Consider the following 72,089-nt stretch of genomic DNA (forward strand, 5'->3'; position numbering starts at 1 on the left):
TATTTTAATCGCGGCTTCATTTCCCTCTTCCGATCTCGTTAATCTACATGCCTCCGTCGAAGGAGGCATGTAGTCTAGACACACCCTTAGTGATTAATTTGTGCCAGGACTTTCCAGGGCTGAGCCCTGGAACATCTAGGCTTGGCAGATCATAGCCCCAGCACTTCCAAACTCGCTAAATCAGTAATGAATGTAAAAACAATTGTTCTAACACTGACACATAGTTGTTTGAGCTTCCACACAAATCAAGCACCGTTATTAGTCCCTTTTGCCCTGCTTCCCCTTCTTTTTGTCTTCCATCCCAAGCATCTACCTTTAACCCTTTATAAACTTCATTACCATTGACTGATCACAGTGATTCAGAACCACAAAAAGACTTAGGCACTGAAATCCAAGCTGTAGGTGCCTACATTTCCTTTTTAGGGATCATTACAATCCTCAAAATCCACATATGGGTGCTACCTACCTTGTAAGCATTCAAAGTCCCTGGGTGAATATATTTTCACTGTAAAAGTCTCTGAGGCCTTTACGTTTCTGCCTGTAAACATGTGCACTGTGCCTCAGCCTAGGTGTTTGGAGGCCTACTTGACCAAGCAAACATACACTGGGGGACACTTACCTCGTCTATCAAGCCTGAACTGATAAACTAAAACCATTTCCACTGGACTGAGTCTCAGTCAAAATCCATCCACTCCAGGAGGCGATACAACCAATGCTGTCTCACTGCATTTGCCAATGGTGAGCATGTCCTCATTCTTCCTTTAGGGCAACAAAAATGATTAGGGGGTTGGAGCACATGACCTATGAGGAGAGACTGAGGGATTTGGGTTTGTTTAGTCTGCAGAAGCGAAGAGTGAGGGGAGATTTGATAGCAGCCTTCAACTTCCTGAAGGGAGGTTCCAAAGAGGATGGAGAGAGGCTGTTCTCAGTAGTGACAGATGGCAGAACAAGGAGCAATGGTCTCAGCTTACAGTGGGAGAGGTCCAGGTTGGATATTAGGAAAAACTATTTCACTAGGAGGGTGGTGAAGCACTGGAATGGGTTACCTAGGGAGGTGGTGGAATCTCCATCCGTAGAGGTTTTTAAGCATCCTGGCTGGGTTGATTTAGTTGGGATTGGTCCTGCCTTGGGCAAGGGGCTAAACTCGATGACCTCCTGAGGTCTCTTCCAGCTCTATGATTCTGTAACAGGGGTTGGTAATCTATGGCACATGTGCCACGAGTGGCAGGCGAACCAATTTTCATTGGCACATGGGGAGGAGCTCAGTACTGCCCCTTCCCTCTGCCTGTGCAGCAGGGAGCCTGCACTGCTGCTTGAGCCTCACTGTGGGCAGGGTGCAGGCAGGGAGTTCAGCTGATTGGTGGGGGCAGGGCTTTGTCAAGCAGCTGCTAAAGGGAGCTGCTCTGTTCTTGAAATGGAGCAGCAAGATAAGAAGGTGTTAATGGCTTAGATTTACAAACACCTAAAGAGACAGATGGATGCCTAATGGGAACTGCATTTATTTTCATTTGACTTTTAATGGGAGTTATACATCTGGGGTTAGGGATGTATCTGCCTCTTCAGGTACCCAAATACCTCTGTATATCCTGCTCTAGGTCTAAAAAACAAATCTAAAGGCTCTGATGAGAATTGTCAACAAAAGCATAACTTATGATTTTTCGTTGTGTTACCAAAAGTGGCTGAAATATGATGATCTATTTTCACAGAGGGGAAAAACAAAGTATTAACTTATGAATTTGTTTTCATTTCAAAGTGTGCCAAATGGAACCATTTTTAATTTTTTCCTTTTTCAAAATGTCCTATGTCTTTTCTATTTCTCCTGCCCCCTTCAAAGAAATTAGTGAATTTTTTACAAAAAGCCCCTCCAAAAACTGGTACTAACTAGCTCTGAAAGATTTCGAAGTTTGAGTGAGTGAAAAGGCATGGAATTGTTTAAACAAGAAGAACCATTTTGACAATGTTGACACTTTGGGATGAGAAGTTTTGTTTTAGAAAAGAGTCCTTTCCTGTTCCCTTAAAAAAAAAAAAAAAAAAAAAGCTTTAGTAATTTCAGCCAGTTGACTGTTGCACTCAGACAGTCGGGTGCATCTTCAGCTCCCCATAGCACTACCAGGAGTTGTGTATGCTCCACACCTTACAGCACCAAATTTTAAACTGAAGTGCAGACCTACCCTCAGCACACTAGCTCAGCTAAAGGTGGTGTGTGGAAGTCTCCTCAACCTGTAACTTACACCTCAAGCTGTAGTGTAGATGTTCCCCTGGAGGCTTACCTGAGCTCACTCAAAAAGTCTGTGATAGAGCCAAGAACTAAGACTGTGTATCCCAAAGTAAGAAAGGAAAAATCTTTTAACAGAATTTTTTGGAGTGTTGTAGATAGCTAAAACTTTTATTTAAATGTTTTTTTAAATCCTGTGTTACTAAAAGGTAAGGTCTGCATCTTCATTTATTTATTAATGATGCTACTGTAAATAGAACTATTATTGACTTTAAAAATATTGACGGCACACAGACCTGTCAATAGAAGAGAATAAATTAAATCTTGGCAAACTCCTTCTGAAAGGTTGCCGACCCCTCTTCTATAAACTTGAGCCCACAGGCTAGCAAGGGTATGTCTACACTACAAAGTTAGTTCGAACTAACGGACATTAGTTCGAACTAACTTTCATAGGCGCTACACTAGCGCTCCGTTAGTTCGAATTTAATTCGAACTAACGGAGCGCTTAGTTTGAACTAGGTAATCCTCATTCCATGAGGATTAAGCCTAGTTCGAATTTACTAGTTCGAATTAAGGGCTGTGTAGCCCCTTAATTTGAACTAGTGGGAGGCTAGCCCTCCCCAGGTTTCCCTGGTGGCCACTCTGGCCAACACCAGGGAAACTCGTCTGCCCCCTCCCGGCCCCGGAGCCCTTAAAAGGGCACAGGCTGGCTACGGTGCCCATGCCAGGTGCAAGCCTGCCAGCACCCAGCCAGCAGACCCTGCACCTGACACGGATCGAGCCACCCACCCGATGCCCCCCAGCCCTCCCCCTCTTCCCGGGACCAGGCTGGCGGCTCCCGGGAGCTTGCCCGGGACCGCAAGAGGCGGGCACCTGCCTGGGCTAGTGCGGACATCGTGGACCTCATCCATGATCTCCGCACTAGGCACAGGAAAGTGGCCGTCTAGGGCAGGAGAGCTGCGAGCCTGGCCACCCAGGAGCAGGTGTGCATGAAAATCAAGGGGGTCCACTGAGACCCCCGACCCTGAGCCCTGAGCTTACAATGGCCGTCCTGGGTCAGACCAAAGGTCCATCTAGCCCAGTAGCCTGTCTGCCGACAGCGGACAACCCTAGGGACCCTGGAGGGGATGGATCGAAGACAGTGACCAAGCCATTTGTCTGGTGCCATTCCTCTCCAGCCTTCCACAAACCTTGGGCAGGGACACCACTCCTACCCCCTGGCTAATACCACTCCATGGACCCAACCTCCATGACTTGGTCTCACTTCCCTTTAAACTCTGTTCTAGTTGTAGCCTTCCCAGCCTCCTGCAGCAAGTAGTTCCACAGGTTGACTCTTTGCTTTGTGAAGAACAACTTTCTCTTACTAGTTTGAAGCCTGCTACCCATTCCTTTCCTTTGGTGTCCTCTAGTCCTTCTTTATGGGAACTAATGAAGAACTTTTCTGTATGCACCCTCTCCACCCAACTCCTGCTTTTAGAGACCTCTATCCTGTTCCCCCTCCGTCTCAAAGATATTTTGGCCTTGGAAAGGGTTCAGAAAAGGGCAACTAAAATGATTAGGGGTTTGGAACGGGTCCCATATGAGGAGAGGCTAAAGAGACTGGGACTTTTCAGTTTAGAAAAGAGGAGACTGAGGGGGGATATGATAGAGGTCTATAAAATCATGAGTGGTGTGGAGAGGGCTGATAAAGAAAAGTTATTTATTAGTTCCCATAATAGAAGAACTAGAGGACACCAAATGAAATTAATGGGTAGCAGGTTTAAAACTAATAAAAGGAAGTTCTTCTTCACACAGCGTGTTGTCAACCTGTGGAACTCCTTGCCAGAGGAGGCTGTGAAGGCTAGGACTATAAGGGTATGTCTACACTACCCCACTAGTTCGAACTAGCGGTAATGTATGCATACCGAACTTGCTAATGAAGCCCGGGATTTGAAAAGTGGCTGCTTTTGCGCAAAATCTTGCCAATGTAGACGTAGCCTTAGCTGTCCAGCACTGTGAGCTTCTATAGGAAGATGATGATGTGCTTCTGCAGGAGGATGGCAGTTGACAGATGGGTGTCCTGTCATGCAAGGACCGGGATGAACCACTTGCAGAGCTCCTGGAAGATGGCCTTCTACATGTGGAAATTCTGGAGCCATAATGCAGTCCCACCATCTAGAACTGGTATCTCTCCGACAGAAGAGGTGTTCCACGGTGTGCAGGGGACTGAGGATCATTTGTTGCATCAGGAGCGCCAGAGCCTGGGTGAAGGAGTCCTCCAGTTTGGGCTGGTTGTTGTGCTGAAGCAGCACATGGGCAGTTTGAATGAAGCGAGCCTTGAGGTGCAGCATGAAGCCCATGAGCTTGGCACTGCTTTGCAGCAGATCCAGCTCCATTATGTCAGTGCTGTGGCATCCACAAGGGCAACCAGAGCACAATGCATGAGTTTGGTGTCCTGTGAGCATAGGAGCGGTATGTGAAATGGGGCTGTAGAAAGAAGCCCCTGTAATCACGTGTCTCAGCTAGTCTCAGCAAGCAGCCACAGGAAATGTCCACCCTTCTGGTATCCTCCCCAGAGTGCTTCCTGGGGCTTTAAATCTGATGCAGGCTCCAATCAGTGTGGATGCGCTATTTCGAAATAATTCTGCACTATTTTGATGCAGCCTTGTGGTGCTGACATGCTATTTGGAAATTGTTATTTCAGGAGTTATTATTTTGAAATAAGTTATTTTGAAATAATTTCCTAGTGTAGAAGCAATTCCCGATTTTGTGTTTCTATGAGGATAAATCCATAAATGCCAGAGAGATGCACAGATATTCATCATGAATGTAGTAAGTACAGGTTGGACCTCCCTGATCCCGCACCTTCGACACCTGACCAGTCCCAAATGAGGGGTTTTGTTGACCAGGTGAGGTCAGATCTGTCTCCCCTGCTATCAGCCCCCCAGCGCTAAACTGACCAGAGGCCCCACTGCTCTGCTGGTCCCCACCCCATCCACTTTGCCTGCCATGCCAGGCAACCCAGCTCGCGGTGCTTCAAGCTCCCGCCCTGCTGAGCAGCCCAGCTGGGGAATGCCGAGTAGCTGAGCAGTCCTGCTGTAGTGCGCCAGGCTCCCAACCCCACCAGACAGCCTCACTGGGGCATGCCCGGCTTCTCGGCTGTGGGGATCTAGGCTCCTAGCTTTGCTGGCATCTCGTTGCCAGGAGCTCACAATTCTGCGAGTCCACAGGGCTCCTAGGCACCAGCACTCCACCAGGATTCTCTGGTCCTCGAACATCCATTGTCATGCCCAACCACAGACTTTCTGGACCAGAAAGTCTCAGTTTACAGAGGTTCAACCTGTACCTAAATAGATTAGAAAATGACAGTGTCATTAATTAATCAAATGAATAGGGATCCTGTCCAGTTATATCCACATTTTAAAATAAAAGTACTACTTCTAGTAGTCCATTATTATAACTTCTTAATTGGTAAAATACTAGATGTCTTAAAAATCAATGTCAGGCTAAAAGAAGAATAAAAGTATTAGTGCCTGTGAAATGCTGCAGTTCAATCTCATTGTGTATATGATTGGCTTCGACAGTACTGTGCATTCAGAAGAAATGCCTGAAACTGTCTTTCACTACTAAATGTCATTGTTGTAAGACACAATATGTAATAACTGAACACAGCCGAAATAGCTGGCAAGTTATTTTCCCCCAACACTACAAGAAGTGGACCTGAAGGTTTATGTAAGATGTCATCAATAGAAACTACTTTTAAAATGTCCCAGTTAATCCTACAGGCCGCCAAATCAGGTGGATGAAGTAGATGAGGCTTTCTTTGGACAACTGAGAGAAGCTTTCAGATCATAATGCAGGACAATGTAGCACTTTAAAGACTAACAAGATGGTTTATTAGATGATGAGCTTTCGTGGGCCAGACCCACTTCCTCAGATCAAATAGTGAAAGAAAGTAGTCACAACCATATATTTGGTATATATGGTTGTGACTACTTTCTTTCACTATTTGATCTGAGGAAGTGGGTCTGGCCCACGAAAGCTCATAATCTAATAAACCATCTTGTTAGTCTTTAAAGTGCTACATTGTCCTGCATTTTGCTTCAGCTACCCCAGACTAACACGGCTACATCTCTATCACTATTCCAGATCATAGGCCTTGGTTCTCAAGGGGGACTTTAATCACTCTGACATCTGTTGGGAGACCAGTACATCAGTACACAGGCAATCCAGGAAGTTTTTGGAGAATGTTGGGGATAACTTCTTGGTACAAGTGCAGCAGGATCCGGCCAGGGGCTATGCTCAGCTTGACCTGCTGCTCACAAACAGGGAGGAACTAGTAGGGGAAGTAGAGGTGGGTGACACCCTGGGAAGCAGTGATCATGAGATGGTAGATTTCAGGATCCTGACCAAAGGAAGAAAAGAGTAGTAAAACACGCACCTTGTCTTCAGGAAACCAAACTTCTACTCCCTCAGAGTATGTCTACACTACAGAGTTAATTCGAAATAACAGCCGTTATTTCAAATTAACTTTAATAGCGTCTACACATACAAACCGGTATCTCAAAATAAATTCAAAATAAATTTGAAATAGTGGAGCCTTTATTTCGAATTTGGTAAACCTCATTCTATGAGGACTAACACCAAATTCAAAATAGCTAATTCAAAATAAGTGCTGTGTAGACACTTATTTTGAATTAGGGGGCCTCCAGCTCTTCCCAGGGAGCCCTGGTGGCCACTCTGGGCACAATCAGGAAAACTCGTCTGCTCCCACACAGCCCCAGAGGCCTTAAAGGGGCAGACTCTGGCCACAGTGCCCGTACCAGTTGCAAGCCTGCCGGCACACAGACAGCAGACTATGCACCTGGCACACCATGAGCCAGCCACCTGCTGCCATCCAGCCCTCCACCGCTCCCCAGGATCAGGCTGGCGGCTCCCAGGAGCCTGCCAGGGGCCACAAAAGGCGAGCGCCTTCCTGGTCTAGTGCGGAGATCATGGATCTCATTGAGGTTTGGGGGGAGACCTCCAATGCCCACGATCTCTACAGTAGGTGCAGGAATGCAGCCGTCTACAGATGCATGGCTGCCAGCGTGGCCACCAGAGGCTACATGCGCAGTCAGGAGCAGGTGCATAGCAAAATTAAAGAACTGCAGCAGGCCTATGCCAGAGCCTCTCAACCAGGGGCTGACCCAGAGGACTGCCTGCACTTTGAGGTGCTGGACCACATCCTGGGGGTTCAGATGGTCTGTGCCCCCCTGGTCATCATCGACCCCGGAGTAGAGGGCCATGCCCCTGACACAGGGAAAGAGAAGGAAAAGCAGGATGACGGCAGCCAGGAGCCTGTAGGTAGTGTGCCCTGCACCCAGGACCCCTGAGCCGAACCGGAGAGCCCATCAGCAGCCTCATCCGAGGCCAGGGAGGCCTTCACATGTGAGTGACATCGGGGCCGGGGGGAGGAAAGGGGGAGCCCAGGGATCGTGCATGTCAGGTCGGCCTTGATGACCACGGAGCAGGGGGCATCCAGGTCATGTGCCCCAGCTGGGTGCCATGCAGGGGCCCTGGCCTGTTCCCCACATGCATCTACGCATGAATGCACATGATAGGCTCCTGATCCCAGGGAGAGACACTGCACACTACCCTCCCTCCAGACGCCCCTTCTACACAGAGGCAGGGCACATCTCCCCTTTCCCAGTCCCCTCCCCACACCACACTATAGGCAGCACAGGGACTGGGGTGCAGTCCTGGGCCAGCTCACACTCCCAGGGATAGCAGGACGTGATGGCACGGAGACCTACCGTCCTCACCTTGCAGAGGGGGGCTGGGTTTCACCCACTGTGTCCCCAGGGAGAACTGACCACTTGTCTTGTTTCACTGCAGCCACAGCATCTGCGAGTGCAGAGCGCACCACCCTGCCTGGACCCTCCACCCGCACCTGGGCCAGCAGGTGCACCCGCAACCTGGAGGATTTCCAGAGGCAGCAGCTGCACTTACAGGGACGGCAGGTCCGCAGCCAGGAGCAGTGGGTGCTAGAGGACCTGCAGCTGCAGTGGGAGAGCTTGTGGGAGCTGTGGGAGCAGGGACGTGCCCACTGTGAGCACCTGCAGGCCCTGGCGGACCGATTGCTGCCTCCTGTTGTTCCATCCCCTACAGCCACCCCAGCTATCGCTCCTCCTCCCACCCCTACTCCCCCTCTCACTTCTTCCACACCCCCCATCCTTCCTGCCCCACCCTCCACACCCACTCCCCCCAGGAACGCCGAAGCCCCCGCACCTGCAGTGCTACAAGACGGGAGGGCCAGCAAGACCCTCAACCCTGACCTTCCCCTCCCCCTTCCTTCCCTTGCCTCCGCCTCCCAGTTCCCTCCTCCCAGGTTTTCCCCCCTCCCCTCTCCCACCCTCATTCCCCCCTCCTCCCACCCCAGTTATTAAATAAAGAGAGTTTTTTGTGGCAACACAGGTGTTTTTATTGTATATCAGGAAAGGGGGTTAGGGAGGGGAAAAGAGAAGGAGGTGTGGGTGGAATGTAAGGCACAAGACCAAAGTGGGTAACGCCAAGGAGACTTCAGTCCTCGTACACCTGGAAGGTCTCCCGGTGGGCTTCCTGGATGTGGACAGCCCCGCCAAGGGCCTCCCGGCTGGCAGCCATACGGGGCTGTGCGTATTGGCCAGCCAGGCAGTCAACCTCTGCCATCCAGGCTGGCAGGAAAGCCTCCCCCTTTCTCTCGCATAAATTGTGCAGCACACAGCACACTGCCACTACATGCGGAATATTGTGCTAGGAGAGGTTGAGGCAGATGAGGAGGCACCTAAATCATACTTTCAGTCGGCAGAAGGCCCCCTCGACCACAATACAGGCCCTGCTGAGCCTGGCATTGAAAGCCTGATGGGAGGGGCTGAGCTGTTCCGTGTAGGGCTTCATCAGCCAGGGCTGTAGGGGGTAGGCCACATCCCCCAACAGGCACACTAGCATGTCCACGTCCCCAACCCTGATGTGGTGATCGGGGAAGAAAGTCCCGGCGTGCAGCCTCTGGCACACGGAGGAGTTGCGGTACACCCACGAGTCATGTGCCTTGATAGACTAGCCCACATTGATATCCGTGAGCTGGCCCTGGTGGTCAGACATGGCCTGCAGGATCACGGAGAAGTACCCCTTCCTGTTGATGAAGAGAGAGGCCTGGTGGTCTGGGGCACAGATGGGGATGTGCATCCTGTTGATTGCCCCCCTCCACAGTTGGGGAAGCCTAGGGCGCCGAAGCCTTGGATGACCGCGTCCAGGTCGGTAAGGCAGACAACTTTGCGGAGCAGCACCCTGTTCATGGCCTTCACCACCTGCAGAGAGACACACAAAACCGAGGGTCACTGGGGTGCCCGGGTGCCCAGGAGTGTTCGTTCCCTGCCACTGCCCCTCGCCCCACTCCCAGGAGCAACTCCTGTTGCAATTCTGGCCATCACAGATGGTCTGTAGCACAGCCGGGACAGACGGAACCCTCCCAGGGAGGGCACTTACACCACCTCCCCCCCCCATTTTCCCTGGGGCAGCCCATGTCCTGCTTGCAGCCCCCCATCCTGGCTCAGTGGCCAGTGAGTGCCCTACCTGAATGAGTACCGCTCCAACGGTGGATCTTCCCATGCCATACTGGTTCCCCACAGATCAGTAGCTATCCCGCTTGGAGAGCTTCCAGAGGGCGGTGGCCACCCGCTTGTGGAGGGGAATCGCGGGCCTCATGCGTGTGTCTGTCGCCGCAGAGTAGGGGCAATCCACTTGCAGAGCTCAAGGAAGGTGTCCTTCATCCTGAAGTTCTGGGTCCACTGTTCGTCTCCCCAGCGCTCCAGGACGATGTGGTCCCACCAGTCACTGCTGGTGTCCAGACACCAGATGTGGCGGGGCATGCTGGTGTCCGGGCGCTGCTCCTCCAGGGTCCCCAGGAGGGGCGCAGAAAGGCCATGGGGCTGGCCTGCTGTAGAAGGTGCCAGGCAGACTCCAGCAATTGCTGCCAGGCTTGCAGCAAGACATTCAACATGAGCATGAGAGTGCCATGGGGCGGTTCTGGCTCCATGGTGCCGAGTGCTGCAGTATCCCAAACGAGAGCGACTGAAGCAGGCGGAGAGGAAAACGCTTTGCTGTCCCTTGGCAAGGTAGGCAAGCAAGTGGGAAAGCTGAAAACCGGCTGCTCAGGGGGGTCCTTTAAGCACGAGCCTCAGATAGCCTCAGATAGCAGCCACACAAAGCAACTACTGACCTGATGCCCTGCTGGAACCGGTTTCAGCTGCCCTTAAATGCAATCCAGCGTCCAATCAGTATGGACGCTCTATTTCGAAATAGCAAAATGCTATTTCAAATTAGATTTTGTGTCTAGATGCGTTATTTCGATTTAGCTTATTTCGAATTAACTAATTCGAATTAACTAATTCAAAATAAGTTAATTCGAAATAGTGCTGTAGTGTAGACATACCCTTAGAGACCTGATGGGCAGAATCCTCTGGGATGCTAACATGAAGGGGAAAGGAGCCCAGGAGAGCTGGCAGTATTTTAAAGAAGCCTTGCTGAAGGCACAGAAAGAAACCATTCTACTGCGTAGCACGAGAAGCAAATATGGTAGGAGACCAGATTGGCTTACAGGGGAAATCCTTGGGTGAACTTAAGCACGAACGTCCTTAGTTCGAGTTAACTGTTACACCGTGTGGAATGAGGTGTAACAGTTAACTCAAACTAAGGGCTTAGTTCGAGTTAATGTTTGACTGCCGCGTGTAGCCACGGGCAGTTAGTTCAGACTAGGGGGATTTCAAAATGGCGCCCGGATGGGACGATGCAAATGAAGCCCAGGATATTTAAATCCCGGGCTTCATTTGCAACTTCAAATGCCTACCGTATATACCGGCGTACAAGACGACTTTTGATGTTAAAAAACATCCCCCAAAAATCGGGGGTCGTCTTATACGCTGGTTATACAGGCGACGGGGCAGCCCCACCGCCCAAGCCCCTCCGCGGCTTTGCAAAGCCTCGGGGGAAGTCGGTGGCAGGGCATCCCAGGCGCGCCTGTCCCGCTGCCAGGGCATTCTCAGAGGCTTTGCTCCCGGTGTCCCTGGTCTGCTGGAGACGGTCCCCAGCAGACCAGAGGCACCGGGAGCAAAGCCGAAGCGGTGGTGGGTATGTCTACACTGTAGCATTTTTCCTGAAAAACGACCATTTTTCTGGAAAAACTATACTTTCGTCCACACTGCTATTGAGTTCTTTCAACAGTTGAAAGAATGGAGGGATTTTCCGACAGCAGTAAACCTCTTTCTACGAGGAAAGCTTTTTGAGAAAATGGCATGTGTGGACAGAGAAGAGGGAGTTCTTTCGAAAGAAGAGGCCTCCAAGAAATAACACAGGTGCCCTGGTGGCCACTCTATCCATGCTCATCACAACTTAAATGCGAGATAGCGTCCAATCAATGTGGACGCTATCTTTCGAAAAAGCACATCGCTTTTTCGTTGCACTTTTGCAGTGTGGATGCTCTCTTTCAAAATAAGCTTTTCCAGAAGATCTCTTCCTGATCTTATAGCCTTTATGACAAAACCTATTTTCCATAAATCCATGTTGACTGTTGCTAATTATATTTCTATTATTTCTTTATTAAATGACTCTTGAATCAGATTTTCCATTATTTGTCCAAAATTAATATCAGGATAACTCTACCTTAGGTACCAAGCTTAGCATGCCTGCTCTTTTTTAATATTGGTACAATAGCAGCATTCTCTCAATTTTCTTGAATTTTGCTAACATTAATAGATTTATTACAAATGAGTATCAAAAGGCCAGAGATCTCCTCAAGAAACTCTTCTAGCACTCTGGGGTATAATTATCTGGGCCAACATTTTTCTTTAGATTAACCAGCTCTTTCCTCTCCCTGGTACTTATCCCCCAATATACTTATGAGAGAAATCATATCCCATTTCAGACTTTGTTTTGCTAAGCTAAACAAGTCAAGCACTTTTAGTTGTCTCTCATAAGAAGAGCTCTCTATTTCTCTGATTATTGTAGAATTTCTTATTGATATTCCCTTTTTTTCACTGGTTTTAATCCAGACACTTCACTTAGACTCCAGCTCATCTCTCAGGTATCTTTATTAATCATGAAACAAAAGACAGGACTATGCAGCATTTTAAAGACTAACAAGATGGTTTATCAGCTTTCGTGGGCCAGACCCACTTCCTCAGATCAAATTGTGGAAGAAAATTGGCATGACCATATATACCAAAGGGATACCAAAAAAAAAAGTGAACACATATAAAATAGACAAATCAGATTTTAGAACAGAGGGGAGATGAGGGGGGGAGGTTAACGTCTCTGAGGTAATAATATCCTTGTAATGAGTGAGATAATTAGCATCTTTGTTAAGCCCCATTAGTAAAGTGTCAAATTTAAGAATGATTGACAGTTCAGAGCAAAATACAGGACTATCTAGCACTTTAAAGACTAACAAGATGGTTTATTAGATGATGAGCTTTCGTGGGCCAGACCCACTTCCTCAGATCAAGTAGTGGAAGAAAATAGTCACAACCATATATACCAAAGGATACAATTAAAAAAAATGAACACATATTGTATCCTTTGGTATATATGGTTGTGACTATTTTCTTCCACTACTTGATCTGAGGAAGTGGGTCTGGCCCACGAAAGCTCATCATCTAATAAACCATCTTGTTAGTCTTTAAAGTGCTACATAGTCCTGTATTTTGCTTCAGCTACACCAGACTAACACGGCTACATTTCTATGACAGTTCAGAGGCTTCTCTTTGAAGTCTTGTGTTAAAGCCTCTTTGAAGCAGGATGCAGGTAGTAAGGTTGTTGAGACAATGCCCAGGCTGGTTGAAATGGCAAGAAATTGTTTTTTCTTTGTGAAACTGTCTGATGTCTGTTTTGTGGGCATTGATTCTTTGGCGAAGTGTCTGAGAAGTTTGTCCAATACACACAGCAGACAGACACTGTTGGCACATGATTGCATAAATTATATTTCTGGATGAGCAGGAATATGTGTTCTTGATATTATAACTGGAATGGTTAGGTCCAATGATGGTGTCAGCATCTCTATTACTATTTATTAATCATGTAACAGTTCAACATCCATGCTAGTCAAGGACAGCTACAGGGAGTTTAGGTACAGGGATGATATCACTATCTCATATAATGACAAATCATTCCACAGATTGTAGAAGGACCAATTGCTTATATCTTCACTTCATCCAAATTTCAAGCATATCAGTTCTGAGTATTCCCATTTATATCAATTAGTTTCTATACAGCCTCCCGCACACCATGTCATACCTTTGTTAAACTTAAATTCATATCAACCTATATTCAAATTTATTCATATTTAGCAAGATCTATACTTACACATTTGCTCGACAGGTTGCACCTCTATAAACTGTAACTCTGTGGTCCAGCAGTATCTGTGGTCTGGCAGGACCACGGATGTTCCAGGATCAGAGAGTCTTAGTGCTCTGTGGGGCGAGGGACAAAATCCCTCATCTGGAACGAGTCAGGTTGCCTGTCCTTTGGCATCCTTGGATCATATTGTTTTGTTTGTTTTTGGTTTGGGGTGTGGGTTGTTGATTTTTTTTTTGCAGCTACTGCACATTAGTGGCTCATAGCCATCATATCATCAACAAACTCACATAGGTCTCTTTCCTCTTTTATCACAGTGCTGAATAAAGGGGAATAATCACTTCTCTAGATCTGCTGGCAATGCTCTTCCTAATGCACCCCATTATGCCATTAGCCTTCTTAGCAATGAGGGCACCCTGTTGACTCATACCCAGCTTCTCATTCACTGTAATCTCCAGGTCCTTTTCTGCAGAACCGTTGCTTAGCCAGCTGGTGCCCAGCCTGTAACAATGCTTGGGATTCTTGCAACCCAAGTGCAGGACTTGTCCGTGTTGAAGCTCATCAGATTTCTTTTGGCCCAATCCTCCAATTTATATAGGTCACTCTGGGTTTTATCCCTACCCTCCTGTGTGTCTATCTCTTCCCCTAGCTTAGTGTCATCCGCAAACTTTCTGAGGGTGCAATCCATCCCCTCATCCAGGTTATTGATAATGTTTTTGAATAAAACTGGCTCAGGAACCAACCTTTGGGGCACTCTGCTTGACACCCACTCCCAGCCAGATACCAAGCCATTGGTCACTTCTCATTACACTTGATGATCTAGCCAGATTTGTATCTACCTTACAATCCATTTGTCCAATCCATACTTATTTAACATGCTGGCAAGAAAACTGTGGGAGAACATAACTAAAGCTTTGCTCAGGTCAAGATATATCACGTCCACTGACTTTCCCAAGGGTACATCTACACTGCATGGCTATTCAGGGATACCTCCGGTCTACCCTGAGTCTACACAAGCAGCCCATTATTTCAAAATATTTTTCAAAATAACAGGCGTGCTATTTTGCCATGCCAGTAAACCTCATTGCATGAGGGATAAGGAATGACTCAAAATAGCGCGTTATTTTGAAATTTGGTGCTGTGTATATGTGCCAAATTTCAAAATAAGCTATTTTAAAATAGATTTGAAATAAGATATGCAAGTTGTGTAGTGCAAATTGTGTATCTTATTTCAAGTTTAGAGTACTGTGTAGATGCACTCCAAGTACACAGAGCCAGTAACCTCATCATAGTAGGCAATCAGGTTGGTAAGCCATGACTTGCCCTTGTTGAATCCATGTTGACTATTCCTGATCACTTTCCTCTCTTCCAAGGGCTTCAAAATGGATTCCTTGAGGATTTCCTCCAGGATTTTTCTGAGGAATTGAGGTGAGGATGACTGGTCTATAGTTTCCCAGATTCTCTTTTTAAAGATGGGCCCTAAATTTGCCTTTTACCAGTGGTCCGGGACCTCCCCCAGTCACCACAAACTTCAGAGATAATGGCCAATAGCTCTGCAATCACATAATCAGCCAACTCCCTCAGCATTAGGGAGGGAGTATAGAATCATAGAATCATAGAATAATAGGACTGGAAGGGACCTCGAGAGGTCATCGAGTCCAGCCCCCCGCCCTCAAGGCAGGATCAAGCTCCGTCTACACCATCCCTGACAGATGTCTATCTAACCTGTTCTTAAATATCTCCAGAGAGGGAGATTCCACCACCTCCCTTGGCAATTTATTCCAATATTTGACCACCCTGACAGTTAGGAATTTTTTCCTAATGTCCAATCTAAACCTCCCCTGCTGCACTTTAAGCCCATTACTCCTTGTCCTGTCCTCAGAAACCAAGAGGAACAAATTTTCGCCTTCCTCCTTGTGACACCCTTTTAGATATTTGAAAACCGCTATCATGTCCCCCCTTAATCTTCTTTTTTCCAAACTAAACAAGCCCAGTTCATGAAGCCTGGCTTCATAGGTCATGTTCTCTAGACCTTTAATCATTCTTGTCGCTCTTCTCTGCACCCTTTCCAATTTCTCCACATCTTTCTTGAAATGTGGCGCCCAGAACTGGACACAGTACTCCAGCTGAGGCCTAACTAGTGCAGAATAGAGCGACAGAATGACTTCACGAGTTTTGCTTACAACACACCTGTTGATACAACCTAGAATCATATTTGCTTTTTTTGCAACAGCATCACACTGTTGACTCATATTCAACTTGTGGTCCACTATGACCCCTAGATCCCTTTCCGCCATGCTCCTTCCTAGACAGTCGCTTCCCATCTTGTATGTATGGAACTGATTGTTCCTTCCTAAGTGGAGCACTTTGCATTTCTCTTTATTAAACCTCATCCTGTTTACCTCTGACCATTTCTCTAACTTGCTAAGGTCATTTTGAATTATGTCCCTATCCTCCAAAGAAGTCGCAACCCCACCCAGTTTGGTATCATCTGCAAACTTAATAAGAGTACTCTCTATCCCAATATCTACATCATTGATGAAGATATTGAATAGTACGGGTCCCAAAACAGACCCTTGAGGAACTCCACTTGTTATCCCTTTCCAGCAGGATTTAGAACCGTTAACAACAACTCTCTGACTACGGTTATCCAGCCAATTATGCACCCACCTTATCGTGGCCCTATCTAAGTTATATTTGCCTAGTTTATCAATAAGAATATCATGCGAGACCGTATCAAATGCCTTACTAAAGTCTAGGTATATGACATCCACCGCTTCTCCCTTATCCACAAGGCTCGTTATCTTATCAAAGAAAGCTATCAGATTAGTTTGGCATGACTTGTTCTTCACAAACCCATGCTGGCTATTCCCTATCACTTTATTACTTTCCAAGTGTTTGCATACGATTTCCTTAATTACCTGCTCCATTATCTTCCCTGGGACAGACGTTAAACTGACCGGTCTATAATTTCCTGGGTTGTTCTTATTCCCCTTTTTATAGATGGGCACAATATTTGCCCTTTTCCAGTCTTCTGGAATCTCCCCTGTCTGCCATGATTTTTCAAAGATCATAGCTAAAGGCTCAGATACCTCCTCTATCAGCTCCTTGAGTATCCTGGGATGCATTTCATCAGGACCTGGTGACTTGCTGACATCTAACTTTCCTAAGTGATTTTTAACTTGTTCTTTGTGTATCCTATCTTCTAAACTTACCCTCTCTCTGCTTGTATTCACTACGTTAGGCACACCTCCAGACTTCTCGGTGAAGACCGAAACAAAGAAGTCATTGAGCATCTCCGCCATTTCCAAGTTCCCTGTTACTGCTTCTCCCTCCTCGCTAAGCAGTGGGCCTACCCTGTCCTTGGTCTTCCTCTTGCTTTTAATGTATTTATAAAAGGTCTTCTTGTTTCCCTTTATGCCTGTAGCTAGTTTGATCTCATTTTGTGCCTTTGCCTTTCTAATCTTGCCCCTGATGCATTATATCTGGCCCCATGGATTTGTGAATGTCCTACTTTTCTAAATAGTTCTTAATCTGCTTTTTCTTCTCCGTGGGAGGCCCATCTCCTTCCCATATTGTGTTGTCTAGTGTAGCAGTCTGGAACTTGACTTTGCCTTGGAAGACAGAGCTTAAAAAAAAGCATTGAGTACTTCACCTTTTCCCACGTCATCTGTCACTAGGGGTATGTATACACTGCATTCCTCTTTCGAGGGAGGAATGCAAATGCAGTTGAGCGAAATTGCAAATGAAGCACGGATTTGAATTTCCCATGCTTCATTTGCATCATCATGTCTGGGCGCTATTTTGAAATACCCTATTTCAAAAAAAGAAACGCTGTCTAGACGCAGTCATTCCAAAAGAAGTGTTTTCTTTTGAAAAAACCACATCTAGACAGTGTTTCTTTTTTTGAAATAGGGTATTTTGAAATAGTGCCCAGATGCGATTATGCAAATGAAGCACAGGAAATTCAAATCCGCGCTTCATTTGCAATTTTGCTCAGCTGCATTTGCATTCCTCTCTCAAAAGAGGAATGCAGTGTATACATACTCTAGATTACCTCCCTCATCCAATAAGGGTCCCACATGTTCCCTGATCACCTTCTTATTGCTAACATGCCTTTGGAAACCTTTCTTGTTACCCTTCACATCCCTTGCTAGCTGCAATTCCAATTGAGCTTTTGCCTTCCTGATTACACCCCTGCATGTTTGAGCAATGTATTTACACTCCTCTCTAGACATCTGTCCAAGTTTCCACTTCTTGTAGTCTTCCTTTTCTCTTTGTGTTCGCCAAATATTTCACTAAGTCAAGTCACGCTTACCATATTTGCTTTTCTTACTTCACATTGGGATGGTTTCTTCCTGTGCCTTCAATAAAGCTTCTATAACATACAGCCAGCTCTCCTGGATTCCTTTCCCTCTCATAAAATACATATATACATATTTCCTCTCTTCTTTGCAAGGTGAATTTATCAATGGTTTTTGAAAAGGCAGAAATAAGTAAGTACAGTATTTAGATCAGCAACACTATTAGAAAGCACACAAAAACATGAAGTCAAAGCAGAGAAAAAATATATGATCCTGAAATTAAGTAATTTAACATTTTAGGACAGTAAGTTTTGGTCCCTTTGTGAGCAAATTGGAAGCACATTGTTTAGAATAATTCAATTTGTTTAGATCTATGCTGACTTTAGCAGAGGAAACAGATTTAAAAGTAAATTAGCACTTTGAGTGGAAAGGAGATGAGCAGTGGAAGGAAAGAAATTATCCAAATCAGAAAAAGAATCAAGAAAACAAGCAGTTAATGGTTTGCAATCTTCTGTATAAAAATCAGCACTGCTAGGCTGTGTCTACACTGGGCCACTTATTCCGGAAAAGCAGTCACTTTTCCGGAATAACTTGCCAGCTGTCTACACTGGTCGCTTGCTTTTCCGGAAAAGCAATGACGATCTACTGTAAAATTGTCAGTGTTTTTCCGGAAAAACTATGCTGCTCCCGTTCGGGCAAAAGTCCTTTTCTGGAAAAACTGTTCCGGATAAGGGCCAGTGTAGACAGCACAGTAGTCTTTTCCTCCAAAAAGCCCCGATTATGAAAATGACGATTGGGGCTTTTTTCCAGAAAAGTGCTTTTCCGGAAAAGCATCCTGCCAATGTAGATATGCTTTTTCCGGAAATACTTATAACGGAAAACTGTTCTGTTTTAAGCATTTCCGGAAAAGGGTGCCAGTGTAGACGTAGCCCTAGTGTTTCTTAATGGAACGACTATGTCAAGAAGAGAAGTAGATTAGTAAATAAATGACATCCAGGCTACGTCTACATTGGCCCCTAAAAACGGAAAAGGGATGCAAATCAGGTAAGTCAGCATAGGGAAATCCGCGGGGGATTTAAATATCCCCCGCGGATTTAAATAAACATGTCCGCCGCTTTTTTTCCGGCTTGGGGAAAAGCCGGAAAAAAAACGTCTAGACTGGCGCGATCCTCCGGAATAAAGCCCTTTTCCGGAGGATCTCTTATTCCTACCTGAGGGCTTTATTCCGGAGGATCGCGCCAGTCTAGACGCTTTTTTTCCGGCTTTTCCCTAAGCCGGAAAAAAAGCGGCGGACATGTTTATTTAAATCCGCGGGGGATATTTAAATCCCCCGCGGATTTCCCTATGCTGACTTACCTGATTTGCATCGCTTTTCCGTTTTTAGGGGCCAGTGTAGACGTAGCCAGCATGTACATGCATAGCTCCTATTTGTGCTAATGAGAGGCAAATGCTCATGGGGTGGGGGACATAGACTTCTAACCTAATATAAAATTAAGTGTCTGTTGTACTTTTTAAGAGTGACTGAGAGCAGGCACCTTGTCTCCCTTGTGCTCTGAATGACCCCTACAAGGAAGACACCTCATATGAATGCACAGGAAACAAAAGCCTGCCCTAGGTTGACTGGCACTTGAGGAGGGTTGAGATTGGGACTGTTTGGGCAAGAAGAGTGGCAGAGAAAGGTATGGACACTTGGAACATGGACCTGGAGAGGTAAATGGAGGGGACTGGGAGCTATTTGGCTGGTGAGGGAAAACACTGAGGCTATGTCTAGACTGCAGGCTTCTTTTGGAAGAAGCTTTTCAGGAAGAGATCTTCTGGAAAAAAGTCTTCCAAAAGCACACCTGCACGGCCAAAGAGCATCGAAAAAGCACTGTGCTTTTTAGAAAGATAGCGTCCACACTGAAAGGACACTTTCTCGCATGAAAGCTTTGATTAGCATGAACAGAGTGACCACCAGAGCACCTGTGTTATTTCCTGGACGTCTCTTCTTTCGAAAGAACTCCGTCTTCTCTGTCCACACATGCCATTTTCTGAAAAAGCTTTTTTGGAAAAAAGGCTTCTTCCTCGTAGAAAGAGGTTTACCGCTGTTGGAAAAAACCCTCTGTTCTTTCAATTTTTTTTCAAAAGAATGCGATTGCAGTGTGGACATATGTGAAGTTTTTTTGGAAAAATGGCTTTTTTTCCAAAAAAAAACCCTCTGTAGTGTAGACACAGCCTGAGATCAGATGAGGGCGGCTGAAGAAGGATAATAGGTTTAGGAAACAGTGTGAGATAAGAAGGGTCAAGGAGAGATTTCACAAAAAGCTATGCAGATAAAAGGGAGAATTGAATCAGTTGGGCAAGAAACCAACCTGGGACAAAGGAAGAAAAGAGACAGGGAGGTGGAATATTGTTGCCAGGAAAGAAGTACTGCACAAACTTGATTCATTCCCCAGAGCAGGTCTTGTCTGTGTACTGCATGAGGATCCTTCTTAAAAAAGAATATGTGATCATGTAATTAAAGATTGTATCATAATGCATATGTACAAGGGGTCTGAATTAATGTTGCATAAGCAACCTTAAATCTGACATTTTACAAACTCTGAGTGCTTGACTTCACAAACTTAACATTATTTAAATGTAATTTTTGTATGTAATATGTTTGCATATTAAATATTTAAAGATTAGACTTTAAATATGAGAATTTTAGAGTTCAAGTGGACAGGTGAATATTTTTGAAATGTGGATGGCAAAAAGAAAAAAGAAGAAAAACATGTGCATTGAGAGGTTAAACAAAAAGCTGGATGTGCTGAGTTTTGATTGAATGGGTTTCATAAGACCATTGTAGAACTGCAGACATGAGATCACAAGTATATGCATCTGGTATGTATTGTATTAAAAATTAAGAAGTTTTAGAAACTTCAGATGTTTACACAATATCTATGGTTAAGCAGCTTCAGATTATGGGCAGATAAATAGCTTTACTCATAGATGAAGTGGATAGGTGAAATCTTGCCCCACTGAAGTCAATGGAAGTCTTGGTGTACACTTCTAAGGGGCTATGATTTCACTTGATGTTCATACCCGTTAAAAAGGCTAATGGGAATATTGTTGATGTTAAAGTCAACAGAGACTAAAGGGAGAGATAAAGGGTAAAAAAACAATTTCTAACTTGCCAATATTTAATTTATAATAACTGGCTTTTATCCTAGTGGAATTGAAAAGAAGACAGGCAGAAACAGAGTTCTAAAGATGGCGGACATTAATTTAATGAGGTTTGCACTCATCAGTGAACAAATGGTACAATAGGTCATATGAAGAAACAATTTCTCCAAGAGGTTAAGTATAAAGAGAAAAGAGTAGGGGACTCAGCTCAAAGCACTTGAGAATATTGGCTCCAAGGGAAAAATATGAGAAACAAAATATACTTCTTCCATTGTACTCTATTAATCATTTACTTTTATTACACCATACAGTTGCTCTATGCTTTAAATAACTTTCTGCTCTGAAGGGTGAATTCAGTCAACACGTAATTTTTACCTTTTAAAAAAATCTCCCTTTTTGTAGGGTTGTCATAATGTTAACATTCCAGGTCTCTAATTAGGAAGAAAACAATGGAGCACAAAATCAGAGACACCACACAGCATTTGCTAAGGAATTAAAGAAGGAGAAGAGCATGATCCATAATGCAAAATTCAGGTGATAGTTCAAGAAGACTAAGGATGGGAGTAAAGCCTTTAGAATTAGCCACAAACAAATCATTGATCGTCCAATAATGATTGACCCAGCTGACAGACCCGAAACAAGAAAACAAGATTGGGAAGGTAAGGGAATAGAATTTTGGGTCAAAAAAAGGAAGAATCAGCCCATTGCAAGATGATGGAATAGAACAAGAGGACAGAATTTGGATGGTAGTTGGGGCAGGACAAGTTTAGGGAGAGATTTTGTTTTTTTAGAAGGGCCCTATATTATGACATGTAGTACCGACGTAAACAGCTAATTTGTCTGGGCAGATGAGATGGAGCCATAGCAGATGTCCCTCTAGCCATGGTGTCTCTAGGATCTCCCAGAAGAGCAGGTCTTAGGAGTTTATTCTCTCCCCTCATTATATTTTCACCTTGTCTACAGTAATTATTGCACTAGTTTCACTCTGGTCACATTTTCAACATTTTCTTTACAGCTCCAAGTACTTAAAACTTTGTTTAAAAGAGAAACACAGATTTATATATATAATCAGATGAATTCATGAGGTTGAGCCCATGGGTACAAAAGACTTATTCTTTAATTACTTTGAGTGATACTGAGGTCTTTTGACTTTGTCCACACAATATTGGATAAGTCATGAGAGGTGAAATTTAATTATTACAATGGGGAAAAAAGTCAAATGATCACCAGGAAAGAAGAGTCATTTTCACTGTCAGAAAATCAAGGACAGGTTTTAAACAGATCTTATGTAATTATTTGACCACTGATGTGCTTGTTCTAATGTAGTATTATCTAATTTCAAGGGGTTCACAGAACAAGACAAAGAACACAGGAAAACTTGAAAAACCAGTACAACCAATTTTATGGCTGCAAAGCTCAAATTGACTTTCTCAGTTTCCTCTAGATTTTCTGGTAAAGTTATTCTATCTGTGGACACTTTACCTTAATATGATTTCAACATAAGTATTATACTAAAATTTGGGATGAGCCTTAATATTGGAGCCCTGGCTGCAAAATTAATATAGCATGTTTAATCCATGGCTCTCTTACAAAAGGAAACAAAGTATCATTACCCTCAATTTACAATCTGAGGCAGAGAAAGAGAGAGAAAAGTGATGTGCACAATGGCACCCAGCTGGCCTGTGCCAGACCAGGGAACAAAATTATAGTCTCCTATGTGCTAGTCCAGGGAGCTACTAATTAAGACCATTTAATAGCTCATGTGGCAGAATAGCATGAGAGTCACAGGACAGACCTAGGTATCTAACCTCCATGTTTGGTACTTTAAGTCCAAAATGTAGAGTCTCAAAGCTCCCATATGCAACTGCCCTCTAACCCAACAGGCATATACCTTTCCACTGGTAATGTCCCCTCAAATTTCTGGCAGTGAGCACGAGTATAGCTGCTTTATTCCTGACCACAGTGAGCAGCAGTGAGGCCACTGATTTGCAAGCCAGGCATTCCATGCAGGTATTTTTCCTACAGGGACTACTCATTTTGACATGCTATTAGTACAAGCTATTAGAGGATTGGGACAAAAGAAATCTGATGAGGTTAAACAAGGACAAGTGCAAAGTTCTACACTTGGGACGGAAGAATCCCAAGCATTGTTACAGGCTGGGGACCAAATGGCTAAGTAGCAGTTCTGCAGAAAAGGACCTGGGGATTACAGTGGATGAGAAGCTGTATATGAGTCAACAGTGTGCCCTTGTAGCCAAGAAGGTTAATGGCATATTAGGGTGCATTAGGAGGAGCATTGCCAGCAGATCCAGAGAAGTGATTAGTCCCTTTTATTCAGCTCTGGTGAGGCCACATCTGGAGTATTTTGTCAGTTCTGGGCCCCCCACTATAGAAAGGATGTGGACACATTGGAGAGGGTCCAGTGGAGGGCAACCAAATGATTAGGGGGCTGGAGCGCATAACCTATGAGAAGAGACTGAGGGATTTGGGTTTGTTTAGTCCGCGGAAGAGAAGAGTGAGGGGGCATTTGATAACAGCCTTCAACTTCCTGAAGGAAGGTTCCAAAGAGGATGGAGAAAGGCTGTTCACAGTAGTGACAGATGGCAGAACAAGGAGTAATGGTCTCAAGTTACAGTGGGAGAGGTCTAGGTTGGGTATTAGGAAAAACTATTTCACTAGGAGGGTGGTGAAGCACTGGAATGGGTTACCTAGGGAGGTTGTGGAAACTCCATCCCTAGAGGTTTTTAAGTCTCGGCTTGACAAAGCCCTGGCTGGGTTGATTTAGTTGGGACTTTTCCTGGTCCTGCTTTGGGCAGGGGGCTAGACTTAATGACCTCCTGAGATCTCTTCCAGCTCTATGATTCTATGATTCTACCTGATCTCTCCGAACTTCTACTGGCTTCCCTCCTCCAAAATAAAGCACAAGCGCTGATTCCCCTCCCTCCTTTTTACCAGCTACTGCAATGGTTAGGGCTTTCCCATGGTATATGGGAATCTGAAGTCTCATCTCTGTTCCTCTCCAGCACAGGGGGGATTACAGCCTTGGTCTCCTACTGTCTCTAGGCTAAGTTCTCTAACCACTGAGCAATATGGTAGAAAGGAAGCACTTCCTTTCCTTCTGTTTTTTTCTTGAAAAAGGACTAGCATTGCTTACGTGCCAAACAGCAGGAGAAAGCTGATGATGGTGAATCCTGACTGGAAATGATAGGCACCGCCCTCCCTTTTAGAGAGGTGGAGTTAAAAACCCCTTATCCCTGGCATTTCTTCAAGGCTACATCAGTGGCTCTTCATTCGGCATGTTTTCTTTTATGGATCCCTCTCTAAACCACCAAAGTCTCCTCTACATTGTAAAGAGAATCTAAGTGCCTCAGGAATGGCAAAAATATTTGTTAGTACCCGGCAATATTGGCTGTGGTCCCTAAAGCTACTGCTTCAGGACATGGGTGGCAAAATCCATGAAAATCAATATATATTGTTTTCCTCTGGGTGTCTTTTTAGGGAAAGGACCCAGAATATCCATTGCCACATGCTGGAATGGAATCTCTATTATGGGGAGTGGTTGTAGAAAGGTGCCTTGACCTGGCCTTGGGGCTTTCCCACCCGCTGGAATACCTTACAAGACTGGACATAACTAGACACATCCTTGCTCTTCCCCTCCCAGTGTTCCCTGTACCTAGTTAGAACTACCAACTGTCTCTAAGGACACCAGTCCTCCTTGTGCGCACCAGAAAGAGTCTCTTTGTATGGAAGTTCTCTTTCTACCACAAACCTGGACCTGTTAGAAGAGCTGAGAAGCAGTGGCTCTCTGCAGGCTGCCGTCCAAGCTTCCTTGAGGTTCTCATCAGCTTCCTGCTCTGCATGGAACTGCTCCCTTGGTCCTGGAGACATCAGCTTCCCGCTGAGTTGTGTACTCATTCTGGAAGCAATGCAGGTGATGTCGGTGTCCTTGCTGGCTGTGAATCAGTCTCTGCTGGTGCACTAGGCTGCACTGCAGGCTCCGGCAGTGCCTCTTGTGGCAGATGCAGTTACTGCTATAGGCTCTAAGGTGCCCTATCCTGCTGGTTCTGATCCTGGCACTGGCTGCTCCACCAGTTCTAGCTCTTGGGTTCGTTCCACCTGGAGTTCAAGAACTGGATCCTCTGCTGCTGTTGTAGTCACTGGTCTGCGGTCTGGCTCAGCCATCTCCCTCTGCATCTCTGGCATTCGAGTGCCTTGGGACACAGACTGGGCCCCTGTAAAAGACTGAAGAATGGGGTTAGGTGTGGAGACCTGCTTATCCCTGTTGCAGGTGACCATTCCCACCTTCTTGCCTGTCTCACATGGTTGGCTAAGTCCTCTCCCACCAGCATAGGAAAGGGATAATCATCATACACTGCAAAAATTCCTGACCAGCCCTAGTATGTAACAGGCAACTTGGCTGTAGACAGGTGAAAAGAATCTGCCTTGAAAGGCTGAATCATTACTTGGGCCTCTGGGTTAACGAGTTTGGGGTCCACTAGGTATTGGGCTTCAGTGTCTCTCCATGCAATAACCTTCTTCCTGCTCACACTCACAGTTTCCCTTCTTTCTGGAGGTACCTGAGAGGCATCTGGGCCTGAGGACTCTTGGTGTGACCCCGGTATAATGAACTGCACTCTGTTCATATTCTTGGGGCAGTTGGTCTTCACATGCCCTAGCTTGTTGCATTTAAAATATCGCCCACTGGAGTGAGGTGGATTGCTAAAGAATGGGGTTGCGGGATGAGAGGGTGTCTGTGGCCTCCGTTGGGTTGCAGAGGGGTCCTCCCTCCGAGACAGGTCCTTGGATTGCCCTCAGTGGTGGGATGCCATCTCTGGGTGCCCCTTCTTATACTCCCTCAACTGGCTGTTAGTTTTGTTTTCCTTTGTCATCTCCATCCACCTGGGTCCTATATCTTCTACCTCTGTTATGTCTTTAGGCTTCCCATCTTGGATGTCTCTCTGGAGCTCTATAGGAAGATCCTCTAGGAACTGTTCCATTTGTATCAGGAAAACTAGCTGTTCCCTCATCTTAGCACCTGCTCCTGATATCCACGCCTCACTGCTTTTTTTTAATCTGGTAGGCATAGTGGGGCAGTGCCATATCTGATTTCCACCTTACAGATCTGAGACAGCAAGGGGCATGTTTGGCGGTGAGCCTCATCCTAAGTCTGACCTTTTGTTTAAAAATGTCATAGTCATTCATGTTTTCCCTGGGCATTTCAACTGTGTTAAGGGTCCACTGAGTTGTGATCTCAGCTCCACTATGTACTGGACTTTGAGGATGCTGTACACAAGACAGGCTCTTTGAAAACCTTCTAAGAAGGCCTTTACATCATCTCCTACTTGGTACATCAGGTGTTTCCTGGGTTGGGGAGCTTTAGTTGGAGCAGGGTGGTTAGTTGGAGAAGTTGGAGTGCCCAGATTCCTAGTTTTCTCCAGTTCAACTTGAACTGTCTCATTTCTACTTCCTCATGTTTCATCTGCATTTCTACTTGCTTCCTCTGTAGGAGGAACTCCATCTCATTCTGAGTTAGAGGTCTGACTGCCTTAAGAACACTCCCCCACCCTGAAGATGGTGGTGGGAGAGCAGCATGGCCACCATCCTTTGATCCTGCCCCCACAAGGTTACTTCCCCCTGGCCTCACAGGGACATTTTCCTATCCCGCTTCTTTGGGGTATGAGCATTCTCCAGAGGTGGACATCTTGCCCTGATCTGAGGCTGTTTTCACCTTGATGTGTCACTTAAGCTACATCTAGACTGCAAGCTTCTTTCAGAAGAAGCTTTTCAAAAGAGAGCATCTACACAGCAAAAGCACGTGGAAAAAGCTATCTGCTTTTTTGAAAGTGTCCACACTGATTGGGTGCTATCTTGTGTAAAAGGCCACCCAGATCCAGTTCAGGCAGGGCATTAAGTCACTGGTTGCTTCTGGGTGCTGTTGCCCAAGGCGATCTGAGACGTATGCTTAAAGGGACCCCTCTGGACAGCCATTTCTCAGGTTCTGCTGCTTGCTTGCCTACTTCTCTGAGGGACAGCAAAGCTTTAGCAGTGCGTGCTCCAGCTGACCATTTTTTGGACATCACAGCATATTCCTTGACATGGAGCTGGAGCTGCCACTGGGCATGTGATGGCCCCAAACTGTCATACTACAGGTTCTGTAGCAGTTTGTGCAGTCTGTCTTGACGGTCCTGCCCCAGCTTGACTCTGAGTTCATCAGTGAGTCCCTCAGCCTGGATACGGGCAGTGGCTCAACAACTTCCACATGCGAAAGGCCACTTTTATGGAGCTGTGTGCCTGGCTTGCCCCTGCCCTCCATGACGGGACACCCACTACAGTGTGCCATCCCCCTGGAGAAGCAGGTCGCCATCGCCATCTGGAAGCTCACCACCGCAGATGGCTACTGGTCTGTGGGCAACCAGTTCAGCATGGCGAAGTCCATCGTCGGGGCCCTCCTCATGGAGGTAAGGTACTCTCAGGCTGCAGTCCTTGCAGGGGCAGAGGAATACTGGAAACAGGGACCCTAGGGAATGAAGGGGGTGGTGAGGAGGTGTGGAGGGGGAAGCCCCATTCCCAGGGGACTGTGTTGTCCTGCCCTCACACAGCCCTGCTGCTGTGGGGGTGGCCTCATAGGGGGTGGCTCCACGGGTGTTTGGGGGGGAGGGGAGTGGGTACCTCCCAAGGGCTCAGGTACTCCCTCTCATTCTCTGTTTTGTGTGTTTCTTTGTCCCCTTCTGCACTTTGTGAGGGCCATCAACTCCATCCTGCTGCGCAGGGTCATCTGCCTTGGAGACCTAGACCCCATCATCACAGGATATGCAGTCCTGGGATTCCCCAACTACAGGGGAGCCATTGATGGAACCCACATCCCAATCCACACACCACGTCATTGAGCGGCCCAATACATAAACTGCCAGTGCTATTTCTCCATGATGCTGTAGGCCCTGGTTCACCATTGTGGACATTTAAAAGACAATTTTGTCGGGTAGTCAGGCAGGGCACATAATGTTCACATAGTCAGAAACTCCAGCCTCTACCACAAGCTGGAGGCTGGGACATTCTTCCCCCAGTGAGACTTTCGCATGGAGGACCTGCATGTGCCACTGTGCATTGTTGGGGACACGGCCTACCCACTAATGCTTTGGCTCATGAAACCCTACACTTGCCACCTGGACCTCAACAGGGAACAATTCAATGCACACCTCAGCTGGGCCCAAATGCAGGTTGAGTGCACCATCGGCCGCCTCAAGGTGCGGTTTAGGTGCCTCTTGACCTGCCTGGATGTGGGGGAGCATAACATCTCCGACATGGTTGCCACATGTTGTGTTCTCCACAACGTTGTGGAGAGAATGGGGTGGCCTTCCTACCTGGATGGAGGGTAGAAGCCGGCCATGAAGGGAGGGCCTTCGAACAGCTGTGGATAGCTGCCATTCGCCAGGCACATCAGGTGGAGGTGCGCATCCAGGAAGCCCTGAGTGAGAGTTTTTCTCAAGGACCCCAGTAACACTCCCCAGGGCCTCCTCACTAGTGGCCTGTGCCTTGCCCCCCTATGCCTTTTCCATCACAACCCCCTCCTTCCCACCTTCCCTGCACAAACAATAAAGACACCAGTTTGGATTGAAACAACAAAAAAATTGTATTTTTTAAAGAAATTGGGGAGGAGGGGGACTGAAAACCTGGAGGGGAAGGGAAGATGGGGGGCATAAAGTTGGAAGTGGAATGGGGCAGCTGGTAGTGCCACCTTGGGTCCGGGGACCTTGGCAAACTCAGGAGTGGGTGGAGCCTGGGACAAGGGGGTGGGCAGTATGGGGACCTGGAGTAGGATCAGGGATGGCAGGGGGAGCTGAACTGGGGAGGGCTGGAGTGGCAGGAGCTGGAGTGGGGACAGGAGCCAGGTATGCCATCACTTCCTGGATGGGGGCACACGTTTTCACCCTCCTGCACAAGGTAGTCCCACATGCATTTCCACCATTCAGCATCATCCCGGACCATTTGGCCTAGGGTCCTCTGCATGTCACACAGTACAGCCACGTGCTCCCTCATGAGGTCCTTGTGGACGGTCCTGCACTTTCGGTTCCCCCGGGGTCGGATAGCTGGCTCGAGTGGTGTGGCTTGCCCTTCAGTGGTGGCTGGTCTGGCTGTGGAGAATAAAGAGGGAGAGGTGGTCACTCATCCATGCAGACACTGTACTTGAGGCCGTGCTCTCCTCTGTGAGTAGCGACCAACCATCCGCAGGCCAGAGGAGGGGGATGTCTTGGGAGCAAGACCACCTGTGTCCTGCACAGCAGGCCCTGCCTCACAAGGGCCCTGAGGTGCCCAGGAGAACATGTTGCTCATTTCGCACCCTCCCAGGAACAAGCAGGCATGGGAAGTGCAGGCATGCCTGTGTGCTATGTGTGGCACTCCTAGGTGTGTATAGGGTTGCGTCTGCGCCATTGTGGCTGGCCTGTTTCCAGCGATGGCTGGTGGTGTGTGTGGTGTCCCCTGAACCTGTGAGCAAGATCCCGGGGGTGCTCAGGGGCTGCATCCTGAGGTTGTGTGGTGCACAATGACCCTGCATTTTGGTCATAAACAGAGAATTTTTAAACAAATCACTAAAATGTTTGATTAAAAAAAGGGCGTTGATAAATAAAACTTTTTTTTTCAACTAGTTTTGGACACAACTGGTAGAGGCACAGACGGTGACAGTAGGTAGCACCAATATACAGATTAGAGGCCTGGGAGGAACAGATACTTTTGAAAAAGAGAAAGAGATCTAAATCGTGCATATGATCAAATGGTAATGGTGGCATATCTCACCAGTGGTAAGTTGCTGAAGGAGTTAGAGCTCTAAACCATGTCCTTGAATTTCCTCAAAAATGCTAAAGTAGCAATGGCTTTGGGTGAGGATTCAGAAGGCTGGAAGATAAAACATTTGAAAGGAGAAGTAGAATATGTGAAGATACCATCTACATTTTTTGTTAGTCTCTAGGGGTATGTCTACACTACCCCGCTAGTTCGAACTAGCGGGGTAATGTATGCATACCGAACTTGCTAATGAAGCCCAGGATTTGAATTTCCCGGGCTTCATTAGCATAAAGGCGGCGCCACCATTTTTAAAAGCCGGCTAGTGCGAACCCCGTGACGCGTGTAGCCGTGCGGCACGGGGTTCGCACTAGCCGGCTTTTAAAAATGGCGGCGCCGGCTTTATGCTAATGAAGCCCGGGAAATTCAAATCCCGGGCTTCATTAGAAAGTTCGGTATGCATACATTACCCCCCCTAGTTCGAACTAGGGGGGGGTAATGTAGTCATACGGAGTTGCAAATGAAGCCCGGGATTTGAATTTCCCAGGCTTCATTTGCATAAAGCCGGCTGGCGCCATTTTTAAATGCTGGCTAGTTCGGACCCCGTGCCGCGCGGCTACACGCGGCACGGACTAGCTAGTATGGATTAGGCTTCCTAATCCGAACTAGCTGTACTCCTCGTTCCACGTTCCACCTTCCTTGTTCCATGAGGCATACAGCTAGTTCGGATTAGGAAGCCTAATCTGAACTAGCTAGTCCGTGCCGCGTGTAGCCGTGCGGCATGGGGTTCGCACTAGCCGGCATTTAAAAATGACAATGGCCGGCTTTATGCAAATGAAGCCCGGGAAATACAAATCCTGGGCTTCATTTGCAACTCCGTATGACTACATTAACCCCCCTAGTTCGAACTAGGGGGGTAGTGTAGACATACCCTAAGGTGCTGCAGGACTCTTCTCTGTTTTTAAAGTTTTTTCTGTTGTTTAGTGAATTCCCGAGGGTGAAGGACCTTGAGTAAGCAGCCTCTGATGAGGAGCAGAGACAGTCTTAAGGGCAGGCGAGCCAGGCGGTCACCCAGGGCCTCCATTTTCAAGGGGCCACTGACAGAGCTAGTCTTATGGGCAGGCTGTGACTGCATTTTGGCCCAACCTCCCAAATCCTCCCCCCAAATTTTCGTCCAGTACTTTTTTTTAAACCATCTGGCAACCCCACAGGAGAGCTGGGCAGTCACCCAGGGCCACCAATTGCTTAGGACCAGCCCTGATGAGGAGGCAGAAAACTATTTGTACTTGGGGTCTGGAAAAGAGGAACTGAGTACTTAGTCAAAGCTGGAGTTTCTGACAGAAAATGAGAGGAAGCTTCTCTCTACTCTTCTGTGGTAAGAGAGGCTCTGAAGGAAGCACTACCTACTGAGAAAAGATTCAGTCGCCCTAAAAGAGGCTGCATAAACAATGCGTTTCAGACACTGGATTTTTCTTTTTGACTTTCATTACCAAGGAACATATTGAACCACTCAATAAAGCAAGGGCTACAACCTTACAAATGACCGGAGACCTTGCCACTAAGCAAAACAGTCTACTCAATGGGTGAGTCTACACAATGCTACACAAATTGCATATCTTATTTTGAATCTATTTCAAAATAGCTCATTTTGAAATTTGGCACATCTACTCAGCATCAAATTTCGAAATAACGAATTATTTCGAGCCATCCCTTATCCCTCGTGCAATGAGATGGCAAAATAGCTCACCCATTATTTCAAAAAATATTTTGAAATAACGGGCAGCTTGTGTAGATGTGGGGTAGCTATTTCAGGATACCTCCCGAAATAGCTGTGCAGTGTAGACATACACTAAGTTATATATTTGAACATCTGTCATTTATTTCTCAATAAGCTTTAAAAATTTCAGCTACCACATTATGTTCAGTTGGAAATACACGTCAACGCTTGTGTGATAGTAATCTAACATTTATTTTGCATATAACTAGCACTGTCTAGGAATAGTATTAATTGCAGAGCTGAGTGTGCTATTCTTAGCATAGCGTTTACTTCAGTTTACTCAATTATATTCTGAATGAAAATAAACTGTGAACAGATTTCTACATGTTTCTCAATAAGATTGTGTAGAGCGGAATTTTCAAAGGGAATGGGTAGTTTACTTTTCGTTGTTTAGAAAATAAGGAAAATTTTCAAATAAACTTTTAAGCAACATTTGTGCTGTGAAGACATTTTTGATAGTGGATGACCACAGAGCATCATTGCTTCACTTGGGCTGAGTAGCAGCTGAACTAGATTTTCTAAGACTCACTGATACTTGATATGGTTTCCAGGTACGTTCCCCTATCTCTATATGCCATAGCCTCACCCTCTTGTCTTTGCATCATCCTGTCACTTGAGCCTGTCATCACCTTCTTATTGAAGCATTTATTTTCTGGGGGGACAGCTTCTGAATGGATTAAACAAGAGTCATTGGAGCAGACTGGGATAGGAAGGCAGACAATCAGTCACTTTATTCAAGTGGTATTAAAACATTTTCCTACATTCTTTTCTCCAGATGTAGAATGTAGAATGTGAGACACAGAACAGGGGCTTCCCTATTGTCTGCCAAGAGAAAGGAGGTGTGTATAGAGCTAGGTCCTGCCAGCCTGTTGCAGACAGACAGCTAGACAGAGCAAGAATACAGGAACCTTGAAAATAAACAAAAAACAAGACTAACTTGCTGAATGTTCTAAAGCAGTGGTCCCCAACACGGTGCCCGTGGGTGCCATGGCTCCCGCCGGGGCATTTGTGTGCACCCGCCGACAACCTGAGCCGACCCTGCCCCCGGCACACAGCGCACTGGAGGCGCCGGCCCCAGGCGCGCAACACACACCGGTGCCTGGTGCGGGGCACTCGGGCGGCCCCAGCCTTGGGGCACATGCGGGCGTGCGGCGCTGGTGCCGGCCCCAGACGCGTGGCTCGGGCGGCGGCACCAGCCCCCGCCCCGGGTCCACGGCACAAGGCGCTCGGGCGGCCCTGGTCCCGGCCCTGGGGCACATGCCGGCGCCGGGTGCAAGGGCATCCCCGCCCCTGGCGTGCCCCAGGACGCGCGGCCCCGCCCTCGGGCATCCAGCACGTGAGTGGCCCCACCCCCGGGCGCCCAGGAGCCTCTAAAGGTTGGGGACCACTGTTCTAAAGGGCCACAGCAGTAAACTGTATTGAAAAGAATACTCACCAACAGCGTCACAGGCCTCTGCAAGTTTCTGTGATGGCAGGAGTTGAAGAGTTCTAGCCCACTCTGAAAGGGAATGACATGTTTTGCTTAACTAACGGGGAAAAATCCCTTGTCCCCAAAGTGCAGTGGACTCCTAATACAAAACATGAAATTGGTGTTTACCCATTAAAAAAAAAGGAAATGATTTTTTCTGTCTAAGAACTTGTCTACTCGGTGGCATAATATACACTGTGGGAAGTGCAATTTCTAAAGATTGTTAATATGTTATGCATTACTTGGTCTGTGCAGACTTTCCTGGTCTGCACTAAGGGTTGCCTGTTGTATTTTAATGGCATGCTGTTTGAAACAGTTGTACATCGTAATGGTCCCTAGTGAATTATTAAAAATACTTTTTACAATAGCATATATTGTGACATAATAAAGTATACCTTGCAGCAGTGTTTCTCAAACTATGGGTCCCGATCTCCCGAGGGGTCGCAAACAACTTAGAGGGGGGGTTGTGAGCACTTGAGAGGGGGGTTGCGGTATCACAAGTTTGAGAACCCCTGCCTTACAGTATGTACAAAAAGTTTCTCCCCTTTTTTCACCTTACCAGAATTTTTAGACATCTACATAGAATTCAAATTGCTAAGCATAATCCTGAAAAATGAAATTAATAAGCATCCAAACAAGAATCCCTATCCATAATTAGCAGAGATGGTGCAGAGTCTGGGCTCTGAGCATAAACCACTCATAGGACCTACACTTCCCCTACGTCATGCCAAGTATATTGATTACAGCCTTTGGGCCAATGCTTATGCAGTAAATGCATTAGCAAAGACATGGTGGTATTTGTTTCGCACTTTCAAATCCCTTACCTGTTGTTTGAAGTACACATGGAGGGGCCGAGACGAAGCCGTGTTGGACCTGACTCTTCCCCCAGCTGCCAGGAGGGGCTGGGCCACAGTTGCCTGGTCTCTTTCCACCTCCCTCTGCTGCTGGGGAGGGCTGGGCTGAGGCCATGACCGTGGCAGATGGCTCTCCTCCAGGCCACCGGGAAGGGAAGGGGAGCGCTGGGTCCACAGGTATCCCCAGCTCTCCATGTGGGCCCTGGAGAGGGTCAGGCTGGGAGTGGGTGGGGTTTGGCTCCTGTGGACACAGAGTGACATGATGACGTCACTCTGTTGTCCCACAGGAATTTTTTTTTAAGAGATATGAAGGCTTGCCTGGCCATGTTAGAAATGGAAGCCACCATTTCAGAAGGTATATATGTTCAAAATAGAGTATTTAGTTCATACATTCAGGTTATTTTAGAAAAACAAGGATATGAGTATAGAGAATTAAAATTAGTACCATCACAATATTCTCTATTATAACATTTTCACTAGAAAATGCACCTACCCAGTGACTGATGTCTGAATGAGGCCAGCAATCTACTTCTGCTTACAGCCCTCTTGATGTCAGTAGCTTGGAATGCTACAGAAATGAATCAAATTGAAAAAGCATTTTAAAAAAGCCAGTCAATTTTAAGACAAATAGCTTTAAATGAATCTATCATTATTTAGCTCAGTATGCATCTTGAAAAGGACTTTTTGGCAGATTTAAAATACTTTAAAATGTCTCCTCTTATCTCAAGAAACCTGTATCGAACTAATTATTTAAATTAGCAAAAAATATAAATACAGATGCTCAGCTAGCATATAGTATGAATGACTTGTCAGAGCTTCAAATTTTAAATCTTTTTGGGCACAGGAAGATGGGTTTCAATTTTAGGATGGAATTATGAATGATTATTATAATGTAGTTGTCTAAGAGCTCAGGCCATGGACCTTATTATGATAAGGTCTACCAGCCATATTGCAGCAAAGGACAACGGACAGAGAATGATTCATGTCAGAAACAGGGAGGAAGGAAAACAATAGTGATCCTGAAAAAAAAAATCTGTTTACTTTGTGGCACTGGCAAAGATTCGGGATTTTTTTATTAGACAAGGGCCAAAATAGCAACCTGACAAATCCCAACATTTGCTTTCTGTGGGGAAAAAAAGTGATTCAGACCCCCTACATCAAGGAGGCAATAATTTTAATGGGAAGCCACTCCAAGATTTTGGCAAGTGGTCAAGGGCACCACTTCTATGGAGGGGATGTGGAGTCTGGGATGGAGGTTGGGTGCAGAAGGGAGCTTGGGGTAGGACACTGTGGTGTGGGGAGGGGGTATTGGGTCTGAGAGGGAGGGGATCTGGGAGAGAATGCAAGGTCTGGGAGAGAGTTGTGTCCTAGAAGAAAGGGGTGCAGAAAGTTTGGGTGGTGACATGGGGCAAGCGAATGGGGTGCAGGGTCAGGGAGGGGGTATGGGTGCAGGATAGGATTCTGGCCTGGGGGAGGGGTATAGAAGGTGGTGCAGGGTCTGGGAGGGAGTTGTGACCTGGTAGAAAGGACAAAGAGGGTACCCAGAGTTTGTGTGGCAGCCTGGTGCAGGTAATGAGAGGGAGAGAGGGGTGGGGTGCCAGAGGCAGGCTCTGGCTGGGAGGCACTTACTTATGCGGCTTCCAAACAGTGGCCCTGTAGAAACATGAGGCAGATTGTCTGCTGCATTCCAAGGCTGCTCGCTGCGCCACGTGACTCTGCTCTGGGCATGGGAGTCAGGGAATGAGGCTTCCCACACTGCCCCTGCCTCCCAGCAAAACTTCTCAGCTCCTATTTGCTGCAAACTGGCCAACGGGTGCTGAGAAATTTTGCTTTGAAGAGGGGGTTCAGAACTAGTGTCAACTTCCAGATTAACAAGAGACAATGCACTTAACACTGGCCTCCAGTTGTGCTATCTCTTGCTTACATAGAAAGTACTATGGAACAGTCTGGTTGGTTTACATAAGCAGTGTTCTGCTTCCAGCATTCTTAACAGTCTCACTAAGTTCTTTTAAAATTAGCTTTGACAGTTACTGATTTATAAAGCTTTCTGTATTTTGATGCAGTCCAGAGGCTTGGGATTTTGCAGTCTTTTCATGTTGGCTGATCAGCTTGGCAAATGAAGCTCCTGTACTTTTACTACAATAATCACCACAGCTTGAATTACTGTGTGCAATTCCAGTCTACCTCAGAAAAGATACATTGCAATTGGAAAAGGTGTAGAGAGCAACAAAATTGATTAGGAACAGATTCCATATGAGGAAAGATTGAAAGGACTGAGAATTTCTACTTTGACTGGTGTGGAGAAAGTGAATACAGAAATGTATATTTATGCCTTCACAACACAAGAACCAGGGTCACATAATGAAATTAATGGGCAGCAAACTTAAAACATACAAAAGGAAGTACTTCAAGCAATGCAGTCAGTCAGCTTGTAGAATTTTTTGCCAGAGATGCAATGAAACCCAAAATTATAACAGGGTTCAAAAAAGAAGCATATACATTCAAGGGTCCATCAATGGCTATTAGTCAGGATAGACAGGGATGGAACACTATGAATCAATTCTGCACATGAGCAGTGGCTCAAAATTCTTCCATGAGTAGGTGTGTCCAAAGATTTAATAGTCATAACACTAGTACTAGACAACCCTAGGCTCTGTTTCCCAGAAGCTAGAAATGAACAATAGGGTATGGGTGAGTGCCTATTTTGTTCATTCCATCTGAAGTACCTAGCATTGTCCCCTGTTAGAAGGCAGGATACTGGGCTAGAAGGATGATGGACCATATTGGGTCAAAAACTGTGTAACCTCCTCTTTTCTCCCTGAGTTTTACCCAGGAGCAGGCTACGGTCACCTGTGTGCCTGGGCACCTGATGGTTTTAACATTAAAGGAGATCCTCAGTACCCCAGTGGTGGTGTTGTATAGTTGGGGATTCCCTCTCTGCCCCCTTGCTGCAGTCCCTTTCTCCTAAAGTATTACACAATGGTGGTGCCTCCATCTAGCTGGCCCTGTATACACTTAATGGTGTGCCTGGGGAGCCTCCAGGAATAAACTTATTCCAGTAATAATCTCGATCTAACTAAAAAAAAAAAAATTCTAAATAATATAAATCTAATTGATTAAATTAGAATTAATACACCTTTACTTAATCACTTAAAGAAACAGGGTTTAATCAACTAAAAGTGAATAAAATCAATTAACAAAGTAGACAGAAATAAAGGAAACTTATCTAACTGGCATTTACACTGCCACCATTTACCCCATCCCAGAGTGTGCACTCCTCTGGATGTCAGAGTCCAAGACATTTACATCCAGGAGGCAACACTGTGCAGGTTGTTTGTGTGTCAGTCTAAGCTAGGCAACCAGTCCAGGCAAGGCAGTCCAATAGCTCTGGTTCACTGGGCAGATCACTCTGTCTCTCTTTGGATCCAAAGTCAGCCTGTTTCGGTATGCTGTCCCAGGCAACACTTTCCCAAATAGCTACAAGTATTCACAGTACCTTCTATGCAGGGTCATGAAGGTCCTTCTCAGCCACAGGCACAGACAAAGTCTCTCTCCTCCAGGGATAATCACACCAACAGCCCCTGAAGCAGCCTGCTAGATCCAAGCCCCAGCAAGCTCTCAACAGCAGGCTCTAGCTTCCAGCAGAAGCTTCAGGCCCTGAAAAGGCTCCACACGAACAGTCTGGCTCCTCTCTCTGAAATGGAGACCTCCCCCAAGTCTGTCCCTGCACTGCCTGGAAAAAAGCAATCATTTCCCTCCTTTCCCCCAAGGGCACATTGGAGTTGTAGTCTCTTGGGCTGGATTGCAGCACAAAGGATCCTCCCAGTAAAAGTCAGAAGCTCCTATAGTAAAGGAATCCTACAACTGTTACATAGAATTAAGTATAATAATAATGTTTAGTACAGAAACTTCCCATGATAATAACCTCTTGAGATAGCAATGATGTGAGATAACCATCTTAGCAAATAATGAATTTTAAAAATGTTGGCCTACTAGGAAATGTATATTTCCATAAATTTCCCAGTCACAAATCTAGTACTCTGGAACTAAGTCACTAAAATATAATCCAACAAACAAATGTTCCTTTAACATGCCCCTTCCTTCTTCCACCATTCTGCACTATTCATACTTGTCATCTTTGGTCAGTGAAGATGCAGAGTACAGAAGTGCTTTGATGTGAGTTCACTCCCCATGCTGGGGGGTCAGAAGGAAGAAAGCATTCTGTTTGTTTCTCAAGCTGCTCACCATTCAGTCTGGTTGCTATTCATCGCACTACTGTTCACTTCATTATTCTGCCCACTGGTCCTGCACTTCTACATTTTGCTGCCATTTCTTCAGGTCCAAGGAAAGTACAGTTTAGGGCCCAGCTTCCTGGGATACCACCCCCTCAAATGGGATAAGAACCCCAAATGAATTATTTAGGTAAGCCCCGGTGACGGGGCAAACAGGCCCCGCACCAAAGGGCTGGGAGTAGCCCAGGCCCAGCTGGCGGAAAGAGCCCTGCCCCTCCAGCCCTGCTGGGCATGCTCCCAGCAGAGCCAGCATATAAAGACAGAGGGAGCCGGGCAGGACAGGAGGCAGCTGGAGGGTAGAAGGGCCCCGGCCACAACCCTGGTGTTCCTGCAGCACTGGACTCCGGGAGTGAAGCCGGCAGCCAACCCCGCCGGAGGGACCGGACCACTTACCCCGCCAGCCCCGGCCCTGGCAAGGACCAACGCCGAGGCGGACGGACTACGGGGGCCAGGGGGTAGGAAGCAGCCCAGGGCCAGGGATTGTTATCACAGCTCGGTGCGTATCGGCCGGATTCCCCACCGAGCAGGCAGGAGCAAGAGTCCCTGTCTACAGGGCCCTGGGCTGGGACCCTGTGGAGAGGGAGGCCCGGGTCCCCCTAACACCCCTTTCCACACCCTGGGCAACCACAGAGGCTTTTCCTGGAGCTATGCCTCAAGTACCGTATATTCCCTGATAGAGGGGCCTGGACTTTGTACTGGGACTGCTAGTACCGTATATGCCCTGTTAGAGGGACCGGGACACAGGAGCGTACCCCCAGACAGTTCCCTTTAGCAATGAAAGGGGGAATGTACGTACTGATTACCCACCTTCCCCTCCGGTAACAATTATTTATGCTGGGATTGATAGAAAATAAAAGTGATTTTATTAAGTGCAAGCAGTAAGATTTAAGTGGTTATAAGTGAGAATAGGCAGAGCAAAGTAGATTACAAGCTCAAAATAACTAGAAGTCAAATCACTCAAGAAAACATTTAGCTAACTCTGAAACCTCAGCATACAAACTCATTACGAACTCATCCTAAAACTACTTCTTTTACAGCTAAGCCTTCCAAACCAGGGATGTTCCTCACGCTGGGGTCTTTGGTTCCTTTCCTCAGCTGTGACAGCTAAAGATCAAAGACAAAGAAGCTCCTAAGCCAGTGGTCCCCAACGCGGTGCCCGTGGGCACCATGGCGCCCGCTGGGCCATTTCTGTGCACCCGCCGAGTGATTGGGGCTGGCCCCGTCCCCGGGTGCGTGGCATATGAGCAGTGCCGGCCCCTGGGCATGCAATGTATGGGCGTCCCCGCCCCTGGGCACGCAGCACAGGAGCGGCGCTGGCCTCAGGCGTGTGGCGCATGGGCACTGCCGGCTCCTGGGCATGCAGAGCATGGGCTGTTCCGGCCCTGGAAGCATGACGTATGGGCAACCCCACCCCTGGGTGAGGGGCACAGGAAGGGCACCGGCCCCAGAAGTGCAGTGCATGGGTGGCACCGGCACTGGGCACACGGCGTATGGGTGGCCCCACCCCGGGTGTGAGCGCGACCCCACCCCCGGGTGCCCAGCAGCCCCAAAAGGTTGGGGACCACTGTCCTAAGCTTTCTATTGTTTTAAAGATTCCCACTTTTGTATTGGAAGCTACCTCACCAGTCCCTGCCATTAGGGAGGTCATGTGACTTCCTAAGACCAACCACTGCTAAGCTTTAAGAACAAAAGGCTATTTGCATATGATTGTCCAGACATTGAGGTGTCCCAGCCTTGGAACCACCTTTGATGGCTTTCATTTACACATTTAGCATTCCATACTCTATATGTCTAATTTTACACACAAGAACGATACACACACAATAATAAGATAAACAGATCCAGAAGATTAAGACATTAAAATTGAAAGGTTACATGGGCAATTTGTCCAAAGCATCTTTGAGTTATGAATATTTGTGTTCATAAGACCATTTCATAAATCATGGGGGGGTTCATCACACTGATTATCAGTGATTTCAGCTCTAGCAGTCTTAAAAGAAGACTCTATACAGTTTCTAGTCAGTCTCTATCTTTAAACATGGGAGGGGTGCAGATCAAATAGTGATTCTTAAGCAGAGACCACATCACCAAACAAAAACAACAACACCTCTATCCCTCCCCCCCCCCCACACACACACTTAGATTGGCCATCCAAAACCTTGATTAATGAACCAGTTCAGTTGAGATGAACAGTGATTAATTTGTAATGAACAAAGTGCCAGGACTCGACAAGTTTGTTATTTTATCACTGATGTGGTAAGCCCAGAGCTTGCAGCACCTCTCTCAGATCAGAGATACCAGGACTCCACATGGCAAACCCTTGTACAAACTAAGCACTGAGGGAGATCCCCTTATTGATGTAGGCTAGGCACAGCACTGATACCCTTTACTCATATTATATAGATAACAACATTTCATGACCCCACATTCAATGCTAAAATAATTTGTAACCTAACACCAGCCCAAATTGATCACTTGTGCTACACAGCTCTGTCTTCTGGATACCTAGGCAGAGCAGGGGTGTTCTTGTAAATACGCTCTGGTACCAAACCTATTCCCTGGCTCATCATTAGTTATCTGGGGAGAGTTCTCTCACACCTTCCTTACACATCTTAATTTGAAGTCATTATGTTTGCCAATATAGCTGAAACAAATGGCCAGACATTGTCATACACAGTTGTATGAGGAAAGCAGTCTGTCCATACTTTTCTCATGTTTTCTCAGGTACATGTATTTTATCATATACTCTTTGGCTGTGTCTACACTGGCATGAATTTCCGGAAATGCTTAAAACGGAATACTATTCCGTTTTCAGTTTTTCCGGAAAAGGAGCATCTACATTGGCAGGCTGCTTTTCCGGAAAAGCCCTTTTTCCGGAAAAGCGTCTGTGGCCAATGTAGACGCGCTTTGCCGGAAAAGAGCCCCGATCGCCATTTTCGCAATCGGCGTTTTTTTCCGGAAAAGACTACAGGGCTGTCTACACTGGCCCTTTTCCGGAACAGTATTCCGAAATAAGGACTTATGCCCGAGCGGGAGCAGAATAGTTTTTCCAGAATAGCGGCTGATTTTGTACAGTAGAGCATCGTTGCTTTTCCGGAAATTCAAGGGCCAGTGTAGACAGCTCGTAGCTTATTCCGGAAAAGCGGCTGATTTTCTGGAATAAGTGGCCCAGTGTAGACACAGCCCCTATGTATGTGTATTAATGTTTCGATTTCAATTCCAATATCCAGCTGACTACATTGGTAATACACAATCGAACTGTTTGACCACTGGGAGAATTCCAATATGTTGGGGAAATTCAGGGGCGGGGGTTGAGAAACCCTGCCTCCTCCCCACATGGCCCTGTAGCCCACTAAGCTTCTAGGTCAATGCATTAGCTCTTATGACCCCATCCCAATTTGTGAAGCACCTACTAACACTTCTGATTCTTAGTCTGTGACACACAAACCTAACAGTCTCATCTGCTATTCTTTCTATCCCCTCCATATCATGTGCTTCCACGCCTAGATATATGGTCAGGTTGCTGTGAAAAGTCAGCATCTTTTCCTTTTCCATGGCTGACTGCTCTGGCCTGAAGCTGATTGCTCTCTCTTCTGGTGCCATAGATGCCCCTGGTCAGGAAAGGCTGAACTTGTAACCCCTCTCTTGCTCAACATATATTCTACAGGGGGAAAAAATCTGCATTCATCATCAACTCTGCAAAGTTCCTCAAAATTGGCTCAAAATTCCACCAGGAGTAGTGTGTCCGATGATTCTATAATGATAACACTAGTGCTAGATAACCTGCTGCCACTTGTGCATGGCCTGAGTAAATATGTGTACTCAGGAAAGAGGAAGAAAATGTTGGATATTGAATACAGTCAATGGCATTTAAAGTCAGTATTTGTCAAGAGAGGTCTCACAATTAGCATAAATATCCCCTTTTGTACACAGAGAGGCACAGTGTGGTTATTCAGATATGGATTTGTAGGAAATGTTGGCAGAGGTCACAATCACATGAAAATGGATTGATCACAGATATATTACTGAAACGTGAACAAATAAGACTGCAGTTTCTACCATGGTCAGTGCTGGTCATCCATCCCTATCCCTCCTCCCTTCTCCGGCCTCCATTCCCCAGTCTCCCCAGAGGTTCAGCTCCCCCCCTACCAGTTGTGTTAAATAAAGAGTTTTTATTTTTGAAAATATGTGTATTTTATTTGACATTAGGAAGGGGGACTAGGGAGGGGTAAGCGGAAGGATGTGAGGGAGGAATGCAGCACGAGCTCCCAGTGGGGCAGACCACGGAGACTCTTAGTGCTCCTCAGGGCGGAAGCTCTCCCACAGGGCCCCCTGGGTACTGACAGCCCCTCGATGGACCTCCCAGATGGCAGCCTGCAGAAAGTGCACCCAGGCTGATGGCAGCGCATCCACAAGACGCACCAGAGTGCCCAGGGGCAGCTCTGTCTCCATGTTTCAGAGTGGTAGGGTGTCCTGAGGGCAACCAGAGCTCTCCAAGACACAAATGCTTTGCTGTCCCTCATCGAGGTAGACAAACAAGCAGAGACACCTGAGAACTGGCTGTCTGGGATGGGGGGTAGAGTCCCTTTAAGCACAGATCTCAGATAGCCGCAGGCAGCAGCCCCACACAGGAGGTCCTGAGCTGGTGCCTTGCCGGAAGTGGTTCCAGGCAGCCTTAACTCTGATTCAGAATCCACTCAGTGTGGACACGCTATTTCGAAATGCATTTTCTGTGTAGATGCATTAATTCGAATTAGCTTATTTCGAATTAACTATTTCAAATTAAGTTAACTCGAATTAACGCTGCAGTGTAGACATACCCTGACTTTCTAGTAATTGATCACCTGTGTTATACTGGCAGTCTTGCTGTCTTTCTTGAACATTATTTAGTATTAACACACTAATAAATGATTACAAAAAGTCAGGAGGGACCGAAGCAGAGTGCCTGGACACAAGACATAAACATTGCCAAGTAAGTCAAGCAATTCCACTCATTTGAGAAAAAAATACTTTGATGTTCATAGGAAATCTATTCTGCATCCCTATCCATAGGCAATATTGATGCTTCTACAATAATCATGTCTATGCTGCTGTAAACATTGAGCCAAAAAGGTAAGGGTCACTATCCCCTGCAGATCAATGAATATTAACATCAAACTAAATGAGACGCTTTATTTTTTTTACAAGACAACTGAGTTTAGCAATAAATTAAGTAGGTTTTTAATGCCAAGAAGTGGGCTGTTTTCTAAAATGTCAACATATAAAATAATTATTACAATGGGAAGTACTTTTTTAATGTTAAGCAAATAAATAATTTTAATTATGGGCAAACTATGCAGACTAAGACCACCATCCTTCACAGACATATGTACCAGCTTAAATTTACTCAAGAAGCATGTCTACAGTAGGAAATTATTTTGAAATAACTAATTTTGAAATAACTCCCATGATAATAACTTCAAAATAGCTTTTCCACACTGCAAGACAGAATTGAAATAGTGCAGAAGTATTTCAAATTAGCACATCCACACTGATTGGAGCTTGCATTGGATTTAAAGCCCCCAGAAGCTCTCCACGGAATGCACTAGGAGGGCAGACACTTCCTGTACCTGAGGCTAGCTGAGACATGTTCTTCCAGAGATTCCTCTCTACAGCCACATTTCACGTGCCATTCCTCCACTGCCTACCCTCTTGCGGGACACCAAAATCACACTGTGTGCTCTAGTTGCCCTTGCGAATACTACATCACTTATAACATGGAGCCTGAGCTGCTGCAAAGTGGTGCAAGGCTCACTGGCCTCCTGCCTCCAGTTCATGTAGACTGTCCACATGCTGGTTCAGGACCACAACAACTAGCCTGAAACAAAGGATCCCTTCCCCCAGGCCCTCATGCTCCTGTTACAGCAAATGATCCTAATCCACCATCGAACACTGCTTCTGGAGGCATGAGATGAGCTTGAACTGGTGGGACTGCATCCTGTTGCAGAGGTGGGATGACCAGCAGTGGCTCCAGAATTTCTGCATGTGGAAGGCTACCTTCCAGGAGCTCTGCGAGTGGCTCGCCCCTGCCCTCAAGTGACAGGATACCCAGCTGCAAACTGCCATCCCCCTGGGGTATTGTGTCCCATTCTGGGCACACATTTTAAGAAAGATGTGGAGAAATTGGAGACGGTCCAGAGAAGAGCAACAAAAAATATTAAAGGTCTCATGATCTATGAGGCAAGGCTGAAGGAACTGGGCTTATTTAGTTTGGAAAGGAGAAGACTGAGAGGGGACATGATAGCAGCTTTCAGATATCTAAAAGGGTGTCACAGGGAGGGGGGAGGGAAATTGTTCTCCTTGGTCTCTGAGGATAGGACTAGAAGTAATGGGCTTGAACTCCAGCAAGGGACGTTTAGGTTGGACATTAGGAAAAACTTCCTGTCGGGGGGTTAAACACTGGAATAAATTGCCTAGGGAGGTTTTGGAATCCCCATCACTGGAGATATTTAAGAGCAGGTTAGACAAACATCTATCAGGGATGACATAGATCATGCCTGGTCCTGCCATTAGGGCAGGGGACTGGACTTGATGAGCTCTTGAGGTCCCTTCTAATTCTAGTATTACAGTTCTAGCTTCTGTGCAGAAGCACATTACCATTGCCCTGTAGAAGCTCAGCACACAGGACAGCTGCCGCTCTGTTGAGAACTAGTTTGGTGTGGGGAAATCAATGGTCACAGCCATGCTCTTGCAGGTAGTCAAGGCCATCAACAATATCTTACTGCAGAGGGCTATCACTCTGGGAAATGTCTGCAGGCTAAAATAGAGGTTATCCCAAATTGGCCTATCCCTAACCTTCCCCCTCCCCTCCACAAAAAAAAATGTCCAATCACTCCTAGGCTTAGCAGGATGTGACTGGTGATTTATAATACACTACAGTCAGATCTCTACTCCACTGACAGACCTGACAAGAAAGAAGCAACAAACGCAGTTAAATGGACTGGGGTGTATCAGGAAGCTTTTAAGGCTGCCCTTATGTCTGGTCATGTACTAACGGCCCCAAATTATGACAAATAATTTCCTTTCCTCATTACCACAGAAGCATCAGCGGATGCTATAGTAGCAGTTTTGATGCAGACAGGGCCAGATCAACAATTCCATCCTCAACAATTTCACCTTATTGTGTTTCTCAGTCAGAAGCTCTGGGAGGGAAAGCCATTTGGTCTGTGTCAGAGAAAGAATGTTATGCCATTGTATTTGCTATGGAGAAGCTATACCCATATATTTGAGGATGGCACTTTCACCTGCAGACTAATCAACCTCCAGAGTGTCAGAGCGGGAAACAGCCATGACATGCTGGGATTTTGAACCAGGAGCACAAACCTCAAGATCTTAAAAGGACACATTTTTTTTCCTTTTGCAGTTTAGGAGCTTTAGGTTTTTCTTTTCTTTTGCTGCTTAAGGCAAGGGGCAGGGGAGAGGAGGCACATAGAAGTTTCAACCAGAAAGAAAGAGAGTCCAAAGCAAACCGTTTATTTTTTCTAGCTTTCTCAACAACAGGATAGCTAGGCTAGAGAAGAGCAGGTAAGCAGCCCAGTGCATTCATTTGTTATGTGGCAGATTAGCCCTAGAGCAACCAACCCTCCCAAAGTGGCACACCAAGATGAAAACAGTCTCAGATAAGGGCCAGACATTTAACTCTGTGGCAGATATGCAGAGTGGAAATGAGGACTAGAAAGATGTCTTTCTGGAGTCAGGAGGAAATGGCCTTGTGAGGGCAAAAGCAGATGGTGACGGCACTTTGGAATTCCTTCTCTGGGGTACCCTGAAGTTGTTTAACCCTCCCTCTGAAAATCGCATTTCTTAATAACTGACCTTTCAGTCTCAGGCACATGCACACAGAACCTCCTGCCTTCTAGGACACAGGAATCAGATCATAGTCTTCAAAAGTTAAATGTATTAACAAAACAAAGAAGGCATATTTGATAAAGCATACTTTGTTGCTGGGTGTTACAGAGCAACTGGAAAAAAAGGCAAATTAAAACACACAGAATTTATTCCATAGGATTTTGTTTAAAAGTTACAGTCTGCATCTACACTGGCAAGATTTTGTGCAAAAGCAGCTGCTTTTGTGCAAAATCTTGCCTCCTGTCTACACTGGCTGCAAGTATTTGTGCAAGAACACTGACGTTGTAATGTACAAAATCAGTGCTTCTTGCACAAATACTTTGACCCTCCCGTTCAGGGATAAGCCCTCTTGTGCAAGTATTCTTGCGCAAGAGGTCAGTGTAGACAGCAACGTTAATTTCTTGCGCAAGAAAGCCCGATGGCTACAATGGCCATCGGAGCTTTCTTGTGCAAGAGAGCATCTACGCTGGCACGGATGCTTTTGCACAAAAGCACATCTTTTGCACAAAGGCACATGCCAGTATAGATGCTCTCTTGCGCAAATACTTTTAATGGAAAAACTCTTCTGTTAAAAGTATTTGCGCAAAATCATGCCGGTGTAGACGCAGCCACAGTGTCCATGATCTCATCACAGAGAAGTTCAGCAAACCCCACTATAAAGAAAATAACCTGATCGTGTCTAACTAAACATTCCCTGTTCTACTTACATATCTGATATCCCAAAGTTTAGCCTTTCCTAGGCACAGATGTTGCTGAATATACCATATCTTGTTTCCTAGCTTAATTCATGTCTGTAGCTCTTCTCTGGTCACACAGGGTATGTCTACATTTCCAGGTTATTTCAAAATAGTGTGTTCACACTACAAACCCATTGAAATAGTACAGAGCTATATCTAAATAGTGTTTAGATTGGAGCCTAAATCACATTTAAAGTTCCCCAGAAGCACTCCAGGCAGGGCATCAGGACAGCAGCCACTTCCTGGAGCTGCTTCCTGCAGCTATCTGAGGCTTGTGCTTAAAGTGGCTCCCCTCTACAGCCATGTCTCAGGCTCTCCACCTTTGCCTACCTCCTTGAGGGACAGCTAACTCTTCTCACTGAATGCTCTGGTTGCCCTTGCAGATGCCACAGCACTTTTGCCGTGGAGCAGTTGCTGGCTCTTAATCCTGCTGCTGCACTTCCTGGTGCAGTTAATACAGGCTGCCATCGTGGCACTACAGGACCAGGACCAGGACCAGTAGCTCACTCTGGGGCACCTCCTCACCCCACTCCAGGTGCTTCTTATACAGAAGAGTCTCTTCCATCCTCCCCAGTACACCATGCACTGCCAGTTCTGGTGATGAGATACCAGTTCCAACTGATGGAACCAGCTCATCATGGAGCGGTGAGATGACCAGCAGTGACTCTAAAACTTCCACATATGGAAGGACACCTTCCTGGAGGTGTGTGACTCGCCCCTGCCTTCAGGTGATGGGACACCCACGTGTGACCTGCCATCCCCCTCCAGAAGCGTGTTGCCATTGTTATTTGGAAGCTTGCAATTCTGGACGGATACCACTCTATGGGAAACCAGTTCAGCATGGGGAGATCAACCATCGGGGTCATGATCATAAAAGTTTGGCTCTCTTACAGTTGTCCTAGGAGGGTGGTAAATCACTGGAATGGGGAGTGGGGGGCAGACTCTCCTTCACTAGAGGTTTTGTAGTCCTGCCGTTACAAAGCCCTGATAGAGATGGGGTAGTTGGGGTTGCTCCTGCTGTGGGAAAGGGGTTGGGCTTGGGGACCTCCCAAGGGCACTGCAACTCTGTGATTTAATGATTCTATCATTCTACAGGTGGTTAGAGCCATCAATGCTATCCTGCTGTGCACTGTGGTCATCCTGGGTGATGTGGACCCCATTGTTGCTGGTTTTGTCACCATGGGCTTCTCCAACTGCAGGGGGGCCTTAACAGCACCCACATCCCCACCTGGGCCCCTGACTACTGGGCCTCTGATTATATCAACAGAAGGGATACTTTTCAACAGTGGACCACTGAGGCTGGTTCATTGACATTAATGTTGGAAGGTCAGGGAAGGTGCACAACCCCCACATCTTTAGGAACCCCAGCCTGTTCAAAGGATGCATGCTGGCACTTTTTTCCCTGACCACCCTAGGGACATTGACATGCCCATATGCATCATGAGCAACGCAGCCTACACCTTGCTCTCCTAGCTCATGAATCCCTACATGGGACACCTGGACACCCTCCCCTCCCCTACAGATGAAATAAACTGGACTTTTTGGTTTGAAACAATAAACGCTCTCTGAGAGTTTGGGGTAAATATAACTGGGGAGCAACTGGTAAAAGAACCTGGGATGGGGGAAGAGGGGAGAAAGGGGAAAAGGGTGGAGGAGAGGCTCAGAGATGGGGCTCGGCCTGGTGCCTGCCTTGTGTGGTCCCACCACCTTGTGTGCAGGGCCTGGGGAGGGGTTGGGGAAAGAAGCCAGAGGGGGAGGGGCAGGGGCGGGTGCTGGGGATTTGGGAAGGAACAGGTGTGTGGGGGGCAGCTGCTGGACATCTCAATGGCAGAGACCAGGCAGTCAATAGCAGCAGAGTGTACCATGCACATGTTCTCATGATGCCAGGGCAGCTACTGCCAGCTGGTGCACCACAGCTCCCAGTCAGCATGGCAGTCCTCCGACTCTGCGGCCCACCCCTGTAGCTCCTACTCAAGTCGCTGCTGGAGGGCACGGAGACACACAATATGTTCCCACTCCAGGTCCTTGCAGGGTCATCCCTGCCAGCGGCTCTCGCTGGGTCACGAGAATGGAGCAAGTGGTGGTGGATGCACCATGCTCACAGCTCGTTCAGCTGTGAGGAACAGAGAGAAGGACGATCATCCCAGGAGACACTGTGCCTGAAACCTAGCCCTCATCTCTGAGCCCACACCAAAGGTCTCAGTTCAGGTAATGGTGATGTCCTTTGAGCAAGGCCATCTGTGGCCTAGGCAGTGGGCCCTTTCCTGCAGGGGCACAGATGTCCCAGGGGAGCCTTGCTACCCCCCCCCCCCCATGCCTCTGGGACAAGAAGGCATGGGAAGGTGCCATCCAGGCCAGGAGCATGGGCAGGAGGGGGACCACAGGGCAACTGGTCTTCCCTTTGTGCTATGCACATGCCAAGTCTGCCAGTGGTGGCATCCCACAGAGAGAGGACTTCTGTCCCTGCTTGCTGGAGGAGAGGGGGAGAGGGTGTTGGGGAAGGTGTATGTGAGTGGTAGATGCTGCTTGCTGGGGAGGGTACTACTGGGGTTCCCTCAGCTTCTTCTGTCCTGGAAGTCTCCTCTGGCAGGGGTTCAGTGTCTTCTACCTCGCTGCACTTGACCGGGAGTGGATGCTGCCCTGACAGGGCAGTCATGACCCTGTGGCATGTGCGGAACTGCTGTGTGTGTCAATGACCCCAGCCTCGTTAGGGATAGCTTTTGGTGGGAAGGGCTAGAGAAAACAGAACTCATCTGATGGGCCTTCTCCAGCTTCATCCTAACCCTGAGAAACTTCCTGGGAGTGGGTACCGGCTCCAGGGAGATGATGACCTCCTAGCTGGTAGGCATCATGTCCTGGCTGGCCTCTTCGTCCTCATCCACCTCCTCCTCGGCCTCGTTGTTCTCCTCATCCAAAGCCCCACCCTCCTGGAGGCTGGAGTCAATGACGACGGGGGAAGGGACCAACCCATTCCCAGGATGTGGTGCAGCTGCTCCAAGTAGCAGCTCAAATGGGATACCACCCTGATTGGGAACTGCATTCACAGTCTATTTTGGAATAGGGCTGCAAATGTAGGCATTTGGAATTGCAAATCAAGCCCGGGATTAAATATCCCGCGCTTGATTTGCATCTTCCCGGCTGGGCACTATTTTTGAAATTTACAAGCCCGGAATAACTGCTCGCATCTACACGCAGCAGTGAAACAGGCATTTGAAATAAAGCCCTATTTTGAACTACCTGTTAAAAAAGGGCCAGTGTAGACAGCTGAGATTTGTTTTCCGCAAAAAAGCCCCGATCGCGAAAATGGCGATTGGGGCTTTTTTGCGGAAAAGCGCGTCTAGATTGGCCACGGACGCTTTTCTGCAAAAAGTGCTTTTGCAGAAAAGCATCTGTGCCAATCTAGACGCTCTTTTCCAAATATGCTTTTAACAGAAAACTTTTCCGCTAAATGCATTTCCGGAAAATCATGCCAGTCTAGACGTAGCCTTTAAGTTTTAGTTCATTGGTCTGTTCAAATGTTTCTGTAATTCAAGTACTGCAGAACTAGAACATTTTCTGTGCAGTCTGAAAGTGAAAGAAACATGAACTGGGAAGAAGATTTGAGAGAGAACAGTTTAGCAGACAAACAGAATCACCCATGAGTATCCCTTTATTTTCTTAAGGAAGTTAATAAAGCATTCAGCATCTGAGGCTGGGGAGCACTATGAAACTGCATGATCAAAGAACCAGTTGATTCTAGAAAAATGTCAAGACACAGGGGATCTGGAAGATTGAAGACACAGAATTAAAATTGTAAAAGGAGTTGCAAAAACTTCTAAGAAATATAATACAGTCAGGCTCATACCCTGTTAGCTTTCAGGAATTAAAATATGGTCTTTTCTTGAGATGGTAGTTGTTCATGTGCCAATCAAGAAAGTTTTGGATATATGCCCAAAGCTACATGTATTCCAAAGTGAAATACCATAACCTGAATCTCTAATTTTAATTTTCTCATGGAAGAGTGGAACTCTCAGCCTAATTCCCTTACCTCTAATTTCATAGAGGTAATAGCATAACCCACACTCTGTATTGGACTACAGGTCTGCCTCTGTGCCAACACACAAAGTATATCAGTTGTTACAGTCCCCAACTTTCACAGTTTACACTTCTAGTTCTAGATGTTCCTGTTTCACTTTGGCCACATAAATGGAGGGAGAGGGATTATGAGCATTTGGGCAATAATCACTGGGGCTAACAATATAATTGAGAGGATATAAGTGGGAGGAACTGTAAGGCAGCATCCCCTTATTATAAGCTATGATTTGTAAGGAAAGAACAAATTCACACCTGGTTTGTGATACCAGATGAACTGGCTAGGGAACACAGAGGGTGGCCACAGAGATACCCTGTGACAGGATTTATTAGGGATATGAACCAATGATACAACAAAAACAGCTAAATTAAGCCTCTGGAGCAGTAAAACCAGGCTACTTTAGACTGACGATGGGGAACAAGTTGCAGGGCATCAGCATTCTCACACGATGCCATACCCTCTCTTTTGTAAGGAGGCATGTACTGGCATACACTGACTGCCAGGATGATGTTTACCAAAAAAATCTCCAAAATGCCAGCCTGGGAGGTAACCAATGTCCTAGCATAGTCTAAAATATGGCTGGAAGGATTTCTCTGACTGGGAATGAGGTAGGTTTTCCCAGTGCTGCCACAGTGCAGGAGGCAGGACAGAATGACTTCTTAAGATCCCTTCCAGCGCTACATTTTGATGATTCTATGATATACAGGCAGTCCCCGAGTTACGCGGATCCGACTTACATCAGATCCGCAGTTACAAACAGCGCCCTCTTCCTGGTCTGCTGGAGACCAGGGAGAGGAAGCAAAGCGGTGGAGCACGCGGGCAGCGGACAGCCCAGATGCGTCTGGGCTGTCTGCTGCCCGCGTGTTCCGTCGCTTTGCTCCCCGTCCCCCTGGTCTGCAGACCAGGGAGACGGGGAGCAAAGCAGAGCAAAGCCATGGAGCCCGAGGGCAGCGGACAGCCTGACGCGTCTGGGCTGTCCGCTGCCCGCGTGTTCCGCTGCTTTGCTCCCCGTCCCCCTGCTCTGCAGACAAGGGAGACGGGGAGCAAAGCAGAGCAAAGCCGCGGAGCCCGAGGGCAGCAGGACAGACACGGTGCATCTGGGCTGTCCCGCTGCCCCCGTGCTCCGCGGCTTTGCTCCAGACGCCTGTGGTACAGCAGCTGGGGCGCTGCCAATTGGTCCCGTAGCGCTGCTCTGGGCGCTACTGGACCAACCCGGCAGCACCCCAGCTGCTCTACCCCAGGTGTCCTGATTCAGCCACTGCTGGTCAGTTTCAGCAGCGGTTGAATCAGGACGCCTGGGGCAGAGCAGCTTGGGTGCTGCTGGGTTGGTCCAGTAGCGCCGAGGAGCGGCGGCGCTACTGGACCAACCCAGCAGCACCCAAGCTGCTCTGCCCCAGACGTCCCCAAGTCAGCCGCTGCTGAAACTGACCAGCAGCTGACTTGGGGATGCCTGGGGTTCTTAAGTTGAATCTGTATGTAAGTCAGAACTGGCATCCAGATTCAGCCACTGTTGAAACTGATCAGTTTCAGCAGCAGCTGAGGCTGGACACCAGTTCTGACTTACATACAGATTCAACTTAAGAACAAACCTACAGTCCCTATCTTGTACGTAACCCGGGGACTGCCTGTATACATTTAAAATCACCCCAGTGAATGAATATAGCTCTTTTCTAAATAAAGTGTTTTATTCATTTTCCAAGAATGTCAGAATTAAAATAGGATGGATTTTTGGTAAAGTCTGCATATACTGCATTTTTATTAAGTAAATTTTGCCACCTTTTTTTTTATCAGATTTCTTACTGTTGCCTTAAATAGATAAATACCATTTGCTGACAAAATGACTTGAATTACTTTAAGACTGTTAGGGATGCTGGACTGTTGGTGTTGCCAGAATCATATCAACATATTTTATAGAAATGACACACTAGTGAAAGAACAAATCTAAATGGTTTGCTTATGTCTTTAACTTAATGCTACCTGAACAGAAAGTAAAGGTAAAGTCTTTTTAAAGAAATGAATGAAAGATAAAAGTATATTTTTGGGTATTTAAAAGAGGAAGATTATCACTGGCAGAAGAGAAAAAAAATAATTGGAAAGATCTTTTCAGGAAAAAAATATTTAGTCTAAACAGCCTTCCAGCATCTCCTCTGGGGAAATGCTGTTTAGATAAATCTCCACACAGTCCCTATTGATAACAAGTGCCCTCCATAGAGAAGCAAGGAACTCTCCTGAGGAAGTACCTCATTACAGCTTCCAAGACATTGAGGCTATGTCTAGACTGCACTGGTACATTGGAAAAAGATATGCAATTTGTGTTATGCAAATTGCGTATCTTTTTCCGATTTACTTTTGAAAGAGGCTTTTTCAAAATTTGGCCCGGTTGACACAGAGCCAAGTAACAGAAAAAAGTGCTCTTTCGAGCCATCCCTTATTCCTCATAGAACAAGGTTTACAAGGTAGTGAAAGAATGTGTCTGCTTTTTCAAAAAAATTTCTGAAAAAGCAGACGCGATCTTTGGACACAACGTTGCTTTTTTGGGATACCTCCATTATCCCGAAAAAGAAATGCAGTCTAGACATAGCCTGAGAAGCAGCTTAAAAATTAACCTGAGTTTATATCAAATTTACACAAGCATCATAATGTAATTTTCTTTATCTCAGAATAGGATATAGAAGCCTCCACATAGGTTTGCTACTCCTCCAATTGATGTAGAGAATATAAGAAATGGAAATTCCTGAAAATATATAGGTTTTGTGGCTGCAGATCTATACCAAACAAGACACAAACGTTTGTAAATTTTAGTCCAACACATAAGTAATTTTACTGGTTGGACAACTATTATTATTTGATTTGCTTCAATCCTAACTATAAAAATGAGGCCCCATTTCACTACAGGCATAAGGAGCTCATACTTTAAAACAAAAGGTTATTCTATTAAGAAAACACTCACAATCATATTTTAATTATGCAGTTGAATTTCTATTAAGTATTAATGAAAATGCATTTAAGAAATATTGTGTTAACTTCATATTTGATAGTTGCTATGTATCAAATGATTTTTAATAGTCTCTACTATTTTAAAATCTGTTAGGTTATCACTCATATTTGCCAAGTGGTTAATAAAAAAACATTATTAACTGTGTAAAGGAAATGCCAAGAAACTTAAGCAAGTTTTTTGATGGAGGAAGAGAGTCCTATTGATTGAATTAGCAATGATAGGTTTCCTAACATTTTTCTGCACAAGTCTGTTTTCAGTTGCTTATAATTTTTCCAAATTTTAACCATTCAGGACTTGCTTTCTGCAGTTTGATTTTTTTTTCATGCAGTGCAAGAACAGGGGAAAGATTCAATTAATCTGAATTCTAGTTGATTTAAAACTGATAATATGAAATACTTATTTTACACAATGTATAACCAACCTCTGAAATCTATTGTCACCAGAGAACATAGAATCATAGAATCATAGGACTGGAAGGGACCTCGAGAGGTCATCGAGTCCAGCCCCCCGCCCTCAAGGCAGGACCAAGCTCCGTCTACACCATCCCTGACAGATGTCTATCTAACCTGTTCTTAAATATCTCCAGAGAGGGAGATTCCACCACCTCCCTTGGCAATTTATTCCAATATTTGACCACCCTGACAGTTAGGAATTTTTTCCTAATGTCCAATCTAAACCTCTCTTGCTGCACTTTAAGCCCATTATTCCTTGTCCTGTCCTCAGAAACCAAGAGGAACAAATTTTCTCCTTCCTCCTTGTGACACCCTTTTAGATATTTGAAAACCGCTATCATGTCCCCCCTTAATCTTCTTTTTTCCAAACTAAACAAGCCCAGTTCATGAAGCCTGGCTTCATAGGTCATGTTCTCTAGACCTTTAATCATTCTTGTCGCTCTTCTCTGTACCCTTTCCAATTTCTCCACATCTTTCTTGAAATGTGGCGCCCAGAACTGGACACAGTACTCCAGCTGAGGCCTAACTAGTGCAGAGTAGAGCGGCAGAATGACTTCACGAATTTTGCTTACAACACACCTGTTGATACAACCTAGAATCATATTTGCTTTTTTTGCAACAGCATCACACTGTTGACTCATATTCAACTTGTGGTCCACTAAGCCCCTAGATCCCTTTCCGCCATGCTCCTTCCTAGACAGTCGCTTCCCATCTTGTATGTATGGAACTGACTGTTCCTTCCTAAGTGGAGCACTTTGCATTTCTCTTTATTAAACTTCATCCTGTTTACCTCTGACCATTTCTCTAACTTGCTAAGGTCATTTTGAATTATGTCCCTATCCTCCAAAGAAGTTGCAACCCCACCCAGTTTGGTATCATCTGTAAACTTAATAAGCATACTCTCTATCCCAATATCTACATCATTGATGAAAATATTGAACAGTACGGGTCCCAAAACAGACCCTTGCGGAACTCCACTTGTTATCCCTTTCCAGCAGGATTTAACACCATTAACAACAACTGTCTGACTATGGTTATCCAGCCAATTATGCACCCACCTTATCGTGGCCCTATCTAAGTTATATTTGCCTAGTTTATCAATAAGAATATCATGCGAGACCGTATCAAATGCCTTACTAAAGTCTAGGTATATGACATCCACCGCTTCTCCCTTATCCACAAGGCTCGTTATCTTATCAAAGAAAGCTATCAGATTAGTTTAGCATGACTTGTTCTTCACAAACCCATGCTGGCTATTCCCTATCACTTTATTACCTTCCAAGTGTTTGCATATGATTTCCTTAATTACCTGCTCCATTATCTTCCCTGGGACAGACGTTAAACTGACCGGTCTGTAGTTTCCTGGGTTGTTCTTATTCCCCTTTTTATAGATGGGCACAATATTTGCCCTTTTCCAGTCTTCTGGAATCTCCCGTCTTCCATGATTTTTCAAAGATCATAGCTAAAGGCTCAGATACCTCCTCTATCAGCTCCTTGAGTATCCTGGGATGCATTTCATCAGGACCTGGTGACTTGCTGACATCTAACTTTCCTAAGTGATTTTTAACTTGTTCTTTGTGTATCCTATCTTCTAAACTTACCCTCTCTCTGCTTGTATTCACTACGTTAGGCACACCTCCAGACTTCTCGGTGAAGACCGAAACAAAGAAGTCATTGAGCATCTCCGCCATTTCCAAGTTTTCTGTTACTGCTTCTCCCTCCTCACTGACCAGTGGGCCTACCCTTTCCTTGGTCTTCCTCTTGCTTTTAATGTATTTATAAAAGGTCTTCTTGTTTCTCCTTATGCTGTAGCTAGTTTGATCTCATTTTGTGCCTTTGCCTTTCTAATCTTGCGCCTGCTTTCCCGTGTTGCTTGTCTATATTCATCCTTTGTTATTTGTTCTGGTTTCCATTTTTTATATGACTCCTTTTTTATTTTGAGATCATGCAAGATCTCCTTGTTAAGCCAAGCTGGTCTTTTGCCATATTTTCTATATTCTGAGAGGAAACATACCAAATCTCCCCCCCCCCCCCCAAGTATGTGTGTGTTCTGTGAATACCCTAAGTTAAATGAGATTTTTTAAAACATACATAAACCACTAACTGGCTGAGATTAGGAAGACATTTCCCCCTATGAACAGTTTATGAACCTGTTTTGGGGTTTCTTGCCTCATTCTTTGAAGCATCTGGCATTGACCAATACAGGAAACAGAATACTGGAGTAGGTGAAACACTGTGCAGAGTAAAGTGGCAGGTCCCATGTTCTTTGAATTAGGTAAGGCAACAGATTCTAAATTCATGGACAAGCACTTTAGTCACAGTTAAAAAGGCTAGGGCACAAAAGATGCAGAAGAGAGAAAACCACCAGTAAGTGGCAACTACGTTAATGTGCGAGGGGAATGGATGGACAAACATCACACAATGAGGGAAGGAAGTTTGCAGTCCAAAGGAGAAGGAAGAAAGGGATGTATGGGAGGAAAAATGAAAACGAAAATGACTTTCACCATATTATGTCTGACCAGTTGGCAGGACTATTGCTGGATGAGGAATGGTTCCCAATATGCATCAGAATGAAACCAAGACCTTTGGACTTTTTCAGTAAAAAAACAGAGATGGCCAATAGACTGCTGTGCTAAAGCCATTTGCTGCAGCTCTGGGACTTCCCTGTGTTCAAGTTCCTTCTCCACCTCATTCAGAAAAAAGGACTAAATGCAGGTCCCACCTCTAGGTGGGTGTTTGACCATCTTGGTTTTTCCTTTTCTGATATAGTCATGGTTATGTCTACCTCTCTCTTAATTACAAGTTTCATTCCGGGCCTGATAAACCTTTCCTGTTTATAATTTAACTGAAACAGGTACAGTAGAATCATAGAATCCTAGGGCTGGAAGAGACCCAGGAGGTCATCAAATTCAGCCCAAAGCAGGACCAATCCCAACCAAATCATCCCAGCCAGGGCTTTGTCAAGCATATTCCACCACCTCCCTAGGTAACCCATTCCAGTGCTGCACCACCCTCCTGGGCTGTGTCCAGACTCAGGGTTTTTTTCGAAAAAACTTCACCTGCATCTAGACTGCAGCCGCGTTCTTTCGAAATTAAATCAAAAGAACGAGGCTTTTCTTTCGACGGCGGTAAGCCTCATTTCACAAGGAAGAATGCCTTTTTTCCAAAGTGCTCTTTCGAAAAAATGCGTTCTTGAAAGCAAACAGGGCTTTTTAGAAAGAGAGCATCCAGACTCACTTGCTGCTTTCTTTCGAAAAAGCGGCTAGCTTTTTCAAAAGTTCCGCGTGCAGTCTAGACGCTCTCTTTCAAAAGAGGCTTTTTCAAAAGTATCTTTTGAAAAAGCCTCTTTTGAAAGAGGCTTGCAGTCTAGACATAGCCCTGGTGAAATAGTTTTTCCTAATATCCAACCTAGACTTCCCCCACTGTAATTTGAGACCATTGCACTTTGTTCTGCCATCCATCACTACTGAGAACAGCCTCTCTTCATCCTCTTTGGAACCTCACTTCAGGAAGTTGAAGGCTGCTATCAAATCCCCCCTCACTCTTCCCTTCTGCAGATTAATTAAGCCCAAATCCCTCAGCCTCTCTTCGTAGGTCATGTGTTCCAGTCCCCTAATCATTTTGGTCTCCCTCTGCTGGACTCTCTCCAAAGCATCCACATCCTTTCTGTAGTGGAGGCCCCAGAACTGAACACAATACTCAAGATGTGGCCCCCCAGTGCTAAAAAAGGGGAATAAACGCTTCTCTATGTCTGCTGGCAATGCTCCTCCTAATGCACCCCAATATTCCATTCACCTTCTTGGCTACAAGGGCACACTGTTGACTCATATCCAGCTTCTCATCCACTGTAACCCCCAGGTCCTTTTCTGCTGAACTGTTACCTAGCCAGTCGGTCCCCAGCCTGTAACAATGCTTGAGATTCTTCTGTCCCAAGTTCAGCACTTTGCACTTGTCCTTGTTGAACTTCATCAGATTTCTTTTGAACCAGTCCTCTAACTATCTAGGTCACTCTGGACCCTATCCCTGCCCTACAATGTAGCTACCTCTCCCCCTAGCTCAGTGTCATACACAAACTTGCTGGGGGTAAAATCCATGCCCTCATCAAGGTCATTAATGAAGATGTTGAACAAAACGTGCCCTAGAACCTATCCTTGGGGCACTCCACTTGAAAGGTACCGCCAACCTGACATCTAGCCATTGATCACTACCCATTGGGCCCAACAATCTAGATAGCTTTCTGACCACCTTACAGTCCATTTATCCAATCCATGCTTCCTTAACCTGCTGGCAAGAATAGTGTGGGAGACCGTATCAAAAGCTTTGCTAAAGTCAAGATGTATCCACTGACTTCCCCATGTCGACAGAGCCAGTTACCTCATAATAGAAGCTAATCAGATTGGTCAGGCATAACTTGCTCTTGGTGAATCTATATTGACTATTCCTGATCACTTTCCCTTCTTCAAAATAGATTCAAAAGTGCTTCAAAATAGATTCCTTGTGGATCCTCTCCATGATTTTTCTGGGAATTGAGGTAAGGCTGACTGGTCTGTAGTTCCCTGGATTGTCCTTCTTCCCTTTGTTAAAGATGGGCACTACATTTGCTTTTTTCCAGTCATCCGGGATCTCTCCCGATCTCCATGAGTTTTCAAAGATAATGGCCAAAGATTCTGCAATGACATTTGCCAACTCCCTCGGTACCCTCGGATGCATTAAATCCAGATCCATGGATTTGTGTATGTCTAGCTTTTCTAAATAGTTCGGAACCTGTTCTTTTTCCACCGAGGGCTGCCCACCTCCTTCCCATACTGCGTTGCCTAGTGCAGCAGTCTGGGAGCTGTCCTTGCCTGTGAGGACAAAGGCAAAAAAGACATTGAGTACTTCAGCTTTTCCCACATCATCTTTCACTATATTACCTACCTAATCTAGTTAAGGGCCCCACACCCTCTCTGGTCACCCTGTTAATGCTAACATGCCTGTAAATACCTTTCTTGTTACACTTCACATCCTTTGCTAGCTGCAATTCCAATTGCGCTTTCATCTCCCTGATTACTCACATGCATTCTCGAGCAATATATTTATACTCCTCCCTAATCATCTGTCCAAGTTCCCACTTCTTGGAAGCTTCCTTTTTGTGTTTAAGCTCAACAAGGAGCTCCCTGGTAAGCCAATCTGGTTCCCTACCATATTTGCTTTTCTTGCTATGCATTGGGATGGTTTTTTCCCGTGCCTTGAATAAGGCTTCTCTAAAATACTACCCCTTTTCAATATATTTTAATTTCATGGACACGTCCCCGGCCACCCTCTCCTCCCCACTGCCTGATGGAGGAAAAAAAAAAACAAAAGGAAAAGTAAGGAGAGCAAAAGAATTTTTAACTTATCATGGGAACCACTGGCCTAGATTTAGATTCCTGTTTCCAAGAGAGTGGCACAACGTCATACATACCCCTCTGGGATATGCCAATCATTAGCTACCTCAGGCTGTAGCCTGCCTAGTATGCTGGCTTTTGTGAATCGCATTCTTATGCTCTTAGCTCTCCTCAATTCAGCTTTTTGAATCATAGAGTTATTTTTGTAATTTATGTAAGTGCCTGTAAATTAGGCAACATGATACTGAGCATTTCAACAGCGAAGTACTTCTGTGGATCACAAAATAATTCAAATTTTGATTTGCTAGACAAAATAACAACAAACTGGAAAAAAATCATTCAGAAACAACCCAGAAGTTTGTTCACTTATTCATTTTCTTGGTGAAACAAAAACAAAGACATTTGTTGACAAAGAAAAACATTTTGATGTGAGGGACTCATAAAACAGAGAAGGAAAGGGTGCTTTCCTTCCTACTTCTCACCTACCTTTTTTATCCAAAAGCCCAATGGAAAGAGGATTCTGTAGGGGTTAGGGAAGGGATACTCAAGTTTAAATCCTTACTTTGAGGCAGTAAATGTGGATCCGAGTTACGAACGGCAATCCACGCTTACGAACAGTGCGGTCTCCATGTAACTCTATGGGATCCACGTGACGAACACTTCGAGCTACGGACCAAGTGTTGGTTCATAACTTGTTTGTAACTCGGGGAGCGGCTGTACCCTAATCACTAGCCTATTGGCTATTTGGGAGTAGGATGCTCTTATACTCTTCCATTGAAGATGTTCTAATTTCTATAAATAAACTAAATAGCAGAAGATTGAGCAACACAAATCTATAGTTTGGTGACTAGGACAGTTTCATCAAGAGAATGAGAGAGATCCACTCCCAGCATATCCAATGGCACACTGGTTAAGACATGCATGAGGAAGACCTGGGATTCATTCCCTGCTTTGTGGCATTGACAGCAGGAAGATGTTTCAATTACTTTTACAGACTTATTTCCTCTAGGTCAGAGATTCCCAAACTTTTTGACAGAGAGACCAGTAAATCCATTCAAGAGCTTTTTGAGGACCAGTAACATTCATTTGCATATTTTCATATTCATTAAGTAAATTATGAATATTCAAATAAGTTGTTTCTGGTCCTCCCAAACCCCCCAGTGCCAGCGTTAGCAAAGCTTTTGATACAGTCACCCACAATATTCTTGACAGCAAGTTAAGGGAATGTGGATTGGATAAATGGTCTGTAAGATGGATAGAAAGCTGGCTAGATCAGGGTTTCCCAAACTTTTTACTTTAGTTGGAACCTGTTTTTTTTCAGTAATGTTTTTTGCAGCCCAAAAATATAAACACATATAAAAAAAAGAATTAAAAATGAATAAATTTTCAGTGTTTCACCCGGCTGCATCCTCCACCCAGCCTGGGTCAGGGCTTGGGGGACCCGGAGCCGCATGGGCACTCCAGGAGGTGGGAGAAGGAGCAGATTGGGGGTAGGGTATCTGGCTAGGAGGGAGGGTACAAGGAAGGGTAGGATTGCCAGGTGTCCAGTTTTGTACCAGACAGTCTGGTATTTGAGGGTTTTTTCCTGGAAACAAATTGAGAAATTACCACATATAAAATGTCTAGTATTTTCTAATTAGGTAAGTTTTATTATAATTAGGTGTATCAGTCCTTAGATGGGAACTGCCTGGCTGGAAGATGTGCTCACGCTACCTGAGTGTGTCTACCTGCCAAGCAGTTTGCAACTACTTGAGGGAGGGCATGTGGGGGTGAGGGGGTGGCAAAATGGAATCCCTGGCCAGACTCACTTGTCTGTCAGGGTCTGCATGTGCCCGGGTCAGTCCCGCTCCCCCCCCCATCTCCCCAGTCCAGCCCTGATTCCGGTGGCCCACCCCCACCAATCTCCCCCGGTCAGCCCCGCTCCCCTGATGACCCCCCTACCAGCCCCGCTGCTGCCGTCCAGCCCTGCTTCCAGCAGCTGGTTCTCCCATCCTCCTCCTCCTGATCTCCGTCGTCCAGGAGAGAACGCAGGCAGAGGAACGCCGCCGCCTACAGCCGCATGGCTGCCACTGTGCCCAGGAAAGGCCACAGGTGCACACAGGAGCAGGTGTGCCTGAAGGTTAAAGAGCTGTGGCAGGTGTACACCAGGGCCACCAGAGGTGGCGCCGCAGCAGGGGCTGTCACCTGCCCCTATTTCCCCACCCTCGATCAACTCCTGGGGGGCGGGGTGGTCTGCGCCTGCCCTGGAGGCAGCGAGCCAGGACTGGAGGGCCCTGACCCGGGCACACCAGAGGGGCCACCACCAGCAGTCGGCAGGGATGTCCAGGGAGACCATACCAGGTAAGTGCCAGCACTGTCCCCTGCCTGGGGGGGAGTCAGGGAGGGAGACCAAGGACCGCGCGTGTGGGCTATGCCTCCCACGGATCACGCAGCCACCTGTGCACGTGTGAGCACGTGTCATGCCAGCCTTGGGCAGGTGGCTCCAGCTGCATGACACCCAGGGGCCGTGGCCCATTAGGCACACGCGTATGTGAAGAGACCTGACACGATCCCGACCCCGGTGCAGGACCCAGCAGGACACTCTCCCTTCACACGCCCCCTCTACACAGAGGCAGGGGACATCTCCCCTCTGCCCTGGCCACACTATACACAGCACAGGGGCGTGGGTGCAGTCTTGGGGCAGCTCCCAGTCCTGGGGAGAGCCAGATGTCCTAACCATGGCCTCTGTGCAAGCACATTGGCTCTGATGGTGCAGGGCATAGTCGCCCTCACGTCGTGGGGGGGACTGGGCATCATTCATTGCGTCCCCCAAGGAGAACTGACCATTTCTCTTCTTTCTCTACAGCTGCACCAGCTGCTCGTGCAGGGCGCACCACCCCGCCCAGAACATGCTCCCACACCCACGGTCTGCTCCGGACCACCACCATGCAGCAGGAGTACTGGGACCAGCACCTGGGGGCCCTGCGAGCCCTGCACCGCACCATCCAGGCCTGGATACTGGAGGACCTGCAGCTGCACTGGACCAAGGTCAGGACCAAGCGCTGAACTCAAACCTGCAGGCTCTGCTGCAGAGCATGGTGCCCCGTGCCGGTTCTGCGCCTGCTGCCCCCCCAACTACTGTCCCTCCTCCCACTCCTGCCCCCCCCCACTACTTCCTCCTCAACCTCCATACCTTCCTCCTCAATGTCCACACCCCCAACTCATCCTCTCCACCCTCCTCCCCATCGCCCCGGGGATGCTGAGGCCCCCTCCCCTGCCGTGCTGGGAGGCGGTTGGCCTGGCAAGACCCCCACCCCTGAGCTTCCCCTTCCCCTTCTTCCCCTTGCTTCCCCCTTCCAGCTCCCTCCTCCCAGTTTTCCCCCTCCCCTCTCCCACCCTCTCTCCTGCCTTCTCCTGCCTCCTTTCCCCCATCTCCCCAGAGTTTCATTCCCCCTCCCCAATTGTGTTAAATGAACCCAGTTTCTATTTTTGAAAATATGTGTCTTTTATTTGACATCAGGAAGGGGGGGCTAGGGAAGGGTAAGTGGAAGGACGAGAGGGAGGAATGGAGCACGAGCCCCCGGTGGGGAGGACCAGTGTGGCTCTGAGGGCTCCTCGGGATGGACGCTCTCCTGCAGGGCCTCCTGGTTCCTGACAGCCCCTCAATGGTCCTCCTGAATGGCAGCTTGCAGACAGTGCAGCCAGGCTGCTGGCAACGTGTCCACAAGACGCAGCAGAGTCCCCAGGGGCAGGTCTGGTTCCAAGTTGCAAAGTGCCATGGTGTCCTGAGTGAGGGCAAGCAGAGCACTCCAAGACACAAATGCTTTGCTGTCCCTCAGCGAGGTAGACCAGCAAGCAGAGAAACCTGAGACCTGTCTGTCCGGGATGGGGGGGTCAGGTCCCCTTAAGCACAGACCTCGGCTAGCCTGAGGCAGCAGCCCCACACTCTAAATCTGACCCTGATGCCCTTTTGGCACTGATTCCGGCAAGTGTTACCTTCGATTCAGGGTCCACTCAATGTGGATGTGCTATTTCGAATTAGAAAAATGCTATTTCGAATTAGTTTTTGGGTCTAGATGAGTTATTTTGAATTAGCTTATTTCCAATTAATTAATTCGAAATAAGTTCATTCAAAATAACGTTGTAGTGTAGACCTACCCTCCTTTACTTTTAACTTTAATGTAATTTTTCCCACGTATACCTCTACTTAATTTGGTCTTTAAAATCTTCCTATATATTGGGGAAAATACAAGATTTAATGTTTTTAAATAATGGAATATTTTAATGTATTATGTAGTTGTATTTTTAACATACAATGGTTTTTGCCATTGGAAGAGTTTTCGCTGATGACTTTCATTAGTTATTATATAAATGTTGCCGTATAGCTATAATTATAGATATCCCTAAGAAGTTTGCATTTTCTCCTGAAAAGCAACAATGAACAGCTTGTCATAATCTTGCTCTTTCCCACCTCTTTCGGTAAGGGAGTGTGTTGTCTTAAGTATTTGTATCATACGCAGGAAAATGGGGTCATGACTGGTGCTTTCTGACTCTAGTGTGACACAGACAACAAACAACTGATCAAACATGGTACAAAATTCAGGGAAAAGTGAGCCCTATTATATATGGATGGAGGTGGGTAAAAATGCATGGCAAATATTCATTATAATGTGAAAATTTGCTACTGCAGAGATGTGTGTATGTACACTCACAGAAACACACACACATACACTACCTTAGTTTCGAAGCACAGCAGTTAGGCCACCTGGTTTTTAATGAGCTATTTATCATTGTATCTCCTCAGCTATAAGTAGACTATAGATACATACGAAAGACTAAGGATATATTTTAAATTTTGCCCAGCCCTATTTCACACTGTTTGATGCACACAGATGCAGTCCTTGCATTATGACATTGAGCTCTGGTGTGAAATATTTGTGCATAATTCTGCTTTGCTAAATATTATTTTTGTCTTTTCAACTAAAATTTTGTGCTTCCTGTCCTAAATTCTTGTGATGTGGTGATTTATTTTTTCCTATGCATTGTTAAAATAGTACTATGTTCTACTGCATATGAGTATGTTTTCATTGTGTGTACATTATACATGGTGTAAATAGTAACTTTACAGTTAAGATTGTGTTGAGATTTTCACTTAAAGTTAAATTAAAATTCCAAATGCAGAATGGACTTGAGGGGTCCAGTATATATGATGAAACAGGGAAGTATTCCTTCCCAAGAAAAACTCCATGAGGAATCCTAGAAATACAGATAAGTTGCTCCCTTACTATTCCAGACTTCAGACCCCACGGTGCTTCCTGTGTCTTTCTTCTTCTCTCCTGGTACATCGAGACTACACCTCTCTGTTGACAGGGAGATGTAGATTAGGTATGTCGAAATTACTAATGAAGCAGGGATTTAAATAACCTGTGCTTCATTAGCATAAACATGGCCACTGCTTTTTTTTAAACGGAGCTTTTTCGAAAAAAATGGCAGTCTAGACAGGGATCTGTCGAAAAATAAACCCTTTTTCGACAGATCCTGTAGTCCTCAAAAAATGAGGTTTATAGGATCTGTCGAAAAAGGGTTTATTTTTCAACAGATCCCCGGCTAAACTGCCTTTTTTTTTTAAAAAGCTCCGTGTCAAAAAAAGTGGCAGCCATGTTTATGCTAATGAAGCATGGGATATTTAAATCCCTGCTTCATTAGCAATTTTGACGTGCCTAATCTGCATCTTTCTGTCGATAGAGAGGTGTAGTCTAGACACAGCTTCCATCTGAACTTCCTGCCCCCAAATCTCCCCTCATAGACCTAAGAGAGGTACAGTTTGCAGTCTTCTACCCCCATATAGTAACCACATATCTTTCACCCTCCTCACACACTAAACTCTAAACACAAAACCATAACATAAGAACATCAGAACACCCACACTGGGTCGAACGAAAGGCCCATTTAGCCCAGTATTCTGTCTACTGACAGTGGGCAATGCCAAATGCCTCAGAGGGAGTGAACACAACAGATAATCATCATGCACTCCCTCTCCTGTCATCAATTTCCAGACAAAAAGAGGCTAAGGACATCATTCCTACCCATCCTGGCTAATAGCCATTGATGGACCTAACCTCCATGAATCTGTCTAGCTCTTTTTTGAACCTTGTTAAAGTTCTAGCCTTCACTGTGTAACGTGGTCCCCCGCCTTCTCATCAATATGCATGAGCAGTGACACTGAATATGTAATAACTGTCATGAATAGTTACATAGATGGTTCTAGTTTCTGCTGCACACGGCACGCAAGTGGCTGCACATGTTACCATGTGCTGCTGCACACAGTACACTCACCCCAGACAGTTAGAAGCTGTTTATTCAGACACCCAATCAGAGACGCTTGTTTACCTAAACAAGGTCCAATGAGTTTAAAGCTACAGCTCATAAATATTCATGGGGAGAGAATACTTAAGTTCTGGTTAACCTTTTGTTCGCTGTTCGCTTCTTCTGCAGCGTTCCACCCTACCCCCTGTCCATGTCTATAGGTAGCTAGGTTAGTTAGAGGTTCGTCATCGAGTCTGTCTGTTAGTATAGTGCGTCGGTTCTACGCTCAAGCGGCCGGGGTATTATATCGTGACGGGAGGCGTCGTGTTAGTTTAGTTAGGGATTTTGTGTATCCAGTCTGGGTACAGGAGTAGCTCGTCTATCACCGGTTCCAGCTGAAGAGCGGAATCAACCCGAAGGCCAGAGCCAGGCAACTTACCAGCAGTGAATCCTGCGTCCAGGAGCGGAAGGCCCCGGAGGAGGACTTCACCACCTGCCTGCATTCCACCCGTCCCCAGGGTTTACGAGGGACCGCCTCTCTGTTCCTCACCAAGGGCTCGGAAGGAGCCTAAGGCTTGAGGTCGAGAGCACCGCAGAGGACATCGCTACGAGGGATTGCCTCCTAGTCTCTCGCTAGAGGCTTTAATTAACCAAAGGCTTGAGAGACAGGTGCATCACGTCCATCGTCGACAGCTGGATAGTGTAATTATTGTCCGTGTAATCCTTGTGTTTGTGGGGTACTTTACTATCCTCCTATTTCTTCTTGGGTTGGGATATTAAGAGTGTTCACCTATTTCCTTGTTGTACCTTTTAAATTTTACAATATATGGTATGGCCCCTTTAAATTGTGTAACGTTTTTATTTCTCTGCAGCAAGTTAATCAACAAACACCTATGATAGATGAGGTTTGGTGGTATCTGCAACTTCCACTGAGGTTTAATTAATTAATTAGTAGTAATCAGATTGCAAATCTAGGCTTAAGCATCCTCTGTGTAACAGCTGCATCCTCTGGTAAGGAGTTCCACAGGTTGACTGAGTGAAGAAAAACTTCCTTTTGTTTGTTTTAAATCTGCTGCCTATTAATTTTGTTTGGTGCCCCCTTATATTGTGGAAATAAGTAAACAACTTTTCCTTATTCACTTTTTCCATACCAGTCATGATTTGATAGACTGTTACATTTACATGTAAAATGTATAACTATTTTCATAACAATTATATTTACATGTAAAATGATACATTTCACAATCGTGCATGCAGAAAGGTGATTTATTTTCACCTACTCATGGTAGGAATTCAGGCTGCACATTTGACTTTGTGAGGAACTCGATGTGTGTGCTGTGGTTGTTAATACGTTGGTATTGAGAAGAAATATAGTGTCTAGGTGAGGAATCTGCAACTGGATATTATGATATTTGGTGGTAAAAATGGGTAAGCTGAAGCTAATGTGTATGTGAACTATGGCTTAATAACCTTAATAGGTAGTGCAAGTCATAGAATTGATACAAATGCCATTGAGCAATTTGTACTGCAAGTCAGTTGTTCCACATGGGAGTATATGCACATTTGTATGCACATGCTCTCTGACTCAGCACAGAAATATCTGGATCAGCAAAACATTCATAGTTCTTAAAAAAGGCAACATGGTTGATGGAGTCACATTGTTTGTTTATGCTCATTAGGAGGTTGTTTTTTTTAATTGTCTGCTGAGAGCAATAATTGTCAGTAGTTGTAAGCAAGAGAGCAGCTTCTCTGGTAGTATCAACATGAAATGGAGGGGGAGCACCTGGAGTCAATGAGACAAATTTTGCAGAGACACAAACATGACAGCAGTTACACATCAATTGTTTCAGAGTCGAAACTGGGTCACAATTCTGATCCAGATCCACCAGCTTGCTGATCCATTTTCCTGTAAAGTTTTCCATAATCATTGGAATAGCTATTCAGGATAAAGCATTTTGTGGTGACATAATGCTCATTCATATTACCGTGCAGTGACCCTCCCAATGTTTTATTTGTAAGCTACAGTAGGGAATTGTTAGGGATTGCAGAATAAATGGAATTATGAAGAACATAAGAAAGGAGCCTGGTTCTCCATCTATGACAGCAAGGCACGTTTTCCCTTCTAGTCAGCATATACTATTTGTTTTCTGTATTTACTAGAGATACAGCCAACTTCCAAAACTCAGAACTGGATTTCTAATACCCCAATTTTCAAGTGCTTTGATCAGGAAGTTGCTGCTCAGGTCCATCTTTAGCATTCCTATTCCAAAACATTTGAAATGGGAGAGAGAGGGGAAGGTTTCAGAATGCTGCTGCAGCACAGTGAGTGTAATAATTCACATGAGAGAGCACAGAGACAAGGCTAGCTTCGAAGCTGGGATCTCCTAAACATTAGCTTTCTAAGGGAGATAAAATACTGAAAAATACTTGGCTTAAACTGCTGCAAAAACTCATATAGTGTGTACCACTTCTGGAAAAGACCCTGGGGATCAGCAATGGAATCCTTTCTCTTGATTGGCTGGTTAAATAGAGGCCTGTTAGATTCAGACAGGCTAGATTGATTATACAGCAGCAGAAGGAGCTTAGACTCAGAGCTGAGAGAGCGAGAGGGAGAGAATATGTACTATAGAATCAGTATGTGACTGCTGGTGCCTGATAACACTGATACCTAGCTCCCTCAGTGGACAACTTACTGAGCTGCCTTTTCCTTCACAAGAGGATGTCAGCCCAAAGCCTGGGCAAGCGATAGCAGACTGGACCTTGGAATAGTTCATTTTACCTATCTCTTAACAATCTTCATCTCTGAAGAAGAGATTCATTACTGAAAACAAAAATTTGCCCTCTCCCCACTAAACCCACACAGCACCGATGATCAACACAGTTTAATCCTCCAGGTAAGGATGTTTTTCTTTGTCCTTTCTCAGCTGCTAATAAAAATGCATTACTCTTCTGTATATTTTGCATTTTAAAAATATATCTACAAGCTTTGGCTTTCATGTACAGCATGTATTTATTGTGTATAGTTTTCTGTCATTCTCAGATGAATAGGTATAAAATGCTATGCAGAGAGAATTAGGAGGGAGCTCTGGATTGTGAAAAATCATGATTATACTTTTGTCCCCAACTATGTGAAATTGAAGTGGGTAAAATGACATTTTTCTATCTGCTTGTGCAATGTTATAATGCAAACTGTCCCACAGACACTAAGCAGTTTAGGGCAATAACAGCATAGCAATAAGGCTTTCCTGTATTATTAATTCTTGACTGCTCCTATTTGTGCAGGCAGGTAAGGCAGGCATTTCACTTAAGCTTGTTAGTAGTTTAACACAGATTCTCTCTTTTGATGGTAAGCTAACCACTGCTGCATAAACATGATATGTCTTAAATGATATGGCATTAGACTGCCATCTTATTATAGATATGGCAATTATAGCTCACATTCTGCTTGCAAAGAAAAGACCAAGGTTTAGGAGCTGAAACATGAATTCTTGAATATTTCAGTTATTCTGTGCCTGATGTGACAGTCCTATCGGGCTGATTGCCTGTTCTGGTGTGACATTGAAAATACCCTCCTTTACGGCACCTTTTGCTCTATGTAAACTTGTCATATATTACATACATCCCTCAGCTGGTGGGGGACAGTTTCATTACCACTGTGCAAGGTATTAGGTTAGAAAAGAAATAATTGAGCTTTAGGCTATGCAGCAGTCAGGAAGTTGATTGACTTTGGTTTATAGGAGACAGAAGAGTAAAGCTAAAAAGAGCCCTGTGACTTCAAACAAAAGGCATTCATGTCATATTCTTTCCAATTGTGATGATTTGCATCACCATTCATGTTTATGCTTTCTATGTCTTGATACCAGACAATAGGATGTTTTATATTCCCAGCCAATTTAATTTTCTAACTGAGTAGGATGGAGTAAGTCACTCCGTTAATCTAATAATTTGAGCATGTATTCTTACAAGCAGGCACAACTTTCCCGTGGGTCATCCAGCTAAGAAATTTTCACAGGTTACTGATCCTAAAATGTCTGAGCTTTTAATCCCTAATTTGTAGTCTACCTCTGGTAATGATAACCAATCAATAAATATGTTTCAATTACTTTTTTCCTCCCCCAAATATTTTAACTTTGGACTGTATGTAGCATTAAAATATTAAATAATATCATTTCACCTGGTAACTACAAAATGCCACAAGTGATATAACATGATATAACTTATTCATAATTATTCAGTTCACTTTTTATAATAGTGCATACTTAAATGGGTGAGTGAGGAACTTTGGTTCATTTTTATATACTTTATGAAAAAATTACTAAAAATAGAGATGCAAATTGGCAAACCTTAAAAAAAAACAGTATATGTTTGTTCTGTTCAGCTTTCTGCTTTAACATAGTGTATATAAATTGTCACAGTCTCTCTCTATAGTTTATAAACACAATTTATACATATAATATTTCTAGCCTTTTCTCCTGTGATATTCTTCACAGGTAATCAGGTACTCATTTAGGATTATGCATTGGACAGGGCCTCTCTACAGGAACAGTCCCAATAAAATAAGTCAGACTGCTGACCAGGATACAGTACTGTGCAAGATAAGTAAGTGTCAGAATCCAGTCCAAAAGTAAGAGAGGGGGAAACACTGACAATAATAAGAGAGCACAGGTTATGTGTCAAGTACTGAAGGAGTTAGCAAGCATATTGGTTATGGTGGAATTTTTCAAACAACTCCCACTGAATTTTCTTAGGAGCTGAACCCCTAACTCTCTTAGCTCCTATGAAATACAAGCCTGTCTCTTTAAATATGTAGCATTGAGGGTAACATTTACAGATTTTTTTTTTGGCATAGCTTTGATTAAGAGCTTCAGAAAAGATTTCATGTTCCACCTCTGCCTTTTGTCCGTGCAGACATGCTTGTTTATCAAACCTGTGCTCTTTTAATGTACCACTTATGAAAGAGGCGTCACTGATGGTTCTTGGTTCTTTTCCTCATCAGGATTCCCCCCATTTCCCACATATGAAATTGCAAAATATGTATCAATTTTAATTTACATCCACGAGGTGTATTATCAACAAGGCCCCCAGAAATAAGTATCTAAAAGAATTAATACTTCAATGGTCATCATGAAATGCTAAAAGAAAATGACAAAGCTTTTATTTTTCTACTAGCAACACTCAGTGGAATAGTTATTTATATAAAATGGAAAGATTCAAAGCCTTTTGTTTTGTTTTGAGATTGCGTTATTAAAATGTATTTACAGTGTTTGTGCATACATTTTACACATGCAGGGTTCCCTTTTGTCAGTCCTGGGTTCACATAATTGAGTTTACTTTGTAAATACTTGTCTGTCTCAAACTGGACTTACGTAGTTTAAACTGTTCATTTCCTTTGACTTTTTGAGCACAGACACTCAACACACCTCTTTGTTTCATACTTTGACTGAATAATATAAACCATTTACCCTAATTACTAATTTTTTCCCATTCAGAAAATCATTTTGTTTCTGGGTTCCACCAATAACTCAGGAATCTGAAATCTATTTATTTTCATAATTAATTTAAAACCATTAGGGGGCTCTTTCTTCCTATACTATTCACATAACAGGCTATATTGGACAGATACTATTGGTTTCTATGCCATTTTTAAAATAAGTTCTGCTTGAATTAGTTTATTCTGAACATAGAACTATTTTAATCAGATAGAGCAACTAGAAAATTGGTATTGACCTTTTTTTTTGCATGGAGATGTTGGAAAGCTAGTCCTGAGGCTCTTGATGATGTATGCAGCTATGTTTTAAATTTACTGTGTGCATCCGTCTATCTATCCATGTGTCTGTCCACAGTGTTGGGTGGGAATATTTTCAAGAAAAACAAGCCAACTGCATTTAATATAAGTTGCTACTAATGTCCAAAAGATGCTACATATTTGCTCATTCTGGAAACATTTCCTGAGAGCTGTTGTCAAAAAAATAGTTGATGAGTGCTCTGATAAGGTCAGTGAAAGACTCATATTTGACTGAGCTGCTTGATAACTTATATGTAGTCTAGAATATGCAATGGTTTCTTCAGACATGCAGCATTCTTTCAGAAAGAGAGAATAGATGATTGTGAGCT

At 45.5% G+C, this 72,089-nt stretch overlaps 1 protein-coding gene and 1 long non-coding RNA gene across 3 annotated transcripts in view; one reads left to right on the forward strand and one right to left on the reverse strand.

Annotated features, from left to right (window-relative positions):
* Window positions 1-28,632: 28,632 nt before the first annotated feature.
* LOC112545191 (uncharacterized) lies at window positions 28,633-34,455 on the reverse strand. 2 transcript variants are annotated; one of them, XR_016348628.1, is made up of 3 exons: window positions 34,380-34,455; window positions 33,000-33,062; window positions 28,633-29,141 (listed from the first exon to the last, which is right to left on the reverse strand). It is a non-coding gene; the product is annotated as an uncharacterized LOC112545191 (long non-coding RNA). The 2 variants fall into 2 exon arrangements; XR_016348629.1 differs by lacking the exon at window positions 28,633-29,141 and adding an exon at window positions 32,151-32,231.
* Window positions 34,456-68,298: 33,843 nt separating this feature from the next.
* Window positions 68,299-72,089, forward strand: part of CDH18 (cadherin 18) — a 1,008,237-nt gene continuing 1,004,446 nt past the window's right edge. Inside the window, exon 1 of the mRNA XM_075921429.2 lies at window positions 68,299-68,869. The gene's annotated coding sequence lies outside the window, so the exon portion shown is untranslated. The remainder of the gene's footprint in view (window positions 68,870-72,089) is intronic.

This window comes from Pelodiscus sinensis, chromosome 2 (assembly GCF_052426305.1).
Source record: "Pelodiscus sinensis isolate ZL-2025 chromosome 2, ASM5242630v1, whole genome shotgun sequence".
In the NCBI taxonomy this organism is placed as follows: Eukaryota; Metazoa; Chordata; order Testudines; family Trionychidae; genus Pelodiscus; species Pelodiscus sinensis.